Source organism: Triticum aestivum, chromosome 3A (genome assembly GCF_018294505.1).
Source record: "Triticum aestivum cultivar Chinese Spring chromosome 3A, IWGSC CS RefSeq v2.1, whole genome shotgun sequence".
Classification (NCBI taxonomy): Eukaryota; Viridiplantae; Streptophyta; class Magnoliopsida; order Poales; family Poaceae; genus Triticum; species Triticum aestivum.
This window is the reverse complement of record NC_057800.1, coordinates 12,873,043-12,941,164: the sequence shown is the minus strand read 5'-3', so window position 1 is coordinate 12,941,164 and position 68,122 is coordinate 12,873,043. Positions and strand designations below refer to the sequence as shown.

Here is a 68,122-nt window from a genome sequence, read left to right as displayed (position 1 = left end):
CAGCCGCCCGGTGGGCATTTTCAGATTTGTCCCGTTTCGTGTTTTTTTCCACAGAGCGATTTTCCTTTTATCCAGAGAAAAACCAGTTTTACAGTTTAGTCCCTAGAGAACATGCATATAATAACTCACAAACCGTGCATCGGTTTAAAACAAACTTAATATGAAACTTGCTTAGAATTTCATCTAGTTTCATAATATGCTGCACTCATCCATGTTTAAAATGTTTAAAATGCTGTTTGTTTGAATTTGCTTAAATAACTTGCCAAAACGGTTTAAATCATAACTATTTAACCGTAACTCGGTTTGTAACAAACTTTATATGTAAATGGGGTAGAAAAATGCCTAGTTTAACATGGTGCACTTTTCTTGCATGTTTAATAACTCTAAAATTGTGTTTAGGGCAGAACAGTACCATAACCAAAATATGCACATGAGGAGTTTTCGGACTTGTTGTTTGTTATTTCCGGCCTTATTTAAACTTGACTAGATAGGTAGTTTTCTTTGCTTCACCCTTTTGCCATGTTTAACAACATTTAATATTGTTGGGTACATAAACGAAAGAGAACTAAATAAGTCATGTGGTGTTTTCTTCAATATGCAACTCCGTTGCATAATGAGCTCCACTTAATTTGTAGGATTGCTTGTGCACTTTGCCATGCCATGCCTCATTAAACCGGACATGCATCATACTTGGTTGTGCATCATGCCATGCTTATGTGGTGGTTGTTTACTATGTTGTTTGCTTCTTTCCGGTGTTGTTTCTTCGGGTTGGTTCCGAGAACGTCGCGTTTGTGAGGACCCGGTCGACTACGTCCGTTTGCCTTCTTCATGGACTCGTTCTTCTTCCTTGCGGGATCTCAGGCAAGATGACCATACCCTCGAAATCACTTCTATTTTTGCTTGCTTAGTTGCTCGCTCTTTTGCTATGCCTATGCTGCGATACCTACCACTTGCTTATCATGCCTCCAGTATTGTTGAACCAAGCCTCTAACCCACCTTGTCCTAGCAAACCGTTGTTTGGCTATGTTACCGCTTTACTCAGCCCCTCTTATAGCATTGTTAGTTGTAGGTGAAGATTGAAGTTTGTTCCTTGTTGGAACATGGAGATGTTGTTCCTTGTTGGAACATGTTTACTTGTTGGGATATCACAATATCTCTTATTTAATTAATGCATCTATATACTTGGTAAAGGGTGGAAGGCTCGGTCTTATGCCTGGTGTTTTGTTCCACTCTTGCCACCCTAGTTTCCGTCATATCGGTGTTATGTTCCCGGATTTTGCGTTCCTTACGCGGTTGGGCTATAATGGGAACCCCTTGACAGTTCGCCTTGAATAAAACTCTTCCAGCAAAGCTCAACATTGGTTTTACCATTCGCCACCTAGCCTTTTCTTTCCCTTGGGTTCTGCAGACTCAAGGGTCATCTTTATTTTAATCCCCCTGGGGCCAGTGCTCCTCTGAGTGTTGGTCCGAAACGGGCAGCCTGCGGGGCCACCTCGGGGAAACTCGAGGGCTGGTTTTACTCGTAGCTTGACCTATCTGAGTGTGCCCTGAGAACGAGATATGTGCAGCTCCTATCGGGATTTGTCGGCACATTCGGGCGGTGTTACTGGATTTGTTTTAACTTGTCGAAGTTGTCTTGTAGAACCGGGATACCGAGTCTGATCGGAATGTCTCGGGAGAAGGTATATCCTTCGTTGACCATGAGAGCTTGTGATGGGCTAAGTTGGGACACCCCTGCAGGGTTTGAACTTTCGAAAGCCGTGCCCGCGATTATGGGCAGATGGGAATTTGTTAATGTTCGGTTGTAGAAAACCTAAAGTTGACCTTAATTAAAATGCATCAACCGCGTGTGTAACCGTGATGGTCTCTTTCCGGCGGAGTCCGGGAAGTGAACACGGTGTTGGAGTAATGCTTGACGTAGGTTGTTCTAGGATCACTTCTTGATCATAGTTGTTCGACCGTGCTTTTGCCTTCTCTTCTCGCTCTCTTTTGCGAATAGTTTAGCCACCATATATGCTAGTCGCTTGCTGCAGCTCCACCTCATACCTTCACCTTACCCATAAGCTTAAATAGCCTTGATCGCGAGGGTGTGAGATTGCTGAGTCCCCGTGACTCACAGATACTTCCAAAACCAGCTTGCAGGTGCTGATGAGTCCGTGCAGATGACGCAACCTAGATCAGGAGGAGCTCGATGAAGATCTTGTCCTTTATATTGTTTCATTCTAGTTGATCAATATGAAGGAAATATGCCCTAGAGGCAATAATAAAGTTATTATTTATTTCCTTATTTCATGATAAATGTTTATTATTCATGCTAGAATTGTATTAACCGGAAACATAATACATGTGTGAATACATAGACAAACAGAGTGTCACTAGTATGCCTCTACTTGACTAGCTCGTTAATCAGAGATGGTTATGTTTCCTAACCATAGACAAAGAGTTGTTATTTGATTAACGGGATCACATCATTAGGAGAATGATGTGATTGACTTGACCCATTCCATTAGCTTAGCACCGATCGTTTAGTATGTTGCTATTGCTTTCTTCATGACTTATACATGTTCCTATGACTATGAGATTATGTAACCCCATTTGCCGGAGGAACACTTTGTGTGCTACCAAACGTCACAATGTAACTGGGTGATTATAAAGGTGCTCTACAGGTGTCTCCAAAGGTACATGTTGGGTTGGCGTATTTCGAGATTAGGATTTGTCACTCCGATTGTCGGAGAGGTATCTCTGGGCCCTCTCGGTAATGCACATCACATAAGCCTTGCAAGCCTTGCAACTAATGAGTTAGTTGTGAGATGATGTATTATAGAACGAGTAAAGAGACTTGCCGGTAACGAGATTGAACTAGGTATTGAGATACCGATGATCGAATCTCGGGCAAGTAACATACCGATGACAAAGGGAACAACGTATGTTGTTATGCGGTCTGACCGATAAAGATCTTCGTAGAATATGTAGGAACAAATATGAGCATCCAGGTTCCGCTATTGGTTATTGACCGGAGACGTGTCTCGGTCATGTCTACATTGTTCTCGAACCGTAGGGTCCGCACGCTTAACGTTACGATGACAGTTTCATTATGAGTTTATGTATTTTGATGTACCGAAGGTTGTTCAGAGTCCCGGATGTGATCATGTACATGATGAGGAGTCTCGAAATGGTTGAGACATAAAGATCGATATATTGGAAGCCTATATTTGGATATCGAAATCGTTCCGGGTGAAATCGGGATTTTACCGGAGTACCGGGGGGTTACCGGAACCCCCCCGGGGGTTATTGGGCCTACATGGGCCCTAAGGGAGAAGAGGAAAGGAGGCAAGAGGTGGCCGCGCGCCCCTCCCCTCCCTAGTCCGAATAGGACAAGGAGAGGGGGGCGGCGCCCCCCCCCTTTCCTTTCCCTCTTCCTCCTCTTTCCCACTTCTCCTTCTCCAACTAGGAAAGAAGGGAGTCCTACTCCCGGTGGGAGTAGGACTCCCCCTTGGCGCGCCCTCCTTGGCCGGCCGCCCTCCCCTTGGCTCCTTTATATACGGGGGCAGGGGGGCACCCTAGAACATAGAAGTTGATCTTCGTGATCGTTCCTTAGCCGTGTGCGGTGCCCCCCTCCACCATATTCCACCTCGGTCATATTGTAGCGGTGCTTAGGCGAAGCCCTGCGACGGTTGAACATCAAGATTGTCACCACACCGTCGTGCTGACGAAACTCCTCCCCGAAGCTTTGCTGGATTGGAGCCCGAGGAGCATCATCGAGTTGAACGTGTGCCAAGAACTCGGAGGTGCCAGAGTAACGGTGCTTGGATCGGTTGGACCGGGAAGAGTACGACTACTTCCTCTACATTGCGTCAACGCTTCCGCTTCGGTCTACGAGGGTACGTAGACAACACTCTCCCCTCTCGTTGCTATGCATCACCATGATCTTGCGTGTGCATAGGAAATTTTTTGAAATTACTACGTTCCCCAACAGTGGTATCAGAGCCAGGTTTTATGTGTTGATGTTATATGCACGAGTAGAACACAAGTGAGTTGTGGGCGATATAAGTCATACTGCTTACCAGCATGTCATACTTTGGTTCGATGGTATTGTTGGATGAAGTGGCCCGGACCGACATTACGCTTACGCTTACGCGAGACTGGTTCTACCGATGTGCTTTGCACACAGATGGCTGGCGGGTGTCAGTTTCTACAACTTTAGTTGAACCGAGTGTGGCTACGCCCGGTCCTTGCGAAGGTTAAAACAACACCAACTTGACAAACTATCGTTGTGGTTTTGATGCGTAGGTAAGAACGGTTCTTACTAAGCCCAGTAGCAGCCACGTAAAACTTGCAACAACAAAGTAGAGGACGTCTAACTTGTTTTTGTAGGGCATGTTGTGATGTGATATGGTCAAGACATGATGCTAAATTTTATTGTATGAGATGATCATGTTTTGTAACCAAGTTATCGGCAACTGGCAGGAGCCATATGGTTGTCGCTTTATTGTATGCAATGCAATTGCGCTGTAATGCTTTACTTTATCACTAAGCGGTAGCGATAGTCGTGGAAGCATAAGATTGGCGGGACGACAACGATGCTACGATGGTGATCAAGGTGTCGCGCCGGTGACGATGGTGATTACGACGGTGCTTCGAAGATGGAGATCACAAGCACAAGATGATGATGGCCATATCATATCACTTATATTGATTGCATGTGATGTTTATCTTTTATGCATCTTATCTTGCTTTGATTGACGGTAGCATTATAAGATGATCTCTCACTAAATTTCAAGATAAAAAGTGTTCTTCCTGAGTATGCACCGTTGCCAAAGTTCGTCGTGCCCAGACACCACGTGATGATCGGGTGTGATAAGCTCTACGTCCATCTACAATGGGTGCAAGCCAGTTTTGCACACGCAGAATACTCAGGTTAAACTTGACGAGCCTAGCATATGCAGATATGGCCTCGGAACACTGAGACCGAAAGGTCGAGCGTGAATCATATAGTAGATATGATCAACATAGTGATGTTCACCATTGAAACTACTCCATCTCACGTGATGATCGGACATGGTTTAGTTGATTTGGATCACGTGATCACTTAGAGGATTAGAGGGATGTCTATCTAAGTGGGAGTTCTTAAGTAATATGATTAATTGAACTTAAATTTATCGTGAACTTAGTCCTGGTAGTATTTTGCAAATTATGTTGTAGATCAATAGCTCGCGTTGTTGCTTCCCTGTGTTTATTTTGATATGTTCCTAGAGAAAATTGTGTTGAAAGATGTTAGTAGCAATGATGCGGATTGGATCCGTGATCTGAGGTTTATCCTCATTGCTGCATAGAAGAATTATGTCCTTGATGCACCGCTAGGTGACAGACCTATTGCAGGAGCAGATGCAGACGTTATGAATGTTTGGCTAGCTCAGTATGATGACTACTTGATAGTTTAGTGCACCATGCTTAATGGCTTAGAATCGGGACTTCAAAGACGTTTCAAATGTCATGGACCATATGAGATGTTCCAGGAGTTGAAGTTAGTATTTCAAGCAAATACCCGAGTTGAGAGATATGAAGTCTCCAACAAGTTCTATAGCTAAAAGATGGAGGAGAATCGCTCAACTAGTGAGCATGTGCTCAGATTGTCTGGGTACTACAATCGCTTGAATCAAGTGGGAGTTAATCTTCCAGATAAAATAGTGATTGACAGAATTCTCTAGTCACCATCACCAAGTTAGTAGAACTTCTTGATGAACTATAGTATGCAAGGGATGACGAAAACGACTCCCGAGTTTTTCATGATGATGAAATCGATGAAGGTAGAAATCGAGAAAAAACATCAAGTGTTGATGGTTTACAAGATCACTAGTTTCAAGAAAAGGGCAAAGGGAAAAAGGGGAACTTCAAGAAAAACAGCAAGCAAGTTGCTGCTCAAGTGAAGAAGCCCAAGTATGGTCCTAAGCCTGAGACTAAGTGCTTCTACTGCAAAGGGACTGGTCACTGGAAGCAAAACTACCCCAAGTGATTGGCGGATAAGAAGGATGGCAAAGTGAACATAAGTATATTTGATATACATGTTATTGATGTGTACTTTACTAGTGTTTATAGCAACCCCTCAGTATTTGATACTAGTTCAGTTGCTAAGATTAGTAACTCGAAACGGGAGTTGCAGAATAAACAAAGACTAGTTAAGGGTGAAGTGACGATGTGTGTTGGAAGTGGTTCCAAGATTGATATGATCATCATCGCACACTCCCTATACTTTCGGGATTAGTGTTGAACCTAAATAAGTGTTATTTGGTGTTTGCGTTGAGCATGAATATGATTTGATCATGTTTATTGTAATACAGTTATTCATTTAAGTAAGAGAATAAATTGTTGTTCTGTTTACATGAATAAAACCTTATATGGTTACACACCCAATGAAAATAGTTCATTGGATCTCGATCATAGTGATACACATATTCATAATATTGAAACCAAAAGATGCGAAGTTAATAATGATAGTGCAACTTATTTGTGGCACTGTCGTTTAGGTCATATTGGTGTAAAGCGCATGAAGAAACTCCATGCTGATGGGATTTTGGAATCACTTGATTATGAATCACTTGGTGCTTGCGAACCATGCCTTATGGGCAAGACGACTAAAGACACCGTTCTCCGGGACAATGGAGCGAGCAACTGACTTATTGGAAATAATACATACTGATGTATGCGATCCGATGAATGTTGAAGCTCGCGGCAGGTATCGTTATTTTCTGACCTTCACATATGATTTGAGCAGATATGGGTATATCTGCTTGATGAAACATAAAGTCTGAAACATTTGAAAAGTTCAAAGAATTTCAGAGTGAAGTGGAAAATCATCGTAACAAGAAAAATAAGGTTTCTACGATCTGATCGCGGAGACAAATATTTGAGTTACGAGTTTGGTCTTCGATTAAAACTATGTGGAATAGTTTCACAAATTCATGCCACCTGGAATACCACAGCATAATGGTGTGTTCGAACGTCATAACCGTACTTTATTGGATATAGTGCAATCTATGATGTTTCTTACCGATTTACCACTATAGTTTTGGGGTTATGCATTAGAGACAGCTGCATTCACGAAAAAAAGGGCACCATCTAAATCCGTTGAGACGACACTGTATGAACTGTGGTTTGGCAAGAAACCAAAGTTGTCGTTTCTTAAAGTTTGGGGTTGCAATGCTTATAAGAAAAAGTTTCATCCTGATAAGCTCAAACCCAAATCGGAGAAATGTGTCTTCATAGGATACCCAAAGAAGACAGTTGGGTACACCTTCTATCGCAGATCCGAAGGCAAGACATTCGTTGCTAAGAATGGATCCTTTCTAGAAAAGGAGTTTCTCTCGAAAGAAGTGAGTGGGAGGAAAGTAGAACTTGATGAGGTAACTGTACCTGCTCCCTTATTGGAAAGTAGTACATCACAGAAACCGGTTTCTGTGACACCTACACCAATTAGTGAGGAAGCTAATGATGATGATCATGAAACTTCAGAACAAGTTACTACTGAACCTCGTAGATCAACCAGAGTAAGATCCGCACCAGAGTGGTACGGTAATCCTGTTCTGGAAGTCATGCTACTAGATCATGATGAACCTGCGAAGTATGAAGAAGCGATGGTGAGCCAGATTCCGCAAAATGGCTTGAAGCCATGAAATCTGAGATGGGATCCATGTATGAGAACAAAGTGTGGACTTTGGTTGACTTGCCCAATGATCGGCAAGCAATTGAGAATAAATGGATCTTCAAGAAGAAGACTGACGTTGACGGTAATGTTACTGTCTACAAAGCTCGACTTGTCGCAAAAGGTTTTTCAACAAGTTCAAGGGATTGACTATGATGAGACCTTCTCACCCGTAGCGATCCTTAAGTCTGTCCGAATCATGTTAGCAATTGCCGCATTTTATGATTATGAAATTTGGCAGATGGATGTCAAAACTGCATTCCTGAATGGATTTCTGGAAGAAGAGTTCTATATGATGCAGCCGGAAGGTTTTGTCGATCCAAAAGGAGCTAACAAAGTGTACAAGCTCCAGCGATCCATTTATGGACTGGTGCAGGCCTCTCGGAGTGGGAATAAACGCTTTGATAGTGTGATCAAAGCATTTGGGTTTGTACAGACTTTTGGAGAAGCCTGTATTTACAAGAAAGTGAGTGGGAGCTCTGTAGCATTTCTGATATTATATGTGGATGGCATTTGCTAATCGGAAATGACATAGAATTTCGGGATAGCATTGAAGGATACTTGAATAAGAGTTTTTCAATGAAAGACCTCGGTGAAGCTGCTTACATATTGGGCATTAAGATCTATAGAGATAGATCAAGACGCTTAATTGGACTTTCACAAAGCACATACCTTGACAAAGTTTTGAAGAAGTTCAAAATGGATCAAGTAAAGAAAGGATTCTTGCCTGTGTTACAAGGTGTGAAGTTGAGCAAGACTCAAAGCCCGGCCACGGCAGAAGATAGAAAGAGAATGAAAGTCATTCCCTATGCCTCAGCCATAGGTTCTATAAAGTATGCCATGCTATGTACCAGATCTATTGTATACCCTACACTGTGTTAAGCAAGGGAGTACAATAGTGATCTAGGAGTAGATCATTGGACAGCGGTCAAAATTATCCTTAGTGGAATAAGGATATGGTTCTCGATTATGGAGGTGACAAAAGGTTTGTCGTAAAAGGGTTACGTCGATACAAGTTTTGGCACTGATCCAGATGACTCTTAGTCTCAATCTGGATGCATATTGAAAGTGGGAGCAATTAGCTAGAGTAGCTCTGTGCAGAGCATTGTTGACATAGAAATTTGCAAAATACATACGGATCTGAATATGGCAGACCCGTTGACTAAACTTCTCCCACAGGCAAAACATGATCACACCTTAGTACTCTTTGGGTGTTAATCACATAGCGATGTGAACTAGATTATTGACTCTAATAAACCCTTTGAGTGTTGGTCACATAATGATGTGAACTATTGGTGTTAAATCACATGGCAATGTGAACTAGATTATTGACTCTAGTGCAAGTGGGAGACTAAAGGAAATATGCCCTAGAGGCAATAATAAAGTTATTATTTATTTCCTTATTTCATGATAAATGTTTATTATTCATGCTAGAATTGTATTAACCAGAAACATAATACATGTGTGAATACATAGACAAACAGAGTGTCACTAGTATGCCTCTACTTGACTAGCTCGTTAATCAAAGATGGTTATGTTTCCTAACCATAGACAAAGAGTTGTTATTTGATTAACGAGATCACATCATTAGGAGAATGATGTGATTGACTTGACCCATTCCATTAGCTTAGCACCCGATCGTTTAGTATGTTGCTATTGCTTTCTTCATGACTTATACATGTTCCTATGACTATGAGATTATGTAACTCCCGTTTGCCGGAGGAACACTTTGTGTGCTACCAAACGTCACAACGTAACTGGGTGATTATAAAGGTGCTCTACAGGTGTCTCCAAAGGTACATGTTGGGTTGGCGTATTTCGAGATTAGGATTTGTCACTCCGATTGTCGGAGAGGTATCTCTGGGCCCTCTCGATAATGTACATCACATAAGCCTTGCAAGCATTGCAACTAATGAGTTAGCTGTGAGATGATGTATTACAGAACGAGTAAAGAGACTTGCCGGTAATGAGATTGAACTAGGTATTAAGATACCGATGATCAAATCTCGGGCAAGTAACATACCGATGACAAAGGGAACAATGTATGTTGTTATGCGGTCTGACCGATAAAGATCTTCGTAGAATATGTCGGAACCAATATGAACATCCAGGTTCCGCTATTGGTTATTGACCGGAGACGTGTCTCGGTCATATCTACATTGTTCTCGAACCGTAGGGTCCACACGCTTAACGTTACGATGACAGTTTCATTATGAGTTTATGTATTTTGATGTACCGAAGGTTGTTCGGAGTCCCGGATGTGATCATGGACATGATGAGGAGTCTCGAAATGGTCGAGACATAAAGATCGATATATTGGAAGCCTATATTTGGATATCAGAATCGTTCCGGGTGAAATCAGGAGTACCGGGGGGTTACCGGAACCCCCTGGGGGTTATTGGGCCTACATGGGCCCTAAGGGGGAAGAGGAAAGGAGGCAAGAGGTGGCCGCGCGCCCCTCCCCTCCCTAGTCCGAATAGGACAAGGAGAGGGGGGCGGCGCCCCCCTTTCCTTTCCCTCTTCCTCCTCTTTCCCACTTCTCCTTCTCCAACTAGGAAAGAAGGGAGTCCTACTCCCGGTGGGAGTAGGACTCCCCCTTGGCGCGCCCTCCTTGGTCGGCCGCCCCCTCCCCTTGGCTCCTTTATATACGGGGGCAGGGGGGCACCCTAGAACACAGAAGTTGATCTTCGTGATCGTTCCTTAGCCGTGTGCGGTGCCCCCCTCCACCATATTCCACCTCGGTCATATTGTAGCGGTGCTTAGGCGAAGCCCTGCGATGGTTGAACATCAAGATCGTCACCGCGCCGTCGTGCTGACGGAACTCCTCCCGCAGCTTTGCTGGATCGGAGCCCGGGGAGCGTCATCGAGCTAAACGTGTGCCAAGAACTCGGAGGTGCGGAGTAATGGTGCTTGGATCGGTTGGACCGGGAAGACGTACGACTACTTCCTCTACGTTGCGTCAACGCTTCCGCTTCGGTCTACGAGGGTACGTAGACAACACTCTCCCCTCTCGTTGCTATGCATCACCATGATCTTGCGTGTGCGTAGGAATTTTTTTGAAATTACTACGTTCCCCAACACAATAGTGGAGCCTAGTTGGGGTCGATCGGGGACCTTGTCGCATTTGGGGTTCTTCTTTTATTTTGGTTCCATAGTCGGACCTTGATTGTATCTGATTGATGAAATGCTTTATTCATGTAATTGTGTGAAGTGGCGATTGTAAGCCAACTATGTATCTCTTTCCCTTATGTATTACATGGGTTGTGTGAAGATTACCTCACTTGCGATATTGCTTTCAATGCGGTTATGCCTCTAAGTCGTGCTTCGACACGTGGGAGATATAGCCGCATCGAGGGCGTTACACCTAGTGACAAGCATTAAGCATAGCAAAGTCATAGCAACATCAATCTCAGAACATAGTGGATACTAGGGATCAAACCCTAACAAAACTAACTCGATTACATGATAAATCTCATCCAACCCATCACCGGCCAGCAAGCCTACGATGGAATTATTCACGCACGGCGGTGAGCATCATGAAATTGGTGATGGAGGATGGTTGATGATGACGACAGCGATGAATCCCCCTCTTCGAAGCCCCGATCGGACTTCAGATCAGCCCTCCCAAGAGGTTTTAGGGCTTGGCGGCGGCTCCGTATCGTAAAATGTGATGATTTCTTCTCTCCTATTTTTTTCTCCCCGAAAGCAGTTATATAGAGTTGGAGTTGGAGTCGGGGAGACTCCAGGGGGCCCACGAGGTAGGGGGCGTGCACTAGGGGGGGGGGGGCACCCTCGTGGCAAGGGTGTGGGCCCCCTGGTCTTCATCTTTGGCGAGGATTTTTTATTATTTATTTTAATATATTCCGTGGAGTTTCAGGTCATTCCGAGAACTTTTGTTTTCTGCACATAAAACAACATCATGGCAATTCTGCTGAAAACAGCGTCAGTCCGGGTTAGTTCCATTCAAATCATACAAGTTAGAGTCCAAAACAAAGGCAAAAGTGTTTGGAAAAGTAGATACGACGGAGACGTATCAGACCCCCGATACATCAGGAAAAAAACATCAAAGCATCCAGGCTTACCCGGGTAGCTGGGCTACTTGTGCTTCACGGGCTTCCTTCTGTCAATAATGAATGGGTTCGGTGACCTGGAATACTAGGCTACTAGCCTAGGCCTAGCAAGCAGTGTATTCAGTTGTTTTACTCGAGGCGAGGACTACGATCTTTTAACAAGAACCACGATCGAGCGTTCGCTCCACCTCTCCGCGCCCCCGCCCAACACCCTGGGTCGATCGGACACGGAACGGCGGCGAGTGGAGCTGTGGAGGCTGGCCTGTGCTGGGAGCGGTATTATAAGCCGGCTTGCATCCCAAGAATGAATCCATCCCAGGAACAGCTTGCATCATTAGTCGGCAGCTGCTTGCCCCCTCGTTATTTGGTGAGATTGATAGACTTATTTTTAGGTTTAAATTTTGAGATTAGAGCATGGGGAGTTGGTCATCGAGGATATTTCACTTTAAAATTACATTTGTATGACTACTATGTTCAAAATTTCAATTCATTATTAATGTTGATAGATTTGTGGCTCGTGATTTTTGTGCTATTTTATATTTTATCTATCTGAATCAAGGTTTTTTTGCCGGTCAACACTTTGAAAACGACCGGTTACCAGATATTTCATCGGACCCTGAATTCTTTGCTACATGTTTGTAGTTAAAATAGAACTCATATTCATATTTTAGCACAAAACAATGCCCCCTAGCCTCGTGAAAGTGCTTTCAACGCCGCAGGATCAACTACCAGCCCTGCCAGCGTGATTTTAGTGTTTAAATTATTTTATGCCGTGGTGGGTCAGAGAGGACTCAAACCCGCTCATTAGGGAGTGGATTGATATGTGTTGACTGCTAGGACACAAAGAGATTTGCATACATAAAGGGTAAAAATACTATATATTTTTTGCTGATAAATGAATTTGAATTCAAAATTTGTTTAAATACTCTAGGCCAAAAAGCCGAAAGTTTTTGAGATTTTTCAAACACCAATGTTTTGGCACCCACCTCGAAAAGCCGGTATGAAGAAAAAAAACCGTGGTTCAACCACTAGATTTTAATTTCAGATTATACAATTTCCTGGCTCCGCCCCTGCTCACTTGCTTTAGGCTCATACAACCGTCTTCCTCAGCCCACATCTCTATTCGAAGGTCTAGGGCTTCCCTCCTCCGTCAACCCGTGCCCTTCTGTTGAAGACGTACTTATGTCAGTTCTGCAGATATCTTCAAAGCAGCGACACTGGCATTAGCCGCCCCCCCCCCCCCCCTGCAAAACCAGCGTAGCCCCATGCTAGTGCCAATGGAAAGCGTTGATGGACTGTTCATAGTCTTCCCGAGTAACGTTGGTCGCTGGCAAGCCTGGCCACTTGATAAACACTTGTAGTAATGAAGCATTCCCTTTCTTGACTAGCCCCCGGTCCAGAATCTCTTTAGGCACCACATCAATCATGTTCAACAATGGTGGTTCTGGCAAAGTACTGTAGACAGGGATGTGATCCGTTACATGTGTTTTCAATTGAGACACATGGAAGACAGGATGCACACAACTTCCAGCAGGTAACTCGAGTTTCTACAAGACCAATCCTTTCTAAAATCTTTGTAAGGCCCAAAGAACGTGATAACAAGTTTGGGATATGGTATGTTAGACCACCAAATTTTGACCATAAGGCTGCAGTTTCAAGAACATGGTATCTCCTACCACAAATTGGAAAGTTATATTTTTATTAGCAGCAGACTTCATCTGAGTTTGTCAACACATTGACTAGGACTAGCCTTCGCCAGATCAGCCCGACAGATAGTTCCCACCCGTCAATTCCGCTGTTAAACGCGGCCTAATTTCGAATTGGTGCATTTTGTTATTCACTTTGACGCAGAAGTGGTAGTCTTTTGTGATTTTTGGCAAAAGCAGTGGTTTTGGAGTACCTAGCCACAAATGTGGTGATTTTGAGCAATTTACTCCCATATAGGACTATGTACTTATACTTGCATGCTATGCTTGTGAAGTTATGATGCATTGGAGTTGGCATGAAGTTTCCTGGATAGGTACACATGGTAACGAGCGTATGTACGTTCCACTTTCAAAGTTGTTTGAAAAAACTATCTCCTTCGTTTATTCTGGTCTGGGCAGAGTGGCATGTCTGGAGCAGCTGCAAGAGATTTAGGCTCTGTTCGGAATTTCTCCACTCTGCTCCAATATTTGTGACTCCGTGGAGCTGTGGAGCTTGGTTTAGTCGCTCCGTGAAAATAAGCTGCAGCCAGGTCCACTCCGGTAGCGCAGTCAAGGGAGCGGAGAGGACCGAACAGGCTGTTAGTCTCATAATGGGTGATGGATGGCTAGGATTGATGATTTTGATGATTGGGTCTCTCCTGCATATCCCGGCTTATCAAAATAACATTCTGTCGCGCATAGATGTTATCATGACCTTATTGGATTCGCACACAATGTTATCGTCATCATGTTTAGGCCACTGCCGGCTGTACTGCTGTTTCTTCTCCTCTCTGTCTTTGTTTGGAGCTTTCAGTTCAGGTGGTTTTTCAGTTCTAGAGCGCCTAATCTAGAACCTGAACTTTTGTTGTATCTCCTTTCTCTAACAAAAGCACCTGATGAATATAACATACTCCCTTCGTAAAGAAATATAAGAGCGTTTAGATGAGAGTACTGTGCAGCTGAGCTAACTCTAACACCACACAATCTACTACTCCCTCGGCCCAATAATATAACATAAGATGTTATTACAAGAGAGCGGACTTTTGGTGAACGACCACCACAGTGGACGTTATTTTCAGAAAAATCAAACATCGCATTTAAAAGTTCAAAAAAATATAAAAAATCCGTGGAAACTTATGTGTTCCACACAAACGTGTGAAAATTCATTTGAAAAAAATTGTGATTTGTAGGCTGCACAACAAAATTCCAGCCCAGCAATAAGAAAAGGTCAGCCCATTTTGGAAATACGTTTTTGCGTTTTTTGTGTAGGCCACATGTGAAAGTATAATGTTAGAAATTTAGCATATAAGTGGTATACATGTCTGTGTTCACAAAAAATTTCAAAAGAAATCATGCTGTGGAAATTTGTATTTTGAAAACGTCCATCATGGTGGTCGACCACCATTAGCATATTTTTTTAGGAGCAATGACAGTGGGGAAGGCTCCCACAGACTTTTAAATTTCACTGGGTTATTACAAAGTACAAAGTTTATAACCAGAGAGCAATAGCAACTATTAGCATTTCTTGGTTTTCTTTTTGACGGGGTTAGCATTTCTAGGTTATTACAACCGATATACTGACATATTGTTTGTAATAACATCTTATACCCCCTCCGTCCTGAATTACCTGTCTTAAATTTGTCTAGATACGGATGTATCTAGACACATTTTAGTGTTAGATACATCCATATCTAGACAAATCTAAGCCGAGTAATTTGGGACAGAGGTAATATTACGAGACGAGGGGTAGTACTCCAGACGAGGGTAATATAAGTAGTTAATATTCCATCTCCAAATTGGTATAGCTTACAGCTTGAGCAAATAGTGGCGCTTCCAGACACGCTAAACCGTTTCGTACAAACTGGAACCATACTCCTAATAAGAGCGCGAGTAAATAACGCTACATACACAACTACGCCTCTTGACTTGGTGGTTCTGGAAATCAACCTTATAGTGAATCAGAACAGTAGACAAGGATGTTGTAGTGATGGTGTTAACCGAAACAAACAGGGAAAAAAATGGCAACGGATGCATTCCAGAAAAAAGAAAACATTGTCGTACTAACCAAATGGTAGTAGTTGATATACAAAACCAAGGAAAATTTATGCGGACATGAATTGATTCACCACACTATCATTTATGAATATCAAAGGAATGAAGACTCGCCAACGGCGACAACTTGGAATGAGACAAATATAACCATATCTGATTCTCGCTATAATGCCAAGCATCTTAGTTTCCATACAACCACCTAATCAGATGCAATTGTTTCATGACTAAAAATGAATTATAACAGAATGATTCATTGAGAAGTTGACTCTTATGCTCCAAATTGCTTCAAAATCAGATGGGGCTTGCAAAGTTGCAATCAACAAAGAGGAGAATCTGCCTCTTTTCATCATCAGCTAAAACAGATGGTAGAAACAGCAAACACCCTAAATTATGGCTATTAAGAAAGCCACTAGATACGAAGGTAAGTAAATTCTTCAGTTCAAGGAAGAGGGACATGAAACATATAAATTGCTAACAGGTGAGTTGTAAGAAGACCACTAGATAAATAAAATAAAACTAAAGCCAATTCTCAGCCAAATAAAATAGGCACCCGATGCAGATTAGTTGGCAAATAATTTCAAAAGCAGAGCAACATGCTAGCATTAACACACACAGTAGTCTCACTTCAGCCCGAAAAGGTACCAAAACAAGCATGGGCTTCATGCAACCACATAACAGTCAGAGCTTCTGATCATAACTTGTATACATCAATGCAATAAAAGAATAATAGGCCAGTAGGCTCATACTTGATCCAATTCCTAATATTGCAGCAGATGAGGATACGTAAACTAGGCAGAAAGAACATCACTCAGCAGCCATCAGATCAAAGGCGAAACGTTCACAACATAACCTTCTAGGTCCGGAAAAAAGATATGCTGAAAAAGACTTTTCTAGAGCCAACATTTAAAGAGGGGGAAAAGTGATCCAGCATTTTCTACTGCAAAAAATAAGCAGCAGACTGCATTGCTAAGTAGGTAATACAAGGGAAGAACAAGTGGACACACATATAAAAAGCAGCATCAAGCAGTGCAATTCATGGAGCATTAGGTTCATACCATGTCCTAATTAAGACAGCAAACAGTACTTCCACTTCCACCACAATTGACCTAACCTAGAGTCAAACTGTTTCTTGCTACTTGGAACAAGTTAAGGCATAGCAAAATTAACAAAACAAACAACCAGAATGTAAACAGGAACAATTACTTATCAAAAGCTCACTATCCCCAAAGTTGAAACAAGTTGTTGCAAGGTCAGCTGAGAATCCGGAGCATTGATGTTGTAGCTGTATGATAGTGAAAGGACGGTCAGCGACAAGGAAAACTATTGTCCTGCTTCATGAAACCGATGGTTTTAGATATCATCTCTAGTTTCTCTAGTACTTGCCGATGCGTGTAGACGAACCAAGGCATTCAGTGCAGTCCCAGTTTTTTCTAGAAAAATACTACAACTCCCCCCCTCCCCCCCCCAAAAAAAAAGCACAAAAAAGAAATACTACTGCAACTCTTGAAAGGAGACAAATATAATCATGTCCAATTCTCGCTATAGTTGTGAGCTTAGTCTCCATAAGACCTACCAAACCAGATGCAATAGAAGCATGAAGAGAAGTGAATTATAACATGACACCTCATTGAGAAGTTGACTATTATGATGCAATATGGAAGCATTCAATTTGACTAGTAGTGCCCCAAGGTATCCTACAAGTCAGGTGCAGCTTGCAAGTCAGCCAAGATGAAAATCTGCCTCTTATCATTGTCAGCTACAACAAAAGGGTACAAACAGGAAACACACTAAAAAAATAAGTATTAAGAAGACCACTAGATCTAGAGGTAAGATCAATTCTTCGGTTCAAGAAAGAGGTACAAGGAATATATATATTGTTACTATTCATCACCCAGGGTGCAGAATAAGTTATTCTTCATCCGAAGTAATCTTACGATCATTTCATAATTAAATTACATTTCAAATTCAAATAGTTACATTCCTATTGATTCACTACGTAAAATTTGACATAAGAAAATAAAAATATAGGTCATAAGACAAGAAAATTTGCAGTTTATGTGTATTTTAGACTATGTTTTTACGTTTGTAATTTTACACAACATAAAATATTTTTTACGGCGATTATATATTTTCTTACGGTCCCTTTTTACGTCGGAAATAAGACAAAACTTACGAAACGTAAAATTACGGTGAGGAATAGTTATTCTTTACGGCGCTATTCGTCACCCTAGGTGAGGAATAGTTATTCTTCACCCCCCTTTATTTTACCATCAATGCACCGTAAGTGAGTTGTAGATTTCGTTGTATGTATGTTTGTTCTTCTCTCCTTCTGTAAAGCTAAGATACGCAATTTGCGTACTCTTAAAAAAACCTATTCATCACCCAGGGTGCAGAATAAATTATCATCTTCCACTCGTTGACTCGTCGGCATGCGCTGCACGACTCAATCCGCATGCCCCCTTCCTTCTCCCCTGCTTCTCCCATCCATGTCTGTCAGCGTCACTGACCTGGCCGCTTCGCTCCAGCACTCCATCCGCATGTATATATTCCAGCTCGAGATGGAGGGAGGGAGGGAGCGCACGGTTCACTCTCACCACTCACCACACGCAATTATTAACGACCGAAAGACCTGGAAGTAGTACAACAAGACACCGACCTTCCACAGGGCCGCCATGGACTCGTCGTCGTCGCGCTCGGCGGCCTCCGGGGCCGCGCCCACCGTGTCGTCCGGCACCGTGTTCATCTCGGCGGCCATATTCCTGCTGTTCCTGACGTTCGCCCTCGCGCTCATCATCCTCCGCCACTCTTACTTCAGCAGCACCGGCGCGGCGCCCAGTCGGCCACGGGCGTGGAGCGCCCAGATGGTGGCCCCGCCTCCCAGGGCCAGGGGTGTCGACCCGGAGCTGCTGCGGTCGCTGCCGGTCACGGTACACCGCGCCGCGGACCGAGTCGGATCGGTGGAGTGCGCTGTTTGCCTGGCTGGGCTCGAGGACGGGGAGGAGGCGAGGTTCCTGCCCCGGTGCGGCCATGGATTCCACACCGGGTGCGTCGACAGGTGGCTGGCGTCCCACACCACCTGCCCGCTCTGCCGGGTCACCGTCAGTAAGCCGGACGCGCTTACGTCGACGAGTCGCCCTTCCGTACCGCGGGAGCCGGCGAACTACACAGCGAACCTGCCGGCGAGTGTACTGCTCGGGGTTACAGACCAGGCCACGCTCGACGCGGTCACCATGGCCACTGACGGAACGATGGTGATCGACGTTCCGGAGTCCAGGACCGTGGCACTGGCAGCGACCCCGCGCGACGCGTCCAAGTCTCCGGGCGTGAACAGGCTGAGGTCGGTGAAGAGGCTGTGGAGCTTCGGGCGGCAAGGGCCGTCGGGGTCCACGACGCCCTGCGCCGGCGGCAGCGGAACGGCAGACTTAGAGCAGGGCATTAGCATCACCTATGCATCCCCGAGAGCTCCGGTCCGGTGTAGCGTTGAGCCGTCGCCCGGAACTGCCGCCGAGAAATCAACTTCATCGAGCGGCTAAGCTATATACGTACATATTTACACATGCATGGTGGTATATATAGGACATAGCCGCATAGACGTCCTTTTAAAGATTGGTACAGTATATGATGATGTTCTTTGATAGCTATCAATCGATCAGAAAATGAGGACTAAAAGTTATCCTTGAGAGAATCACTAGCTCCATATGTGTGTCAGCGTGCGAGCCTACGTAACATCCAACAGCAAAGTTTATAAGTGCGAATCAACCTGTGGTTGAGTTGGTTAGGTGGACAGTGGTATCCCCAACCCACCAGGGTTCAAATCCTGGTGCTCATATTATTCTTGGATTTATTTCAGAATTTCCGGTGATGCGCTTTCAGTGGGAGGAGACGTTCCCGTCGACGACGAGGCGCCTACGGTGACTTCGTAAATTTCAAGATGATATGCCGGCTCAGTCTCTCGGAGGTGCTCATAGGGGTAGGGTGTGCGTGCGTGCGTTCATAGGGGTGAGTGTATGCGCGTGTATATGAGTGCTTGTGTCTGTACTGATGCTCAAAAAAAAGCAAAGTTTATAAGTGGACAATCAATATCAAAGTTTATTGAAAAAAGTCTGCACTTTAACCCTGAACTAACCGCACGGTTTAAAACTCAACGCTCAATTCTAAAACCAGCCGATATACATGCCGAACTAACCACGAGTCCAAATAGCACGAAGCATCAAGCAACATACAAGTAAACGGATGCAAGAAGCGTGTGGAGTGCAATGCGAGACGGCGAATGCAAACAGAAGGCGACCCGAATATAAAGAGAAAGAAGCATGCTGGACACGATTCCATGCACGACACAAACCGACTTAAAGAGACAAGGACAAAAAAATGGCGGCAACAAGCCACTGACCGATAGGATCCAAAACACATGATAGACAATCACTCTGCCAAAGAGAGACACTGCGATGAGTAAAACAGCATACGTCTGGACAAACAAAGTCCTGGTCAGGCGTACACAAGCAATACACCCGCAAGCCGGTCGCTCGAGCCTGCCAGGCTGGCACTAGCGAAAGAGGTCGGCTGAGTGCCCACGCCCCACCGCACAACTATAGGAGGACCGACTAGACTTGCCTGCTCCCCATACGTGCATCCATTCGTGCTTCCGCGTATGTGGCTTGATTTGATTGAAATAAAATAAGGCCTGACCTCACCCCTTTAAAATCAGGGAGGAAATTATTAAATTAGAAATGAAAAAAGAAAAAAAAACAACCTTAGGATGAAGTGGGAGCATGGATGGGAGCATGGGGAGGGAGCATGCAAGCATGGTGACGGCCCGATCGTAGGATGAAGCCGGAAGCAGGCAAGCCAAGTGACGGTCCAACCATAGGATGAAGTGTGAGTACGGATAGGAGCATGAGAAGGGAGCAGACCCACACAGCCATCTGAAGGCCCCACTGCATGGCCGCGTGTGCCCGTGTGGGGTTAATGAAACAACATGAAGCAGGACCCACATGTGAACTGTTGCTGCAACCGTGACGCACCCTCGGGTGGCCCGACTAGACCGACTCATTAGGGTTCAGAGACACATACAAGCTGGAGCAACCACGTCATCGCGCGAATGCGGGCACGCGGGGCGTAGCTCGCGGCTGCGCCCAAATTCGCCCAATGATGATGTCCGTTGGTGCGCCTACCAATCCACCCATCATAGACCTCCCAGCCGGCTCACCATGGCACACGCCGTCCGTGCAGGTCAAAACGCCTACATCGCCCTCGCGAGGCCCTTGCGGTAAGCCACTCGGCAACAGACGGCTCTGAGGGCCTCTTCGTCCGCGAGGAGACTGGAAAACGTACGCTCAGACTGTAATGATCGTACAAGCCTGACGCATGTAGAAGACGCCGACATGAGGGACCGACTGGCCCACCCGACGCAGGGCAACACGATAAACCTCGCTCGCGGGGGCGCCCGACGCTGCCCAATGACGATGGCCACGGGCTTGCACCCACGGTCCACTCCGTCATGAACCCTACAGTCGGGTTGCACGGATCCAAGCCGTTCAAGGTGCCATCCTGTGGCAAGCCAACCAGCAATGGATAGTTGGGAGGGCCTCTTCGCCGGTGAGGTGCTCGACGGGACGGGACAGGTACTCCAATATTATTTATGGGAGTAATGATATGCACAGTCGTACATATTCGACAACAAGAAAGCCATCTAAAAATCTAGGAATTCTAATACTATTGCATCTTTCTGTCGGACGTGATATGGAGGTGCAACGTTGACAACGCTACCGACGATCATGGTGGACCATGGCAGAAGGGCAGATATATATCGTGAAATCCATGAGAATTGGATTTGCCATTCGATTTCCATCACAGGCCATACTAAGCATCGACGGTCTGCCCCCGATTTCGTAACTTGCACGTGGACACCTCAAGGGCTTTTCAACACTAGTACACATGCACGTGCAACACACGTATCATGATCTACAATGAAAACATCTATTTGAGTATATTTTCTCTTCTAGGGAGTTTATTACCGACCCATTCAAATCTGTCTTATGCTCAGTGATATGAGCGCGTGTGTTACATACGACCCAGAAACATGTCTTCATATAACATTGATGATCACATAATTCTATTATAATTTGTTACATAATTTTAAAAAAACACAACTAAACACCATTATCTCTTGAAGGTCCATTTATTGATACGATCTATGGTGCTTCATCCGATGGATGGGATATTGGTTTGAGCTTGGTTCCCTTTCGTACTTTAAAATATATATCAAAAGCTTCTTCCTCAACTTCATTTCCTTCATACTTTAAAATATGAAAAAATATGTCTTGCTCTAGTAAAGGGTCATCATCAATCATACCGATGAACAAAGTTACTCTATTAAGTCATCGTTTGTTGGAGTGACAGTCGATGAAAGGATAAATGATTGTGAGATGGGCTCAACTTCGGATGATATGTTCAATGTTTTGAGGTGGGGGAGGGGGGGGGGGGGGGGTCTATCAAGAATCATACAATCTTTGGTGTCTGTGTTGTTTCCGTCATCTTTTCAAGTCTTGATTTCTTGTATTATCATCATTTTAACTAAAATGACAGGTAGTTTTGTTCTAAAATATGTCATATGATCCTATAAAGTAGTACTCAGAGTTAGTTAGTTTTGAAATAGTGATACGACATAATAAGTATAATGATACAGAACGAAAAAATACATGTATAGGAGTATCAGACAACATATCTCCGGTGAAGTACTCCATAAAATTTATATTATTTTACAAGATGGAGTATTTCATAAAATTTACCATCCACACACCACAAGATAACCTACATGATTATAAAGCATAAAATATATTCAGTTTTATTTAATTTTTATAGATATTTATATAAAACTTTTTAAACCATCAACTGATCATGACTATAACAGCCGTGATGATTAAAAAATGGCACCCAAAATCGAACATGCCATATAAAAAAGAAAAGTATTTTTCTAGAAGATGAAAGAAAATTGGTTTGGACAACGCCACAGTCACTCACAATCCTTCTCTAGACACTGCTAGTATATACTGTAGTTGTACTAAAAAAAGTCAGTCAGTCCACCGCCCCCTGTCTTTTCTCCTCCCTTCCCTAATCTTCCATGGTCGCCAGATCCCTCCCTCCACAGCCGGCGCTCCCTGTAAGGCCGCCCCTCCCCTTCGTCACCCACGCCGATGGACGTGCATGCCCCTGCTCCACCTCACTCCTTCGAATTCGGCCGTCGAAGTGCTCGAGGAGGTGGTCGAGCTTGGCATGCTCGCCGGCGACGCCGGCCCCTTACCGCACACGCCGGACTGCCGACCTCTCAGGCGGGCGGCGCACGCCGACCCCGGGAAGAGAGAAGTTCCCGTCCCCATGGAGAAGGTGTCCACGGATCCAAATCTGTAAGCAAAAAGAAAAGAACCTGATCTTGGATTTCTTCACTTGCGTTATTCAGAGTCATCCTAATCCACCATATGTTCCCTTATTCAACTGGATGACCGCAGAGACGGGGGAAGGCGAGGTGGTGTTGTGCTGGTGGCCACCGGGAGCTTCAACCTTCCCACCTACACGCACAGGCATGTTTGGTAAGCCGCAGCACCTGTTAAATCTGTTTAGCAACTATGAAGTGTTGTGTTAATATTAGAACAGGCTGAGAATCAGAACAAACAGATTACATATTACCCCATCTCTTGTTTCATACGTACAGAGCTTGCGAAGGATGAGTTGCAGCAGCCAGGGTAGTCGGTGCTGGGATGTTACTGCCTTACTGGATACATGTCCCTGGTGAACCGATGCTAACAAGAAGAAGGTACTATGCTGAACTGGAAATGTGTATTTGTTTGTGTTAACACCACATTCTCATGACCGAATTCGCAATTTGGGGCTGCTCATGACCTCTTGCCGGCTCCTCAGCGGATTCGCCTCTGCGAATTGGCATGTTGAAGCTCGTCTTTCGTGATGGTTGATCCATGCATAATAACCTGATTTTTCATGTTATCAGTACATGCGTACCATTGGATTTTCGCTGTCATATCAGTACATGTTATTAGTCTCCGTTTAGTCCGTAGCTTTTGCTTTAAGCCACCAATAATAGTAACTGAACCGGTATCCAATACCCAGGTGCTACCAGGAGTAATAGTGAGGTACACATTAATAACACGTATATACTTTGTTGAAGTTTCCAGCCTTCTTATCTACCATGCATTTGGGGTAATTCTGCTACGAGTGACTGTTCCCCTTACAATAGAAGCACTTAGTCTTGGGTTTGGGTTCAACCTTGGGTTCCTTTACTGGAGCGGCAACTGGTTTGCCATCCATGAAGTTTCCCTTCTAGACCTTGTCCTTCTTGAAACCAGTGGTCTTGTTAAACCATCAACACTTGATGCTCCTTCTTGATTTCTACCTTTTGCGGTCTTAAGCACCGCGAACAGCTCCGGGATCAACTCCATCCCTTGCATGTCATAGTTCATTACGAAAATCTAGTAGCTTAGTGATAGTGACTAGAGAACTCTATCAATCACTGGCTTATCTGGAAGTTTAACTCCCACTTGATTCAAGTGATTGTAGCACCCATACATTCTGAGCACATGCTTTGCTGAGCTATTCTTTTCCATCTTGTAGGCAAAGAACTTGTCAGAGGTCTCATACCTCTCAATACAAGCATGAGCCTAAAATCCCAATTTCAGCTCTTGGAACATCTCATATGTTCTATGGCGTTCAAAACGTCATTGGAATCCCGATTCTAAGCCGTAAAATATGGTGCACTAAACTATCAAGTAGTCATCAGGATGTGTCTGTCAGGTATTCACAACATCCACAGACGACGTTGTAGGGGTTTGCACATCGAGCGGTGCATCAAAGACGTAAGCCTTCTGTGTAGCAGTGAGGACACTTCTCAGACTACGGACCCAGTCCGCATCATTGCTTACAATATCTTTCAACTTGGTCTTTCTCTAGGAACGTATTAAAACATGGAGCTACAATGTGAGCTATTTATCTACAACATATTTGCAAAGACAATTTAGACTATGTTCATGATAATTAAGTTCATCTAATTAAATTATTTAATGAACTCCCACTCAGATAGACATCCCTCTAGTCATCTAAGTGAAACATGACCCGAGTCAACTAGGCCGTGTCCGATCATCACGTGAGATGGACTAGTCAACATCGGTGAACATCTTCATGTTGATTGTATCTTCTATACAACTCATGCTCAACCTTTCGGTCTTCCGTGTTCCGAGGCCATGTCTGTACATGTTAGGCTCGTCAAGTCAACCTAAGTGTATTGCGTGTGTAAAAATGGGCTTACACCCGTTGTATTCGAACGTTAGAATCTATCACACCCGATCATCACGTGGTGCTTTGAAACAACGAACCTTCGCAACAGTGCACAGTCAGGGGGAACACTTTCTTGAAATTATTGCGAGGGATCATCTTATTTAAGCTACCGTCGTTCTAAGCAAATAAGATGTAAAACATGATAAACATCACATGCAATCAAATAGTGACATGATATGGCCAATATCATTTTGCTCCTTTTGATCTCCATCTTCGGGGCTCCATGATTATCGTTGTCACCGGCATGACACCATGATATCCATCATCATGATCTCCATCATCGTATCTTCTTGAAGTTGTCTCATCATCTATTACTTCTACTACTATGGCTAACTCTTTAGCAAAGTAAAGTAATTACATGACGTTTATGTTGACACGTAGGTCATAAATAAATTAAGACAACTCTTATGGCTCCCGCCGGTTGTCATACTCATCGACATGCAAGTCGTGATTCCTATTACAAGAACATGATCAATCTCATACATCACATATATCATTCATCACATCTTTTTGGCCATATCACATCACACGGCACATACTGTAAAAACAAGTTAGACATCCTCTAATTGTTGTTGCAAGTTTTTACGTGGTTGCTATAGGTTTCTAGTAAGAACGTTTCTTACCTACGCGAAAACCACAACGTGATATGCCAATTTCTATTTACCCTTCATAAGGACCCTTTTCATCGAATCCGATCTGACTAAAGTGGAAGAGACAGACACCCACTAGCCACCTTATGCAACTAGTGCATGTCAGTCGGTGGAACCAGTCTCACGTAAGAGTACGTGTAAGGTCGGTCCGCGCCGCTTCATCCTATGATGCCGCCGAATCAAGATAATACTAGTAACGGCAAGTAAATTGACAATATCGACGCCCACAACTGCTTTGTGTTCTACTCGTGCATAGAAACTACGCATAGACTTAGCTCATGATGCCACTGTTGGGGATTGTAGCAGAAATTTAAAATTTTCTACGCATCACCAAGATCAATCTATGGAGTAATCTAGCAATGAGGGGAAGGGAAGTGCATCTACATACCCTTGTAGATCGCTAAGCGGAAGCGTTACAAGAACGCGGATGAAGGAGTCGTACTCGTAGCGATTCAGACCGCGGTTGATTCCGATCTAAGCGCCGAACCACGGCGCCTCCGCGTTCAACACACGTGCAGCCCGGTGACGTCTCCCACGCCTTGATCCAGCAAGGGAAGACGGAAAGGTTGGGGAAGACTCCGTCCAGCAGCAGCACAACGGCGTGGTGGTGGTGGAGGAGAGTGGGACTCCAGCAGGGCTTCGCCAAGCACTACGAGAGACGAGGATGGAGAGAGGTAGGGCTGCGCCAAGAGAGAGATCAAATCATGTGTTGGGCAGCCCCCATACCTCAAGTATATATAGAGGGAGGGGAGGGGCTGCGCCCCCTCTAGGGTTCCCACCCCAAGGGGTGCGGCAAGGCGGCCGGGGGAGGCGCACATGGGGTGGGCCTTAGGGCCCACCTGCCCTAGGGTTTGCCCCCTTCCCCTCTTGGAGGCGCCTTGGGCCTTGGTGGGTGGCGCCCCAGCCCACCTAGGGGCTGGTCCCTTCCCACTATTGGCCCATGTAGGCCTCCGGGGCCGGTGGCCCCTCCCGGTGGACCCCCGGACCCTTCCGGTGGTCCCGGTACACTACCGATGATGTCCGGAACACTTCCGGTGGCCAAAACCATACTTCAATCTTTACCTCTGGACCATTCCAGAACTCCTCGTGACGTCCGGGATCTCATCCGGGACTTCGAACAACATTCGGTAACTGCGTACATACTTTCCCTATAAACCCTAGGATTAGGATTGGGTCTTGTCCATCACATCATTCTCCTAATGATGTGATCCCGTTATCAACGACATCCAATGTCCATGGTTAGGAAACGTAACCATCTATTAATCAACAAGCTAGTCAACTAGAGGCTTACTAGGGACATGGTGTTGTCTATGTATTCACACATGTATCTGAGTTTCCTATTAATACAATTCTAGCATGGATAATAAATGATTATCATGAATAAGGAAATATAATAATAATTAATTTGTTATTGCCTCTAGGGCATATTTCCAACACCACAAGCATTAGTCCTGCAAAAACATATATTCTAAACCGGTTCATGATAGATCAACAAAATCTTGTTGATGCTCTCACCTATTAGGATATGCACATGAAAAAAAAGATATGCCAAAGTTGCATAGTTCCAACAAACAGACATTCAAATGCACCATTTTGTACTCAGGAAGCAGGAAGTGCGACTTCTTTAGTTTTCAGAATTAGAATGGATCACATGTACTCCAGATGTTTTCAGTTTAAATAATCATGCACATTCTCAATCATCATGTGTGCAAAAGTGGGTTTATACAGATTTATACAATTCATTATAACATCCTGGAGCTGGATAGATGCTATATTACTTTGTAGAACGCTTGTGTTGGTGGTCATGTTGATGGAACTTGATATAGTAAAGTCACTTTCCTGTATTTACTTGATATAGTAAAGGCAATTTGCAACACAAATCCAGTTTCATTATCCTCATATAGTCAGTATGTAAAATGAACGCCTTATAGCATTTTGCTGTGCAACTGTTTTTTATTTAGAACTCTATTATCAAAAAACTAATCATGAGTAATGCTGCAAGAGTCAAAGGAAGAAGTCGAACCTGAAGAAGTCCTCGGAAGAATCACAGCTGCGTGTGCCCGGCTGGTTCAGGGGACGCGACAGGCGCTGGCGCCCTGCCCCGGCGGGCGTGTGCGCGGCGGAGTGGGTGCCAGTGCAGGGCGGGCGCGGCGGTGCGGGTGCCGGGGCAGGCTCTCTCCTGGGCACTGGCGATCTTGCAGGACGGATGCCACGCTGTGAGCGGCAACAATCGGCGTGCACGGAGGTGACGGGACGGTGCAGTGCGGCGTGGTCGCCGTGCAGGCAGGAGACGCTGTTGGTGGGCGGCGTATGTGCCACGCGGCCAGGTCAAGGTCAAGGGCGTGAAGTTCCCTTAGCTTGCGATCTGATTTTCCGTGATTGTAGGGCACGCTGAGCTGGTTGTTAGTTTGCGATCTGATTTCCGTGATTGTAGGGACGCGCGGGGCTGGTTGTTCGACTACTACTCTCCTGGTGAAGTATGGTCAGTCATTGGTAAATGCTAAGTGCACACCGTAGAGGTATTGGATTAATGATGGCTGTTAGATTGAGACTTGTTGGCCTAATCGTATGGTGCTGATTGGCTCGTGCGTTATTGTGGGACTAATTGCGGGGTGCGCGTAAGAAAGTTCTTATTTGATTGTTTAATAGTAGTAGAGATTTTCTACGATGATGAAGAACCGGCACACAGATCAGTCATTTTTGTTTTATCTTTGCATTGTACTATTCATTGGGTAGTGCATCTCAAAAACAAAATTTTGAATAGTGATGAGTACTACTAGGAGTACATACTCAATTCGTTTATGCATTAATTCGTGTTTTTTTTGAGGGAACATTAATAATCGTGTAAAAAAAAAACTACTCCCTCATTTTCTACCCCAATCACATCCTTCTGTTTACTTTTGTTTTAACTGTTTCTTTACCGCTGGCGCAACCGAATCGACCCAATTATCTGGCCTCCCGTCGCTGGCGGCGGCAGATCAGGTGCACATGCCTCTCCTCGATCTCCTCGGTGCCATCCCCGTCCTATTTCCTACAGCCTCCACGGGTTAGCCGGCATCATCGTGGTCTTTGTCTCCCCGCCGCGTCCTGAGCTCCACCGTTGCGTCCGTCGTTGTCGCAGGCTCATCCATCACCACGAGCTCCTGGCTGTGCACATCATGTTACCATACAGCGCAGCGCATCCTACTCGCTTCTCGGCCATCATGTGTTGCTGCCATTGGGACTTCAGCCGTCGACCTCGCTGCACAACGCTCGCCCATATTGCTGACCTCGTCTGTTCGTTGGGGCTCACCGGGAGGATGTCGTAGCCTTCATCAGGATTGCTGGGAGCTCACCGTCGTCAATGCGGCCTCCACTAACAAGTGCCCTGCCGCCCCTGTCCATGCGGATGGAAGGACATCTTCATGCTCTGCAGCCCCACCAGCGACTCCTATGTCACGGCCTTCTCCATCCCAGTTACAGGCTATGCACACCACCATGATGTCTGCCATGTGCTTGAGAGAATTTCCCACAGGAATCACAGGCTCACGCCTTTATCAGAAGCAAGCGAGAGGACGAGCAGGACCGCGAATGTGGAGGGCAGCGACCACCTCACCGGAGGGAGACTTGGTCGGTGCGGTGGGGAGGTGGCATCAAGTTAAACATTGATTGAAGATTCTGTGACGGGTTCCTCACGGAATATGACACAACTGAATATGGAGATCCTGCTGTTGAGGATGTTGAGCCACACGAAGATTCAGAAGTTTCTTGCCTCATGAATTGATGAGGACAAGCTAACTCTTTTCTTTGGCACAAGAGAACACATTCAGAAGTTCTTTGCCTCATGGATTGATGAGGACAAGAACAAACATTGACAGGGCTGGAATATCTTCACAGTTAGGAGCCAGCGATTAAACTTAACATATATGTGACGTTCTGATTTTCCAACTGCTACAAATCTGTGAAAATATACCTTTTATGTTTACAGTAGAAATACTTGCAAGGATAAGACACGCACATCTTACTCTTTTTTTAAGTTTTCAGGAAGTCATGTGCTAACAACCATTGTGTCAAAATGCATGCACGTTAGAGTTTATGGCACCAAAACTCTTTACTGCCCATTATCATTAGTTTGTGGACATATATTCATTTGTGATGTGCATGCTTAAAATAATGTCATGTGAATATTTGTACAGTAAACGCCAAGGCAAACCATTGTTATTATACAAGAAAAATTCTCAAGTGCTTGGTAGTCCACAAAGTCCCATCTTCGTTCAATGGTTCTTTTTTATCAGGTATAAAACCAGCTGTTCTTTCCAAAGTTGAAGATGCAGAAGTAAGATTTCATAGAAATCTATCTAGCTCAAGTAGATGAAAGACTTTCTACAATATATTTTGGTGAGTATCTTAATATTTATTAATTGTTAATATTAAAAACAGAATTTCTCCATGCCAATATATTTTGGTGAGTATCTTAATATAGCCGGCCAGTGGGGAGGGACGCTTGCCGCCGTCGCCTTTAGCAGTTCAGCTAGATTGAGGAACGGGGATTCGTTTTCTCGAGACGAGGAGCTCGGTTGGCGTGGCTGCAGTTTGGGCTGGACTTAGTACATTGCCAAATGAAAATGGATCATTGCACAAAATAGTGCAAAAATTTAGAAATAAAATTTAATATTAAAAAACATCGCCATAAAATGATATCATTTTAAGAAATATTCTCAAAAAATTTAAAAAACACCTTCTCAAAGAAGATAAACCTGTTTTTCTAAACAACAACAAATAAAATTGATTGATAAACGTTGCATAATGGCACGTGGAACAAGTTACATTTTATTTTTGCCCGGTGCAACGCACGAACATTTGTACTAGTCAATTAATTAGTTGTTTATGCATTAATTACTACTCCCTCATTTTCTGCTTCTGTTTATGTTTACCCTTTTTTTCGAGAATGTTTACGTTTACCCTGTACCGCTGGCGCAACCGAATCGACCGAATTATTTCGCCTTTCTCCCGAATTTCCCTCGTCTTCCTCCCTGCGCCCAGAAACAGAGTTGCCCTGGTTCGGTGCCTCGTCCAAATTCAGGTGAGCCGCCGGCCATGAATCCCCCAAAGCACCCCGTATCGACTGGTATGGGATAGCGTCACTCGTCTGGACCCCTCTCTCTCTCCCCCGCTCGCCTCCACACTGTTCTCCACCACGAGACCCACCCGAGAGCAGCTGCGCCGGCGATTCTCCTTCCACCGCCGCGAGCAGCAACGCCTGGGCCTTTTCTTAGTCGCGACCGCCCGTCATTGGCTGTCTTTCAAATAAGGAGGACAAGCGCGGCGACGGTGCGCCACCTTCCCCTGTCCCCCTGCTTTGAACCAAACAGATCACGATATCAAAGTTCAAACCCACCCCCGCCACACTCATCTTTGCTTCTCTTCCAGCTCCTTTTGATCTGATTCATTCATGCCCAACTAGTCCGTGCAGGAGGCTGATCATATCTTCAACCAACAAGGCCGGACCGCTGGGTTCAAATCTGTTGCGGAGGAGGATTCCTGATGGTATCCGAACCAACAGAGGATTGTCTAATCCGGCTCGTCCTAGTCCCCGTTTCTGTCTTGGTAAGTTACCCGAGAGCAGCTGCAAGGCCGGCCGCCTGTCTCAATAAGTAGCCTATTGACTACAAGTCCGGCCGCCGGTCTCAACAACTACTCCAGACAGCAGCTGCAACCTGCAAGGCAGGCCGCCATGGAGTCAACCTGCAACACCGTAAGTTCATACCCCTTCTGCCTTCTTGTTATTACTAGTATCAATTAAAGTAGGCCTTCTAATCTTTAGTAGATTCATTTTTATACTGTTACTACTCACCTTGCCCATGGAGAATCGTAACAAGAAGAAGATATGGCTTCTGTAGCTGTTTTGATCCTACTAGTTTATCTCTCTTTTGCAGATCATGAGAGATGAAGATAGCACCAGTGCAAGCGAAAACGATGACAGAATCAGCGCGCTGCCCGACCATCTTCTACTCAAAATCCTCGAATAATGCCTTTACATGCCCACGGCAGTTCAGACCGGCGTGCTCTCCACACGATGGAGGCACCTCCCGCATCAGCTCTCTAATCTGCAAATTAATGCCGAAGACTTTCCAGGCACGGTGGACCAGATAATGACTGCGTACACTGATGCGACAAGGAGATTTCTATCTCCTCCGCCTTGTGGATGCAATCGGGTCATCAAGATCCTGCAGCTCTGCTTCTACCTAGCAGACCCTTACTTGTCCTCCATCGGTCATGCCGTCGGGGATGCTGTGAAGATCGACGTACCAGAATACCTCGAGTTTGCGGCGACCGGCCATGTTGCATGTCCAAGTGAGGCTGAACTAGTACTGTTCAGACAGTGCTTTATGTCCTTCTTCCATGCTTGCCCCGGTCCCTTCAGTTTGCTCACCAAACTGACGCTGCGGAGCCTTTCTTTTGAAGACTCAGATATCCCCAATATCCTCAACACTTGCAATAAACTTAAGCTCCTTTCCTTGAGATCCTGTCAAATGGGCCAGGACCCTGTCCTCAAGATAGATGCTCCATGCTCGGAGCTCATAGGACTTGAACGTATCGACTTTGAGTGTGAACAAGTTGAACTAATCTCTGCCCCTCAACTCCTGGAATTGGTCTATGATAGTTGGTGCGGTGAAAACCCCCCAGTGTCTTTTGGCTATGTCCCCCAGCTTGTTAAATTATATTTCGCTTCTCCTGCCCTATCTTGGCAGACGCCATTCACATTGAGCGAGTGCCTATCTGGTAACAAAAACCTGTCAATGCTGCATCTAAATTTCCGCACTCAAATGGTAAGTTACAGTTCCCTCCTCGTCTACATCATGTTTGTTTGTTTCAACGTGTCCCTGTTAACATCATGACATATTCCTCATATTTCTATACTTCGTTCTGCTGCAGATTTGGATTGAACCTGAAGATCCTCGACAGCTCACTCCTATATTCAGTAAACTGAGAGATGCACATCTTTACAATATCTTTGCAGAGTGCGATCTGAATTGGACTATGTTTATCCTCGAAGGTGCACCTTCCTTGGAGAACTTTTATGTAAGTCCGTTATTTCAGTTCTTCCAGTTAACCCACATCTTGGCCTGGATATAATTTGTTTGTACGATATGTTTCCATCAGCAAAAAAAAAAAATCGACATGTCTGTTTAAGTGTGTGATATCCAAATTTAAAATACCCAATAAGAGTAATGATGTACGAATAGGAGATCTCATGAATATTACAGTAATGATGTACAATCTTGTTTGGATGCTGCATAGCGTTTTTTCACAGATAATTCCATGCACGACGCATATTTTTTCCTGTGAGGTATAATCTCATGTTGGATTTCTCCAAGTCCCTAGGGAATCCTCAAAAATCATTCGTTTGTCCCAGACAGCTATATAGGCCATTCCAAAAACTAGTCCAAGGAGGGTGTTAGCTTTATAGCAATCATTCGTTACTTGGATGTATTGACTCTTGTTATTGTTGTCATTCTTTATCTTAGATATTAATATCAAAACCAATGCCAACACTTAATCTAATGTATTGTTTATTTGTGGTCCATGAAGCTATCTCGGCATTCATGTGAACTCAGTAAGACTGAGGATAGTGCTGAGAAGACCAATGTGTTGTGGGAACCATCTGAGAATTCGAGGTACTTGAACTTGAAGTTGCTCGTGATGAAAGGTTTTAAGGAGGAAGAAAAGGTGATGAATTATGTAAGACTTGTCATGGCACGAGCTGTCGTGTTGAATAGAATCGAGTTGTGTGATGAAGACCCGTGCAATGGGTGCAGTGCTATCAATCATGAGCCTCCAAGATTTATGGTAGATGAAGCTAGCAAGCAACGGATAAGGGAGCAACTCACCCATGGATCCTCCTCATCTGCGGAGATAATAATTGGATGATGGAAATAGTTCAAGAATAATGAAGAGACAATAATGATGGATAATGTCAATGAGTAGTAGTCTCATATAAGAATAAAAGACCCTGGCAGCTGTAATTTTGTTTTAGCATTTTAGCTGTTTATATATGGCCAAGTATATTTTTCTATGTGGGCAAATTATGATGCATGCACCGCATACGTTTCTGTTTTACTTTGAAGTTGACTATTGTGTGCTGATCTGTGCATTTCAAAATGTATGTCTTGTATTTTATTTGAAAAAAATATATAAAAATTGTGTAATTCTCGTTTAGTTCATGCTGAGCCACATGCTGGGACTGCTCATTTTCTATCAGCATCACTCATGCTCGCTTTGTTATTTTTTCTTGATTTTTGTTTCATAGTTATTTTGCATGGTGACGCGAGCCTGGTATTGTACATCCCATCTGGTCAAAGGTATTTGAACACCGCCTAATGTGCATGATCCCCAAGCCTTCAAAATTGATGTAAGGTGCATTAGTTAGTACTAGCAAAAAGGCTCATGTGTTGCTCCAGGTACAAAATAAATAAGGACATGGCTAGCGGGCGCCCGAGCACTCACTGGTAGGAACTAGCGCTCATCCAAATATGGAAAAAAGTAGCTGACGCGCACGACCGCAATTTACTAAAAAAGAAATCATGTCCTCGCGTGCATTTATTTGGGGATCCAAAAAGTTTAAAAAACTGTAACTTCTGATTTAAGTGTCGAAATTCAATTTTCTTTTCACAGCTGGCTTTCTCGCGACGAGTTCTTCGAAACTAAATCTCATATAGATAGGTTTCGTCGAATTTTTTCGAGGCAACTTTGGATACGACGGAGGCAACTCTAGTGCTATAGAAAAGCAACTTCTTTTTTCCCAGTAGGACCGCCTATTAGGTTGGTTTGTGTAAAAAAAACTACACACAACATGATGCACCTTTTACATATGGAAAAGTCTAAGCTCACCATCGATGGGGCTATTGGAGGCGAAACAAGGACAATAAATTTTCGATCGTTATGCACTTGAGTATCACCTAAAAAAAGCAATTTTTGGGGTGTTTTCGTGCAATTTGAGTGCATTCAACAAGCAACTCATGTGTGTTTCCTATTGGTTGGTTTGTGTAAAATGAGAAAATCAAGAAAATGTGTGCAAGTCCAACTCATCTTGTGTGTGTATGCAACTATATACGTCTGCATATAGCAATTGTTCTAGCAAACTCTAAGCAACTGCCCCCCTAGCAGAAATCCACACAACTGTTCTAGCGGTGAAATTCGGATGGCTCCCGCTCCCGCTCCCCCTCCTCCACCTCGCCGGAGGAGGGCCAATCACCAGCCTCCCAAAAAACCCGGCCGCCTTCTCGGCGGAGCCAACGCTAGCCATCAGTCCTCTAGACGAGCTCCTCCCCACAATAGCTCCTCCACCTTCGCCATTCTTCGACCCGCCTTATGTGAAAGCCGGGCAGGTTGCACTCCGCTGCTTCTTGGGCTGTGGCAATGCCATGGGCTGGGAGTTCGAGGACGATGCTTCATACTATCTCCGCCTCGACATCACCACCCCAGCCATCCACCTCGCTTCACCGCTCTACATCGTCTTCCACTACTCCAACCGCCCCCTTGATGCCACTATCGTCGCCGCCCTGCTTCAGGCCATTCTTGGCGGTGCTGCTACTGATTTCTTCGTTGCTCAATGCTCTCCCCTTGTTTATTGTTTCCATGTTGCTTCTACGCGTATAGCCAAGATCATCCTCGCCCAAACCACACTCCGCTTCCGCGCATACTCCTTCTCTTTTGTGAGAACCCTGCCTCTGATCCTTCCTTCTCCGCCCCCACACTGCCACATGCATGCCGCTGGCTCAACTGCTTCAAATTCTAGAGGATCTGGGACTCCACTTTGAAAGCGTAGCATGGGCACAATGTCGCTCGCTTGTCTCCCAGCGTCCACCAAATCAGTCGCATGGATGCCGCATGTATGCGCGCGTCATACAGTTCCCTTTCACCCTTGATGCCGCCACGATGGGTCTCATCCTCGCTTGTCTTTTCGGTGGCATCCACCACCAATTCAACGTCACGGACGACGGAGACTCCTGCTTCTCCTTCACTGTGGCTTCGCCTGATGTTGTCGCGCTCATCGCCTCTATGGGTGATTTCCGCAAGCTGGGCATTCTGCTCCGCTTCCCTTGGCCCGCGCCTACGGGGAGTGATGCATGCTCACCATCGGAGTCGGCCTCGCCGTCGTCTTACGGGCCTACGTCCTCCTCGCCGCCGGAAGTCGATCCTGCTCTGCTGCCACCTGCGTCCACAACTATTGTTCTCTCTAAGGAGCGTCGTCAACGGCCTGGTATAAGTTTTTTCTACCGTATGCTTAATGTTATCCGCTCCTGCCAGCTTACACCACATGCAAATTACACTAACCACACACATTTGTTTTGGGTTACCTTCCTACCAATTACGGTTAGACCTAATGAACTAGTAGTAGAATCTGCCCTAAACCACTACTTTTTGGTCAAACAAGATTTTCTAGCAGTCAAAGTTCATGAGCATGTGTATAAGTCTGGCGTCCTCTCCCGATCAATTAAAATTCAAATCCTCAATCTTGGGTCCATAGGTTTTGAAGGGTTTCGGATCTTCCTCTTTGACCAGCTCGAACAAGCCGTTGCTCACTGCAGTCGGTTTTTCCATCATTACACCAAGTTTGCTTACCCTACCTTGCCCCCTAGATCAGACTCCATTCTTGGCCCCTTTGAGCATCAGCATCTTCAGACCCGCACGACTCTGCAGCCCACCGCGGTCGCATGATTGCAGCACGTCCGCCCTGCTACGCATGCAACGCTGACCCACCCCATGCATCATGATGGCGGTGTGGCGCCCCCTGCCCCACCAAATCTATCAAAAGACCCGTACGCTGCATCTGGTTCGGCGCATGCGGATGGAGCTGGCACGAGCCCCCAGAACCCCCTCTCTGTCTCTCTGTCCGTGCCAATTTTGGACGAACCGCTTGCCCGCCCCGCGTCTAATCCGGGAACGGCTGCGCCGCCCCCTGTCACCCTGTGTGCGCCCCCGATGAACGTATCTACAGCGAATCTCGCGTTGGGAACTGACAAAGCGACGAGTCTGCACGCCTGCCCGTCGCCACAGACCCCTCTCGCTACCCATGACCAGCATCTAGACCTCATGATCAAGCCTAATCCCTCCACCCAGACTACGACGGCTGCTCGGCCGCCACGCCCCTGCCCGTCGCCCCCTCGCTCTCTGTCACACGCAATGGGTCTAGCCGTCCTGACGGCGGATATGTCACTCGTGCAGTCCAACCACAATCCGACGAGCTCGTACAGAGATGCCCTTCTCTCATCCCTCCTCGACCACAGCCACCCGCACCCTCTCCCCCCTATATAACCCCTCGATGCCTCCCCATTCCGCATCGACGCTCTCACACTTGTCGACCAACACAAAGAAAGCAGTGCTGCTTCCGCTGCCTAGCTGTAAATCACCTCGTCGAATCTTATCGTGACCCAGTCCGCTGTGCTCGCTGTTGGAGGAACGGTCACTGCAGACGTGACTGTAGGTACAGGGGCATCTGGCCTATCTTCCCTCCCCTCCCCGACGCTTTCCATTCTCAACCTAACCCAGCTTTTTGCACTCGCAGCATGGACTCCGCCGGCTCCTCATCGACGGCAGCTCGCGCGTCCCACACACTCATGATCGGTGACATCCCCATCATGCTCTCCCAACCCTTCCCCGCTCTCTGCGTCCCCTCACCATTCATCCTCCACGGCACTCCGGTCGGCTCCGCACCACGAGACCCCGCCACTTCCCTCTCCTCCACCATCATCTGCACCTCCACCCACGCCTACCTCACTCCCATCAGCTTTCAACCACACACACTCTCCCCCCTTCGACACACATGAGCTGAGGGATCGGCTCGCCGACGTTTTCCTCGCCTCACAATACACCAGAGCCTCATCTCACGTGTCCGAGACAGACACGGAGGACGATCTGCCCCGTCCGGCCCATGAGGCCGGGCTGCTGCCTCCCTATGGAGACATGCCACTACTCGCAGTTCCTCCTTGTCTCGTTCACTGCCCATGACGCTTTGCTTTCGTCCACCTTCGCACCCCAGTCCCCAACCCCACTCCCCTCATCCGTTGAGCCATCCAGCATACTTGCGGCAATCCCCGCATTTATCATGGGCGGCTCCTGGATCGGGATCGCCTGCCTCACCTTCCACACACCGGCTGCACGCAATGACGTGATCAGCCACAACCCAATCGAGTACGAGGGAAACTCTTATCACTATAGAGCCCGTTGAGCACGTCGACCGCTCCATTGCCATATACACTGACCTTGCAGAGGTCGAAGTCTCTGAGTTTCCACATGAGCTATGGCATGAGGATGGCGTACGCTTCGCCATGACTTTCCTTGGCGATGTGTGTGCCATTGACGACTTCTGCCTCCATGGTATCGACTACACGTCGGTCCGTGCCCTCGTTCTCCTCCAATCTGGCAAGCTAGCCCCTCTAGGCATTTTCATTCAGCTCCCACCCATAAACGAGATTAAGATGGCCAAAGTTGTAGAGGTCTCCCGTTGGCACCACCGTGAAGGTGCTAATCCGTTCAGTGATGGTTCGTCTGACGGTGACTCTGCACCTCTCTCTCAGCGGGACTCTCCACCACCGCTCTCCCCTGCTCACCTTGCTCATGTCGTCTCCGTGGTACGTGCGGGGCGGCGTGCCGATCCCACCTACGGTGGCACTAGGCCGGTCGCCCCCCGTTCCCCTACTGCATCTCTTGAATCCGACACAAACCAGTCAGCTCTGGCCTCACCTTTCACCCTCCAGGGATCTCGGCGCCAGCCTCTCATCATTTTCGATGACGATTCGGCCGCCTCGGATGGCATGCATGCACCGCTCCTGCATGCCGCTTCAGACTCGCTAGATGTGGTGCATGCACTCCCTTCCGACACACATGCCCCACCTGTCATACGCCTGGTTGCTCAGGTGGGTTCCGTGGTGCCGCCTCGCCCGTGCACTGACCTTCCTGCCGCTCCACTGGCCGCGGGGCCGCTGGTTTAGTCCAGCGCCTCTGCGTTCTCTGCGGTCCTCTCTCCTGCAGACGCACCTGCTGCGCCTCCTTCCTTCACTTTCACCGTGAGAGAGTCCTCCCATGCTACTGGTAACCACTCTACCCCCTCCATGCTCGATCAATCTAATCCCTTGCCCTCTGCCTCTCTGACACTGACTGATGTAGCCTTGGACGCAGCCCTCCCCCTGGAGGATCTGGACACCCACGAGTGCATCATTCGCAAGGCGCACCGCAAGTCAGAGCGCGATCAGTCAATCTCCAAGGACAAGCTGCGGCGGAGTGCGCGGTTGGCTAATAAGCAAGCCTCCTAGTCCCCCATGCTTGCTAAAGCCGTCAAGGCCAAGGCTGCTCGCCTCTCCACTATGGATGTCGACACGGCCATTGGCTGTGCTATCCAGGAGGCACACCTCCACGAGCCCGACGCCCCTCCTGCTTCTTTCGAGGACCTTGCTGCCATTGCTCTGCTCTGTGGCGCGGACGACGAGCAGCTGGATGCCATCCTTGGTTCTGAGGATGCTGCCTCTGGTGACGGCGCCTCTCCATGATCAGCTCCCCTCGCCCCCTGGAGTTTCGGCGTGATCCCTGCCTCGCCTAGCTCTACTACATGACGCTGCTAGATCGATGTTCTTTTGGTTACCGCATCCTATGTCACATGTACCAATGTTACTTCTGGCCTCAGCTGTAGCTTTTGAGACTCTATGTCAGTTGTGCCCCGCTTCTACCTGCTGGTGTTCCAATGTTTTTAATGAGTAATGACGCCTTCCTAATTTTCTCCTGGAATGTACGAGGACTTGGTGATAACGAAAAGTTCTCTGACATGCTATCCGAACTAATCGCAACTAAACCACACATTACACTCTTGCAAGAATCAAAAATCGACTCTTTCTCTGACAGTAAAACAAAATCCTTCCTACCACGTTAGGCTGACCAGGTCTTCTCCTTGCCAGCTGTCGGAACAGCGGGTGGCACCATCTCGGCTGTCAACTCTGCGTCCTTCCAAGTAGTGTCTGCTACCTCTTCAGCACTGCGTTGGATTTCCTTGAAGAGGAAAGGATGCATCAAAGTAGCGTAAGTATTTCCCTCAGTTTTTGAGAACCAAGGTATCAATCCAGTTGGAGGCCACGCGCGAGTCCCTCGTACCTGCACAAAACAAATAACTCCTCGCAACCAATGCGATAAGGGGTTGTCAATCCCTTCAAGGTCACTTACGAGAGTGAGATCTGATATATATGATAGGATACTATTTTTGGTATTTTTGTGATAAAGATGCAAAGTAAAATAAAAGCAAAGTAAAAAAGCAAAGGAAGATTAATATGATGAAGATAGACCCGGGGGCCATAGGTTTCACTAGTGGCTTCTCTCAAGAGTATAAGTATTTTACGGTGGGTGAACGAATTACTGTTGAGCAATTGACAGAATTGAGCATAGTTATGAGAATATCTAGGTATGATCATGTATATAGGCATCTCGTCAGAGACAAGTAGACCGACTCCTGCCTGCATCTACTACTATTACTCCACTCATCGACCGTTATCCAGCATGCATTTAGAGTATTAAGTTCATGAAAACAGAGTAACGCCTTAAGCAAGATGACATGATGTAGAGGGATAAATTCATGCAATATGATAAAAACCCCATCTTGTTATCCTCGATGGCAACAATACAATACGTGCCTTGCTGCCCCTACTGTCATTGGGAAAGGACACCGCAAGATTGAACCCAAAGCTAAGCACTTCTCCCATTGCAAGAAAGATCAATCTAGTAGGCCAAACCAAACTGATAATTCGAAGAGACTTGCAAAGATAACCAATCATACATAAAAGAATTCAGAGAAGATTTAAATATTGTTCATAGATAATCTTGATCATAAACCCATAATTCATCGGTCTCAACAAACACACCGCAAAAAGAAGATTACATCGAATAGATCTCCACAAGAGAGGGGGAGAACATTGTATTGAGATCCAAAAAAAGAGAAGAAGCCATCTAGCTAATAACTATGGACCCGAAGGTCTAAGGTAAACTACTCACACTTCATCGGAGAGGCTATGGTGTTGATGTAGAAGCCCTCCGTGATGGATGCCCCCTTCGGCGGAGCTCCGAAACAAGCCCCAATATGGGATGGATGCAGAAGGTTGTAGCGGTGGAATTAGGTTTTTGGCTCCGTATCTGATCGTTTGGGGGTACGTAGGTATATATAGGAGGAAGGAGTACGTCGGTGGAGCAACAGGGGGCCCATGAGGGTGGAGGGCGCGCCTGGGGGGGGGAGGGGTTAGGCGCGCCCCCTACCTCGTGGCTTCCTCCTTTATTTCTTGACGTAGGGTCCAAGTCTCCTGGATCATGTTCGTTCCGAAAATCACGTTCCCGAAGGTTTCATTCCGTTCGGACTCCGTTTGATATTCCTTTTCTGCGAAACTCTGAAATAGGCAAAAAACAGCAATTCTGGGCTGGGCCTCCGGTTAATAGGTTAGTCCCAAAAATAATATAAAAGTGGATAATAAAGCCCAATAATGTCCAAAACAGTAGATAATATAGCATGGAGCAATAAAAAATTATAGATATGTTGGAGACGTATCAAGCATCCCCAAGCTTAAGTCCTGCTCGTCCTCGAGTAGGTAAATGATAAAAAAGATAATTTTGATGCGGAGTGCTATTTGGCATAATTTTAATGTAATTCTTCTTAATTGTGGTATGAATATTCAGATCCAAAAGATTCAAGATAAAAGTTCATATTGACCTAAAAATAATAATACTCAAGCATACTAACTAAGCAATTATGTCTTCTCAAAATAACATGGCCAAAGAAAGTTCATCCCTACAAAATCATATAGTTTAGTCATGCTCCATTTTCGTCACACAAGAATGCTCTCATCATGCACAACCCCGATGACAAGCCAAGCAATTGTTTCATACTTTAGTAATCTCAAACCTATAAACTTTCACGCAATATATGAGCGCGAGCCATGGACATAGCACTATGGGTGGAATAGAATATGATGATGGGGGTTATATGGAGAAGATAGAAAAGGAGAAAGTCTCACATCAACGAGGCTAATCAATGGGCTATGGAGATGCCCATCGATTGATGTTAATGCAAGGAGTAGGGATTTCCATGCAACGGATGCACTAGAGCTATAAATGTATGAAAGCTCAACAAAAGAAACTAAGTGGGTGTGCATCCAACTTGCTTACTCACGAAGACCTAGGGAACTTGAGGATGCCCATTTTTGGAATATACAAGCCAAGTTCTATAATGAAAAATTCCCACTAGTATATGAAAGTGACAAAGCAAAAGACTCTCTATCATGAAGATTATGGTGCTACTTTGAAGCACAAGTGTGGCAAATGATAGTAGCATTGTCCCTTCTCTCTTTTTCTCTTTTTTTAATTCCTCACTTGGGACAATGCTCTAGAAAATGATGACCATCACACTTCTATTTATTTACAACTCAATGATTACAACTCGATGCTAGAACAAAAGATGACTCTATATGAATGCCTCCGGCGGTGTACCGGGATATGCAATGAACCAAGAGTGACATGTATGAAGGAATTATGAATGGTGGCTTTGCCACAAATACTATGTCAACTACATGATCATGCTAAGAAATATGACAATGATGAATGTGTCATGATAAAAGGAATGGTGGAAGGTTGCATGGCAATATATCTCGAAATGGCTATGGAAATGCCATAATAGGTAGGTATAGTGGTTGTTTTGAGGAAGATATAAGGAGGTTTATGTGTGAAAGATCGTATCATATCACGGGGTTTGGATGCACCGGCGAAGTTTGCACCAACTCTCAATGTGAGCAAGGTCAATGCATGGTACCGAAGAGGCTAGCAATGATGGAAGGGTGAGAGTGCGTATAATCCATGGACTCAACATTAGTCATAAAGAACTCACATACTTATTGCAAAAATCTACAAGTCATCAAAAATCAAGCACTACGAGCATGCTCCTAGGGGGATAGATTGGTAGGAAAAGACCATCGCTCGTCCCCGGCCGCCACTCATAAGGAGGACAATCAAAGAACACCTCATGTTTCAAATTTGTTACATAACGTTTACCATACGTGCATGCTACGGGACTTGTAAACTTCAACACAAGCATTTCTCAAATTCACAACTACTCAACTAGCACGACTTTGACATTATTACCTCCATATCTCAAAACAATCATCAAGCATCAAACTTCTCTTAGTATTCAAAACACTCATAAGATTTTTTTTACTAATCTTGAATACCTAGCATAATAGGATTATTTAAGCAAATTACCATGCTATTTAAGACTCTCAAAATAATCTAAGTGAAGCATGAGAGATCAATAGTTTCTATAAAACAAATCCACCACCATGCTCTAAAAGATATAAGTGAAGTACTAGAGCAAAACTATATAACTCAAAAGATATAAGTGAAGCACATAGAGTATTCTAACAAATTCCAAATCATGTATGGCTCTCTCAAAAGGTGTGTACAGCAAGGATGATTGTGGTAAACTAAAAAGCAAAGACTCAAATCATACAAGACGCTCCAAGCAAAACACATATCATGTGGTGAATAAAAATATAGCTCCAAGTAAAGTTACCGATAGAAGTAGACGAAAGAGGGGATGCCTTCCGGGGCATCCCCAAGCTTTGGCTTTTAGGTGTCCTTAGATTATCTTGGGGGTGCCATGGGCATCCCCAAGCTTAGGCTCTTTCCACTCCTTGTTCCATAATCCATCAAATCTTTACCCAAAACTTGAAAACTTCACAACACAAAACTTAAAGTAGAAAATCTCGTGAGTTCCGTTAGCGAAAGAAAACAAAATATCATTCAAGGTACTGTAATAAAATCATTCTTTATTTATATTGGTGTTAAAACTACTGTATTACAACTTCTCTATGGTTTATAAACTATTTTACTAGCCATAGATTCATCAAAATAAGCAAACAACACACGAAAAACAGAATCTGTCAAAAACAGAACAGTCTGTAGTAATCTGTAACTAGCGCAAGATCTGGAACCCCAAAAATTCTAATATAAACTTATGGACGTGAGGAATTTATCTATTAATCATCTGCAAAAATAATTAACTAAATAACACTTTCCAAATAAAAATGGCAACAGTTCTCGTGAGCGCTAAAGTTTCTGTTTTTTTACAGCAAGATATCAAGACTTTCCCCAAGTCTTCCCAACGGTTCTACTTGGCACAAACACTAATTAAGCACAAAAAACACAACGAAAACAGAGGCTAGGTAAATTATTTATTACTAAACAGGAGCAAAAAGCAAGGAATAAAAATAAAATTGGGTTGCCTCCCAACAATTGCTATCGTTTAACGCCCCTAGCTAGGCATAAAAAGCAAGGATAGATCTAGGTATTGCCATCTTTGGTAGGCAATCCATAAGTGGTTCTCATAATAGATTCATAAGGTAATTTAATTTTCTTTCTAGGAAAGTGTTCCATGCCTTTCCTTAACGAAAATTGGAATCTAATATTTCCTTCCTTCGAATTCATATCAATAATTGCACAAATCGTTCTAAGAAAAGTTCTACCAAGGATAATAGGACATGAAGAATTGCAATCTATGTCAAGAACAATAAAATCTACGGGCACATAATTCCTATTTGCGACAATAAGAACATCATTGATTCTTTCCATTGGTTTCTTAATAGTGGAATCCGCAAGGTGCAAGTTTAAAGAGCAATCATCAAAATCACGGAAACCTAACAAATCACACAAAGTCTTTGGAATCGTGGAAACACTAGCACCAAAATCACATAAAGCATAGAACTCATGATCTTTAATCTTAATTTTAATAGTTGGTTCCCACTCATCATAAAGTTTTCTGGGGATAGAAACTTCCAAATCAAGTCTTTCTTCATAAGATTGCATCAAGGCATCAACGATATGTTTAGTAAACGCTTTATTTTGACTATAAGCATGAGGAGAATTTAGCACGAATTGCAACAAGGAAATACAATCAATCAAAGAGCAATTTTCATAATTAAATTCCTTGAATCCAAAATAGTGGGTTTAGCAACATCTATGGTTTTAATTTCTTCAATCCCACTTTCATCAAATTTAGCATCAAGATCTAAAAACTCTGAATTTTTGGAAAGCCTTCTAGGTAAAGGTGGATCATATTCAGTCCCATCATTATCAAGATTCATATTGCAAAACAAAGATTTAATAGGGGATACATCAATAACTTTTAGATCTTCATCTTTATTTTCATAAAAATCCGGTTTAGCGGCCATCCTATTAAGGAAACCTGCTTATCCGAAATTTCAGCAGTCAATTTCTCAAGATGAGCAATTTGAGATCTTAAACCATCAAATTCTTTAGACATATCATCAAGCTCTTTATTCATAAAACATAAAACTTTTCTGTTCCTTAAGCTCATTTCTGAAGAAATTATTATGCTCAAATTGCAAAATCATAAAACTCCTGACATTGCTTTCGATCTCTTATAACCTTTTAAGGTGAAGATCACCAAATCTAGGTAGAGCCATTCTGACAAACAAGCAATCCAACACACAAGTAAACAAAAAGCAAGCGGACAAAAAGAGGCAAATAGAGAAAGAGAGGGAGGATAGAGAGAGAGAGAGAGAGGGCGAATAAAACGGCAAGGGTGAAGTGGGGGAAAGGAAAATGAGAGGCAAATGGCAAATAATGTAATGCGGGAGATAAGGGTTGTGATGGGTACTTGGTATGTTGACTATTGTGTAGACTCCCCGGCAACGGCGCCCGAAATGGCTCGTTGTCGTTAGTTAAATCTTGACTTGCGCGAACCTCTCCGGCAACGGCACCAGAAATATTCTTGCTACCTCTTGAGCACTGCGTTGGATTTCCTTGAAGAGGAAAGGATGATGCAGCAAAGTAGCGTAAGTATTTCCCTCAGTTTTTGAGAACCAAGGTATCAATCCAGTAGGAGGCCACACGCGAGTCCCTCGTACCTGCACAAAACAAATAACTCCTTGCAACCAACGCGACAAGGGGTTGTCAATCCCTTCACGGTCACTTACGAGAGTGAGATCTGATAGATATGATAGGATAATTTTTTTTGTTATTTTTGTGATAAAGATGCAAAGTAAAATAAAAGCAAAGTAAAAAGCAAAGGAAGATTAATATGATGAAGATAGACCCGGGGGCCATAGGTTTCACTAGTGGCTTCTCTCAAGAGCATAAGTATTTTACGGTGGGTGAACGAATTACTGTTGAGCAATTGACAGAATTGAGCATAGTTATGAGAATATCTAGGTATGATCATGTATATGGGCATCACCACCAAGACAAGTAGACCGACTCCTGCCTACATCTACTACTATTACTCCACTCATCGACCGCTATCCAGCATGCATCTAGAGTATTAAGTTCATGAAAACAGTAACGCCTTAAGCAAGATGACATGATGTAGAGGGATAAATTCATGCAATATGATAAAAACCCCATCTTGTTATCCTCGATGGCAACAATACAATACGTGCCTTGCTGCCCCTACTGTCACTGGGAAAGGACACCGCAAGATTGAACCCAAAGCTAAGCACTTCTCCCATTGCAAGAAAGATCAATCTAGTAGGCCAAACCAAACTGATAATTCGAAGAGACTTGCAAAGATAACCAATCATACATAAAAGAACTCAGAGAAGATTTAAATATTGTTCATAGATAATCTTGATCATAAACCCATAATTCATTGGTCTCAACAAACACACCGCAAAAAGAAGATTACATCGAATAGATCTCCACAAGAGAGGGGGAGAACATTGTATTGAGATTCAAAAAGAGAGAAGAAGCCATCTAGCTAATAACTATGGACCCGAAGGTCTGAGGTAAACTACTCACACTTCATCGGAGAGGCTATGGTGTTGATGTAGAAGCCCTCCGTGATGGATGCCCCCTCCGGCGGAGCTCCAGAACAGGCCCCAAGATGGGATCTCGTGGATACAGAAGGTTGCGGCGGTGGAATTAGGTTTTTGGCTCCGTTTCTGATCGTTTGGGGGTACGTAGGTATATATAGGAGGAAGGAGTACGTAAGTGGAGCAACAGGGGGCCCACAAGGGTGGAGGGCGTGCCGGGGCGGGGGGGGGGGGTAGGCGTGCCCCCTACCTCGTGGCTTCCTCCTTTATTTCTTGACGTAGGGTCCAAGTCTCCTGGATCATGTTCGTTCCGAAAATCACGTTCCTGAAGGTTTCATTCCGTTTGGACTCCGTTTGATATTCCTTTTCTGCGAAACTCTGAAATAGGCAAAAAACAACAATTCTGGGTTGGGCCTCCGGTTAATAGGTTAGTCCCAAAAATAATATAAAAGTGGATAATAAAGCCCAATAATGTCCAAAACAGTAGATAATATAGCATGGAGCAATCAAAAATTATAGATACGTTGGAGATGTATCAGTGTCCTTCTCTCATTTAACCTTCTCATCCACACTAATCCTACAATCAACCGCGTGCGCCCACCACATTTCCATCACTAACATCTAGGCCCCCTCCTCGCGCTCTCTAAAGTTGGCATTCTTAGAAGAGCTCGTCTCAATTGCACAACCCAATGACACCCCCTGGCTCATCGCCGGTGACTTCAACCTTATCCACTTTCCTTCCGAAAAAATAACACCGCCTTCTGCCCCACCGAAGCCAACGCGTTCAACCAAACTTTAGATAACCTAGTGCTTATCGAATTGCCTTTACTTGTAACGCCCTCGATGCGGCTATATCTCCTACGTGTCGAAGCACGACTTAGAGGCATAACCGCATTGAAAGCAATGTCGCAAGTAAGGTAATCTTCACAACAACCCATGTAAATAGATAAAAGGGGCAAAGTTACATAGTTGGCTTACACTCGCCACATCACACAAATACATGAATAACATTACAATCATCCAATACACTCATGGTCCGACTACGGTACCAAAATAAAGATCAACCCCCACATGCGACACGGTCCCCGATCGCCCCAACTGGGCACCACTACTGATCATCTGGGAAACACACATAGTAATGACGAGAGTCTTCATTGAACTCCCACTTGAGCTCAAGCGCATCGTCTGGAGCGGTATCATCGGTCCCTGCATCTGGTTTGGAAGTAAACTGTGAGTCACGGGGACTCAGCAATCTCGCACCCTCGCGATCAAGACTATTTAAGCTTATAGGTAAGGCAAGGTATGATGTGGAACTGCAGGAAGCGACTAGCATATATGGTGGCTAACCTATTCGCAAAAGAGAGCGAGAAGAGAAGACAAAGCACGGACGAAGAACTATGATCAAGAAGTGATCCTAGAACAACCTACATCAAGCATTACTCCAACACCGTGTTCACTTCCCGGACTCCGCCGAGAAGAGACCATCACGGTTACACATGTGGTTGATTCATTTTAATTTAGTTAAGTTTCATGTTATCTACAACCGGACATTAACAAATTCCCATCTGCCCATAACCGCGGGCACAACTTTCGAAAGTTCAAATCCCTGCAGGGGAGTCCCAACTTAGCCCATCACAAGCTCTCAGGGTCAACGCAGGATATTCCTTCTCCCGAGACATTCCGATCAGACTCGGCATCCCGGTTTTACAAGACATCCTCGACAATGGTAAAACAAGTCCAGCAACACCGCCCGAATGTGCTGACAAATCCCGATAGGAGCTGCACATATCTCGTTCTTAGGGCACACTCAGATGAGCTCTCCATACAACTAAAACCAAACCTCGAGTTTCCCCGAGGGGGCGCTGCACAGGGCTCTAGTTTGGACCAACACTCAGGGGAGCACTGGCCCGGGGGGGGGGGAGTTTAGATAAAGATGACCCTTGGGCTCCGGAAACCCAAGGGAAAAAGAGGCTAGGTGGCAAATGGTAAAACCAAGGTTGGGCATTGCTGGAGGAGTTTTATTCAAGGCAAATTGTCAAGGGGTTCCCATTATAACCCAACCGCGTAAGGAACGCAAAATCCGGGAACATAACACCGATATGACGGAAACTAGGGCGGCAAGAGTGGAACAAAACACTAGGCAAAAGGCCGAGCCTTCCACCCTTTACCAAGTATATAGGTGCATTAAGATAAACAAGATAATATGGTGATATCCCAACAATAAACAATGTTCCAACAAGGAACAATCTCCAATCTTCACCTGCAACTAGCAACGCTATAAGAGGGGCTGAGCAAAGCGGTAACATAGCCAATCAACGGTTTGCTAGGACATGGTGGGTTAGAGGTTTGACATGGCAATTTGGGAGGCATGATAAGCAAGTGGTAGGCATCGTAGCATAGGCATAGCAAAAGAGCGAGCATCTAGCAAGCAAAGATAGAAGTGATTTCGAGGGTATGAGCATCTTGCCTGCAAAGTTGTCAGAGTTGACTTGATCCTCATAAGCAAACTCAACGGGCTCCTCGTTCACGAACTCGTCTCCCGGCTCTACCCAAACAAGAACAACAAGCAAAACGGAACACAATCAACCACGTGCAATGCTCGAACAACATGATGCAAACATGGTATGACATGCGGGATGCGGTATGTGATGCATATGCAAGATTTGACAAGGAATGATTGAACCTGGCCTCAACTTGGAAATCCAAGAGTGCCACTAGAAAGGTGAGGTGATTTCGGTTGAAATCGATATAAAGATCACCGGAATCGGATGCACGGTTTGGAAATGGCAAGCAAAACAAATATGGCACCGGTCTGCGATAATCAGCAAGTGACCAACTAAATGCATCAAGATAAATAAGCTACAGGACTCAAACATGACAACAAAATACATGGAAGGGATCCATTCATGATGCTTGACAAAAGATGAACACTGAGCTACGGCTAATTCATCCATTAACAGGTTCAAACAAGCATGGCAAAAGTGCAAATGATAACAGGTTTCAGACTTGGTGAAATTAACACAAGTCTGGAATTTATCATCAGGAAGCACACTTTAGAGCATAAAAATTACAAGCTAGAGGAACTTAACATGGCAAAGCAAGGCATGGCATTAAGCTACTCAAAGCACTTAACAAAAGTCCCTTAGTGACCTTGAGCCAAAAGGGATCAGAAAATACAATTGCAAGCATGTGAACATGGCAAAAACATAAACAGATCTCAGACTTAGTGAAAAACTGGAGCATGCAAATCAGTTAAAGAGTAGGCATGTTTACGAGCTCGATGCACTCAGTACAGAGCATAGCACGACAAACTAAGCATACACCCATCAAGAATACATGACATAGGAGTTAGACATGGCAAGAACAACAACATAGCATGCACGGATCAATAGCAACATCCTCGGCAAAATCGCTAACATGTCAACAATCTGCCAGGATTCACGATATAGCAAAAGTAGAGCTCGATTGACTCAAGCTAGGGTGCTCCATAAATGCAAACAAAGACATGGATGGATAGAGCACCAGAATGTTAACAAAACATCCTTACTGATCATCCTCAAAAGAGGCACGGATCACTTGGAAACAACATGAACATATGGCATAACGACAAAATCAGGACAAGGACTTAGTGAAATTCCAAGTCCCTGAAATCAGCATTACCGATTACACTACTTTGCAAGCTTGTGCTAGTCACCACACATACACAAAAATACATGGTAAGCACCTCTATAAAGATGGCATGGCATATAAAAAACACATGCAGAGCTCAGGATCATATCATGCGCACATTAATCATGACAAAAATAGCTATTTGATGAAACAGATCTGACAAATTCACCACATAGCCCTCTTCCAACAGCATATCGGGCATCAAGATGAGCTCACATGAAAATGATGCAATGAGATGAAATGATGTACTCATCGAGGCGAACATTTTGATATGCTACACGTGCAAATTGGAGCTACGGATGCAGAGATACGACATGATGAAGATTGCAAAAAAATAAAGGGAGAGGGGAAAGTCAACCCTAGGGTTTTTTTGGATCTGAGATCCAGATCGGCTACTGTAGCTGTGCACGCTTCCCGAAGCTCGTTGGCGCCAGAAAACCTGTTCGCCGGAGGAAGAAGCTTGCCGGGGCTGCTCGCCGTCCGGAGGAGGAGGACGTCGGGGCGGCGGTTGCCGGAGCTGGGGTCGGCCGGACGGAGGAAGTGGACGGCGACCACGACGCGGGGCGGTGCGCAGGGCGCCGGCGAACTCGCGGGCGGCGTGCGGCGCGTTGAGCGAGGTCGGCGGCGGCACCGGGCACCGGCCTTCGGGAAGACGGTGGCAGGGCTAACGGGCGGCGCGGGGGCTCCTCTGGCCCGGTCGGGTGGCGGGGAGGGCCAGCCACGGGCCGAGCGGGCCCGCGCGGCGGCGGTGAAGTGGGGCGCCCGCCGGACAGATGGCAGCGCGCGATACGCCCCGGACACACCCGCCGGTGGTCGTTACTCCTGGTGGGATCTAGACTGGCCCCACAGATCAATACTAGTCTTTTCTGCGCACTTTGTCCTCACTTGTGCGCACCCGGGAGCAACTTCCCGATCGGTCACCCATCCTGAAACTACTCCAAGATGAGCACGCTTAACTTTGGAGTTCTGTCCGAATGGGCTCCCGGAAAAGAAGGAATTCCTTATTGATATGAGTAGTCTATCATCCTTAATAAGCCAGGCTATCACATACACCCCCACTCAGAGGAACCGACGTCCTCGTCGGGCCACAGGAACGTTCTCTCTTGGCACATATGTCTGTGCTTTCAGTCCAGTACATGTGCCATGCCGTGTGCCACGACGGGTCACAAACGTCATGAACAACATGACCACGCACCTGTCCGCAACCATCTGTGTAACCGTGAGGGTCGGCTCTAATACCAACTTGTAACGCCCCGGACACACCCGCCGATGGTCGTTACTCCTGGTGGGATCTAGACTGGCCCCACAGATCAATACTAGTCTTTTCTGTGCACTTTGTCCTGACTTATGCGCATCCGGGAGCAACTTCCCGGTCGGTCACCCATCCTGAAACTACTCCAAGCTGAGCACGCTTAACTTTGGAGTTCTGTCCGAATGGGCTCCCGGAAAAGAAGGAATTCCTTATTGATATGAGTAGTCTATCATCCCTAATAAGCCAGGCTATCACATTACTGGACCGCATGTTCACTTGGTCCAATAACCGTACCACCCCTACCTTAGAACGACTAGATCGCATCTTCTTTAACCTTGCATGGGCAGATGCTTTCCCTAACACTTCCCTCTCCTCTCGATCTCGCTTTACATCCGATCACGTTCCACTCCTCATCCACGTCACCACCTCCATCCCTCGATCCATTTTTTTCAAATTCGAAGCGGCCTGGGCCAGCTATCGGCCCTGTAGGGACATTGTTGCTCAAATTTGGGCTGCACAACCCTCATCGCCAACCAATGCCACTGCCTCCCTCGTCTCCGCGCTAAAAAAATCTCGCGCTTGCCTTAAGAATTGGGCACATTCTCGTATCCCCACCCACTTACGCGAGGCTCGTTGCCAAGCTGCAATCACCACCCTAGACCTCGTTGAAGAAACTAGACCTCTATCTCAACCAGAATCCCTTACTCGGCAAATCATCATTTCAATACTCAAGAGTGCCATCCACGAGAAAATGACATACTGGCGCTGGCATGCTAAAGTCGCGCTATCCACGGCGGGGAAAATACAAAGTTTTTCCACATGTCAGCCTCTCAACGCCTTCAAAAGAGCGAATCTTCATCCTCACACGTCATATATCCGAATACTCTGCGCAACCTCAGAAAGCGGAAATTCTCAAAGACTTTTTTGTCTCTCTAATTGGCACCCCAGTCCCGACAACGTGGGCCTTTGATCTAAAATCTATATACCCTCACACGGTGCCCGGACTCCACGCCCTCGATGCACCTTTCTCCGAAGAAGAGATTAAGTTTGTGTTTCTCACAATGAACCCCCAAGCCAGCCCGGGTCCGGATGGCTTTGGACCTACTTTCTATAGATCATTCTGGCCCTTAGTCAAAAACCCTCTTCTACCTTTGTTCTATCATTTCCACCAAGGTATCGCAGACACCGAACGTCTAAACCGTGCGCACATTGTACTCCTCCCTAAGAAGGTTGCGCCAACCTCCCCTGACGCCTTTAGGACCATCTCTCTGCAAAATTGCCCGATCAAAGCTGTTGCAAAAGTTATCACAGCTCTTCTAAAACCATTCATTCCTATGCTAGTTCATGGCAATCAAACCGGCTTCATTTCTGGCAGAAACATCGCTGAAAACTTTGTCTTTGCAGTCGATCTCATTAGCTCTTGCCACTCTCGCAAAAAACCCATGATGGTCTTCAAGTTGGACTTTCGAAAAGCTTTCGACTCTGTGGCCTGGCCTGCTCTAGAAAAAATTCTGGCAGCACGGGGTTTCTCTACCACCTTCCGCAGGTGGACCCAAAACATCCTCCTCACAGGCAAAACGGCCATTCTCCCGAACGGGGTTCTGGGCAAATGGATCCAAAAAATGGTTTGAGACAGGGCAATCTAGTCTCTCCCTACCTCTTTCTTATCATCGCCGATCTCCTCCAACAGCTCATCCTCCAAAACTCTGACCCCGTACTCCACCATCCCATCTTCTCCCACCTGCCTCCCACTGTCCTCCAATACGCCGATGACACGCTCATCGTTGCAGCCGCCTCCTCGCCCGCCGCCTCAACCCTCAAAAACATCCTAAACACCTTTGCACACACCACTGGTCTCACCATCAACTTTGCTAAAACCACCCTAGCCACCCTACACACCGACGAAACCACGACTACTAACATCGCCCTCGCCATGGGATGCTCTTGCGCCTCCTTCCCGCAAACTTACCTAGGACTCCCCCTCGCACCCACCAGGCATCTCACTAATATATATCTTCAATCCACTATTAGAACGAGATAGGAAACTACTTTCTGGCTGGCGTGCCAAGCTTCTTGATAAAGGTGATCGGCTCATCCTCATCTCTTTAGTCCTAGATTCAATCCTCGTTTACTTCATGTCTGTGTTCCGCATCCCAAAGAAAACAATCAAAACTCTGGATTCGTTGAGGAGGGCATTTTTTTGGGCAGGAGAAGACGCTTGCTCAGGTGCTCAATGCCTTATTGCATGGAAAATGTTTGCTTACCAAAAAATATGGTGGTTTAGGGCTCAAAAACCTACATGTTCAAAACAACTGCCTTCTCATGAAATTCACTGCCAAAGCTCTCTCCACTACACAAAAACCTTGGCTAGAATGGTTAGATCTCCAAGACCCTAATGATCTAGTCTCCCACCCCCGCAAACCTCTTTCCTTTGCCGCACAATTCCGCAGCAACTCACTTCTCTACAAAATATAACATTTGTGCTAACAAACAGTGGTTCACACACCTACTTTTGGTTAGTTACCTGGTTGACTCCACAACCCTTGGCCGTTACCTTCCCCCACTTATTCTCCCACTCCACTCTACAATTGGTTAAACTGGCTAACATTATGTGTTTTGGTATTCAAGCTAACCTTCGTAACCGTCTCTCTCTCACGGCAGAACAAGAACTTGTCTCGCTTGTGGCTGTTTTGCAGGATTTATGCCTTCGGCAGGGGAAGACCAACGGTTCCTTCGACATGGCTTTGCCTTCTCCACCAAGCACGCATACGACGCCCTCACGGAGCAGCCAGATCACGATCCTCATGCTTCGCTCATTTGGTCTGCAAAGATTCCTCGGAAGCTCAAAGTCTTCGCTTGGCTACTCTTCAAAGACCGCCTCAACACCAGGATCAACCTTGCACACAAACATATAATCGCCTTAGATATATGCCCTCGGTGTGCGAGCCTGCCAGAAGACTCCAGCCACCTGTTTATCACATGTCCTCTCGCCAATAGGATCTGGCAACGTCTTGGCCTTCTCCCTAGTCTGACGATATCACAGACCTCTGGGATGTCGCTACCCCTCCTCACCTCCCCACCTCCACATGGCCCTCGATCCTCCTGACCCTGCTGTGGATGATCTGGTCTGCTCGCAATGACATGGTATTTAGGACGATTGATCAAAGTTCTGTAATAACCCTTAGAAACCTTATTTCCGCCCTGGATCTCTGGTCTCATCGTCTTGTGCTCCCACAGGACAAGGAGGACGTCTTCTCGTGGCGCTCATACCTCTCTGCACGGTGCACCGTGCCTATGTAATGCTGTACTTACTGCCTCGGCAGTCCTTTGAGTAATATATTCAGGTGGGGAAGCTCCCCCCGGCGATTCTAAAAAAACACAACTATTCTAGCAAGATCCAAAGCTACTATTCCTAGCAAAAAATCCAAGCAATTGTCCGAGCAATCCAAGCAATTGTAATACCAAAACGCAATGTAAAATTGTTTATAGCAAAACAAAGCAAATGTATTACCAAAAAACAATGCAAAATTATTCTAGCATAACCGAGCAACTAAAACCAAGCAATTGTACTACCCAATCCAAGTAACTGCATTACTAAATAACAACTATGAAAAAATTGTCCTAGCAAAACCAAGCAACTGTCCCTAGCATTCCTACTTAGATTGTCTACTTTAGACAGAAAAACGTATGACCAACTTGAATAGCCTTTGTGGACAGCTATCTTACCCCCTCCCCTCCCCATGCAACTTATTTGTTCTAAAAAAAATCCAAAACAAGTCAATTACAAAGAAAACACAAAATGAAAATTGTTCTAGCAAAATAATCCAAGCAACTGTCTACCAAAACAAAGCAACTATATTAGAAAAAACACAAATGCAAAAATTTGTTCAAAACAAATCGAAGCAACTAACCTAACAAATCACGAGAACTTGATAATGGTAATTACTTGCCTAACAATGATGCTCGGTTTGCATGTCATCGCTAATTAGTTGGCTACGATACTAGGACAAGTTGTCTGTCGGTGTAACTCATGCTGCATGTACTCTGAAACATAGTGTTGGCATACTCGATTGTGTGGTAGACAACTTATATGTGAATTTAGTGAACATCATGGTCATGGGAGGCAACTTATTAAGGACTTCTCCTTGATAGGCAATTATAGTAGGCAAACTAAGAAGTTGCTTTCCTATAATACTAAAGTTGCCTCTACAGCACCCAAAGTTGCTCAGAAAAAAGTTCATCGAAATATACCCATATGGGATCTAGTTTTGAAGAACTCGCCGAATTTTGCAAAACCCAAATAAATGCACGTATTTTTCTTTCTTCACTTGTGTTCGGATGGGATGAGGACCAGATAGTTTCCTTTTTGTACTGTAATGACGACACACACCCTTTATGACAGGTCTGCTCATATGCAATGTGAGTTTTTTTTGTCGCATAGCGTATGCACCCGGGAAGCCCAATTAGCGCAGCTGCACTGATAAGTATTTGGGAATAAATAAATATATGCATAGACAGTGGAAAAAATACCACTCAAACTTTGCAAATAATCAAACAACTATAGCAGAACAACGTTGTTGAAACAATTTTGGTTAGAAAAGACTTTTCAAACAATTAATATTTTCAGTTTGTAAATCCCATAACTTTCTCAAGAAACAGAATAGATATGCTCTTACTTGATGTTCCAAGTTGTATGGCCTTTGTACCGTTGGTGATTTGGCACATGGCAAGTTGAAACAATTACCGTGGTCAGTGGTCGAAAGTATTCAGAGAAAATTTCTTAGCAAAATTGATAAATGATTTCAGTTTAGATGGTTCAAGAAACAATGCAATTAGATATCATCGTTGCATGCCAAACATACCTGTGCACGACAATTGGAGAAAAAAATCAATTTCTGCTCCCTGAAATTTTCAGTATAACATCTGGTCTCACCCTGATTTTGGTTGTAGACCATTAGAAATATGATGGGTTTCACACCAACGGTAGTTCCCCTTTTCCATTATACAACTATTTATCTCAAAAGAAAAGGAGAACACACCACTAACTTCTCAATGTGCATCATATGACTCCGTAAAGCTTCAGGTGCATGAACATACTCCTTTTCCTTTTTATCTAGCACATATGGTCGTATGTTGCATCGGGACAAAAATATTGGCGTTTTACTTTTTTTAAAATCACTTCGTGTGCCACTGCGCACTATTTCTTCTATTCAACTTCGACAAGCCTCACATTTAGCAGCAATGTGATAGTAATGTTTTTTTTCCATGCCTACAACAGTTTGACTAAAAGGAAAAATAAAAATAGCTCCATCGAAGAGCAGAGGGAAAACTTTGTCAAACTTGCAAACCTAGTGTCACTTTTCTTGCTTTTAGCAAGTTATAATGGTACTTGTGTGAGGTGTTTCTTGACATCCTTGAAATGACCCCATTTTTCAGGGTCTTCTATGACCAATTCAAGGCATGATGGTAAGTTGTTTGAGCTTTAGACAAGTTTTGTGTTTTTTTAAGTTTTCTCGGAGAAAAAGGCTGATTAATGGCAGAACATGCCGCACCGTGCATATGGTGTTAGTAGTCATTCAAATTAGGCACAGAAGCCTAACATGGGAATGTTCACCTTCTTGCAAAAGTTGGGGTCAGTCCTGAGATTTCCAAAGAAATACTATGTTCAATGGAGATTGTCCGGATATGCCAGAAGGGTCCGTTTACAGCACCTCATTTCTCAACATCCCTTTAAATGGCCCCATTTTTTCATGGCCTTGTATGACCAATTAAAGGCACCATGCAATTTTTTTGGGTTTTCGTCAAGTTTTGCATTTTCTGAAGTTTTCTCAGTGAAAAAATGCCGATAAATGGTCGGACATGTCGCAACTTGCATACGGTTTAGAAAGTCATCCAAACAAGGCATGACCTACCATGGCTATGCCCACCTTCTTGCAAAAGTGGGGGTCATTTTAAGGATGTCCAAAACTAAACTATGTTCAATGGACGGTGTTCGAGTAGGCCAGAAGGATCTGGAAACTCATTGTTTTTCGACATCCATCAAATGGCCCCAATTTCTTTCACCACCTTCTATGACCAATTCACCACAAGTTTTCATCAAGTTTTGCATTTTCTAGAGTTATCTCGGTGAAAAAGAGCCGATAAGTGGCCAGACACGTCACCACATGTAAACGGTATTGAAAGTCGTTCAAACATGGCATGATGCCCATGTCGGGCTATTACAAGAAGTTGGGGTCATTTATCCATAGTCCAAAAAAACACTCGTTGAAAGGAGTGTGCGAGACTATGTCAAACGGGTGCATCCGTGATCATGTATTTTTTCCTTAATCTGAATGCTTCTGTTACATGCAATTTTCGTCATCATCGATCAACAAGAACATCTTCTTATCTCATAACCATGTCTAGAAATTCATCAACATTTTAGAATTTCAAATTGTTGAAAATTTTACAATTTGAAAGCTTTTCCCGAAATTGTAATCAAATTGCCAACAATTGATGATTATTTTGAAAAACAATTGCAAACAGGTGCTTTATATAATTTATCACCTTTATTTTGAAGCACAAACATTTCTTAAATTTGTGAAGAAAGTATTCGGGTACTCAAACATTTTATGAAATTACGGAACATACATTTTCTAGAGTTTTAAACAATATTAAAAAATAAGAACATTTTCTAGTGATCCAAACAATTTTTCAAATTTTGGAACAAGTTTCAAGAATAATAATAAAGTTCAAAAGGAGAAAAATGAATTAACTAAAAATGAGAAGACAAGCGAAAAAAATAGAAAAGAAAAAAAATATTAGGTCCTAGAAAATTAAAACATTTCACATTGTAAAAAATGTTCATGTTTTCAAAATATATTTTTTAAATCGAAAAAACACATTACTTTTTTTCAAGTTATAAGGCCCTTCCTAGTGCTCCAAGGTGTACCGGTGCTAAGGGTGTCACATAGGCAAAAAAGTGATGTGGTAGAGTAATTAAAGAGGAAAGAGAGTATTATGGTGACCCTAGAAGGAAACGGTGCTAAGCGCGTGGACCTAGGCAAAATGAGTATTAACCAATGCATGAAGGTGTTTTGGTGTTAAAACATTAAATAAGGAAGGCTTAGCTACAAATGTTAAGCACCAATGCATTGGGGATAGTGATTGCTAAGCTCTTTAATGCCTTTAGCACCCCACCTTAGCATCAATGCATTGGAAGAGGCCTAAAGAACGCATTAGCCTTTTTTAGTGGTAAACCAAAACTTTATTGCGAAGTAGCAGATCGGATTATAGGAATAACAAACTGGTCATGGGGTAAACCCAGCCATACATGACGACCAACCAAAAATGAAGTCACAACTTGTGAGTTCTCTCGCCCAAGCGTTAAACTCCTTAACGATAGCACTATACCTTCCTTCAGTTCCATTATTTATCTCCGCCACCATTGATTTATTATCACATGCAATAACGACTTTGTCGAGGGACAAGTCCGGCGCAAGCGCTAGAGCTTCACGGCAAGCGAGTGCCTCCAATGTTGCCGGGTCTGAAATGTCGGTAAATACAATAGCCGATGAACCCAAGAATAGGCCTGAATGATCACGGCAAACCGTAGCGGATGCGCCCCTATTACCATTTCTTGCAAGACCCCCGTCAACTTGTATCTTCGCCACCCTGGGGCTTGGAGCTGTCCATTTCATCATACTTCTCACCCGCATCCCACCACCAACTGGATGTGTTGCTTTGCAGGGCTCGGTTGTCAAGGACTCCAATTCGGATATGAAGCTAGTGACGAAGCCATGAGTGGCATGTTGTTGGGGAACGTAGTAATTTCAAAATTTTCCTACGCACACGCAAGATCATAGTGATGCATAGCAACGAGAGAGGAGAGTGTTTGTCTACGTACCCTCGTAGACCGGCAACGGAAGCGTTGACACAACATAGAGGAAGTAGTCATACGTCTTCCCGATCCGACCGATCCAAGTACCGAACGTACGGCACCTTCGAGTTCTGCACACGTTCAACTCGGTGACGTCCCTTGAGGTCCGATCCAGCAAAGTGTTGAGGGAGAGTTTCGTCAGCACGAGGGCGTGATGACGGTGATGATGTTCTACTGACGCAGGGCTTCGCCTAAGCACCGCTGCGATATGACCGAGGTGGAATATGGTGGAAGGGGGGCACCGCACACGGCTAAGGAACGATCACGAAGATCAACTTGTGTGTCATGGGGTGCCCCCTTGCCCCCGTATATAAAGGAGGGAGAGGGGGAGGTGCGGCCGGCCCAAGGGGTGCGCCTGGAGGAGTCCTACTCCCACCGGGAGTAGGACTCCCCCCTCTTGCCTTGTTGGAAAAGGAAGGGGGAAGGGAGAAAGAGGAAAGGGGGGCGCCGCCCCCCTTCCTTATCCTATTCGGACTAGGGCGGGAGGGGGCGCGCGGCCTGCCCTGGCCGGCCCTCCTCTTCTCTCTTAGGGCCCATGTAGGCCCAATAACCCCGGGGGGGGGGGGGGGTCCGGTAACCCCCCAGTACTTCAGAAAAATCCTGATTTCACCCGAACGTTTCCGATATCCAAATATAGGCTTCCAATATATCAATCTGTATGTCTCGACCATTTCGAGACTCCTCATCATGTCCGTGATCACATCCGGGACACCGATCAACCTTCGGTACATCAAAACACAAAAACCCTAATTACGATCGTCACGGAACTTTAAGCGTGCGGACCCTACGGGTTCAAGAACTATGTAGACATGACCGAGACATGTCTCTGGTAAATAACCAATAGCGGAACCTGGATGCTCATATTGGCTCCTGCATATTCTACGTAGATCTTTATCGGTCAGACCGCATAACAATATACGTTGTTCCCTTTGTCATCGGTATGTTACTTGCCCGAGATTCGATCGTCGGTATCTCAATACCTAGTTCAATCTCGTTACCGGCAAGTCTCTTTACTCATTTCATAATACATCATCCTGCAACTAACTTATTAGTTGCAATGCTTGCAAGGCTTGAGTGATGTGCATTACCGAGAGGGCCCAGAGATACCTCTCCGACAATCAGAGTGACAAATCCTAATCTCGAAATACGCCAACCCAACAAATACCTTCAGAGACACCTGTAGAGCACCTTTATAATCACCCAGTTACGTTGTGACGTTTGGTAGCACACAAAGTGTTCCACCGGTAAATGGGAGTTGCATAATCTCATAGTCATAGGAACATATATAAGTTATGAAGAAAGCAATAGCAACAAACTAAACGATCAAGTGCTAAGCTAATGGAATGGGTCAAGTCAATCACATTATTCTCCTAATGATGTGATCCCGTTAACCAAATAACAACTCATGTCTATGCTTAGGAAACATAACCATCTTTGATCCACGAGCTAGTCAAGTAGAGGCATACTAGTGACACTCCGTTTGTCTATGTATTCACACATGTATTATGTTTCCGGTTAATACAATTCTAGCATGAATAATAAACATTTATCATGATACAAGGAGATAAATAATAACTTTATTATTGCCTCTAGGGCATATTTCCTTCAGTATCCCACTTGCACTAGAGTCAATAATCTAGATTACACAGTAATGATTCTAACACCCATGGAGCCTTGGTGCTGATCATGTTTTGCTCGTGGAAGAGGCTTAGTGAGCGGGTCTGCAACATTCAGATCCGTGTGTATCTTGCAAATTTCTATGTCTCTCACTTGGACTAAATCCTGAATGGAATTGAAGCATCTCTTGATGTGCTTGGTTCTCTTGTGAAATCTGGATTCCTTTGCCAAGGCAATTGCACCAGTATTGTCACAAAAGATTTTCATTGGACCCGATGCACTAGGTATGACACCTAGATCGGATATGAACTCCTTCATCCAGACTCCTTCATTTGCTGCTTCCGAAGCAGCCATGTACTCCGCTTCACATGTAGATCCCGCCATGACGCTTTGTTTAGAACTGCACCAACTGACAGCTCCACCGTTTAATGTAAATATGTATCCGGTTTGCGATTTAGAATCGTCCGGATCAGTGTCAAAGCTTGCATCAATGTAACCATTTACGTGAGCTCTTTGTCACCTCCATATACGAGAAACATATCCTTAGCTCTTTTCAGGTACTCCAGGATGTTCTTGACCGCTGTCCAGTGATCCACTCCTGGATTACTTTGGTACCTCCCTGCTAGACTTATAGCAAGGTACACATCAGGTCTGGTACACAGCATTGCATACATGATAGAGCCTATGGCTGAAGCATAGGGAACATCTTTCATTTTCTCTCTATCTTCTGCAGTGGTCGGACATTGAGTCTTACTCAACTTCACACCTTGTAACACAGGCAAGAACCCTTTCTTTGCTTGATCCATTTTGAAGAACTTCAAAACTTTGTCAAGGTACGTGCTTTGTGAAAGTCCAATTAAGCGTCTTGATCTATCTCTATAGATCTTAATGCCCAATATGTAAGCAGCTTCACCGAGGTCTTTCATTGAAAAACTCTTATTCAAGTATCCCTTAATGCTATCCAGAAATTCTATATTATTTCCAATCAATAATATGTCATCCACATACAATATCAGAAATGCTACAGAGCTCCCACTCACTTTCTTGTAAACACAGGTGAGGGAGTCCTAGATTAGGGGGTGTTCGGGTAGCCGGACTATACCTTTAGCCGGACTCCAAGACTATGAAGATACAAGATTGAAGACTTTGTCCCGTGTCCGGATGGGACTTTCCTTGGCGTGGAAGGCAAGCTTGGCGATGCGGATATTCAAGATCTCCTACCATTGTAACCGACTTTGTGTAACCCTAACCCTCTCCGGTGTCTATATAAACCGGAGGGTTTTAGTCCGTAGGACAACTTCATCATACAACAATCATACCATATGCTAGCTTCTAGGGTTTAGCCTCCTTGATCTCGTGGTAGATCTACTCTTGTACTACCCATATCATCAATATTAATCAAGCAGGACATAGGGTTTTACCTCCATCAAGAGGGCCCGAACCTGGGTAAAACATCATGTTCCTTGCCTCCTGTTACCATTCGGCCTAGACGCACAGTTCGGGACCCCCTACCCGAGATCCGCCGGTTTTGACACCGACATTGGTGCTTTCATTAAGAGTTCCTTTGTGTCGTCGCTTTTAGGCCCGATGGCTCCTTCGATCATCAACAACGATGCAGTCCAGGGTGAGACTTTTCTCCCCGGTCAGATCTTCATCTTCAGCGGCTTCGCACTGCGGGCCAATTCGCTTGGCCACCTTGAGCAGATCGAAAGCTACGCCCCTGGCCATCAGGTCAGGTTTGGAAGCCTAAACTACATGGCTGACATCCGCGGGGACTTGATCTTTGACGGATTTGAGCCACAGCCAAGCGCGCCGCACTGTCTCGATGGGCATGATATAGCTCTGCCACCGAACAGTGCCTTGGAGGCCACACACGCATCGGTTCCGACCATTGATTCGGAGCCTACTGCTCCGATCGAGGATTAGCGGTTGGACGCTGCCTCAGGGACTGCGATCTCAGAGGCGATCAAGCCGAACTCCAGCCCCGCACTCTGCATGGCCCGTGACTCCGAGGAGCCGGATTCCTTTCCGAACTCCGAGCCCCCCGCGCCCCTGCCGATCGAATCCAATTGGGCACCGATAATGGAGTTCACCGCCGCAGACATCTTTCAGCACTCGCCCTTCAGTGACATCCTAAATTCGCTAAAGTCTCTCTCTTTATCAGGAGAGCCCCGGCCAGACTACGGTCAGCAAGGATGGGATTCGGATGATGAAGAAATTCAAAACCCACCCATCACCCACTTCGTAGCCACTGTCGACGACTTAACCGACATGCTCGACTTCGACTCCGAAGACATCGACGGTATGGACGACGATGCAGGAGACAACCAAGAACCAACGCCTATAGGGCATCGGACAGCCACCTCATCTCACGATGTGTACATGGTGGATACCCATAAAGGAAGCAACAACGAGGAAAACGGGGATGGAAAGAGGGATCAATCTCTCGAAAAACAATCAAAGCGTCGGCGTAAACGCCAACCCAAGCCCCGCCTCGATAAAGACCTAGCCATAGAGCAGGATGAGCCGGTAGACGACGAGCATGCCTTAGAGCAACCGTCCCAACAGGACAACCCGGATAGAGAAACAGAACATCCCTCCCCCGGCGAAAATGGCATTCCGGACGACCCTACGCCGGACAAGCCCACGAAGCAGAAGAACCTCCACAAACGGCTCGTTGCAACCGCACGCAGCCTGAAAAAGCAGAAGCGGAAGCTAAAAACTGCGGAAGATGCACTCAGGATCAGATGGAGTAAAGTAATCAATACCGCAGACAAATACGGCGACAGTCGCCGCACTAAAAGCTATCCGAAGAGAAAGCTACTGCCTGAATTCGACGAGGAGGCCTTAGAGCCCTCGCATTCCAAAAGTGAGAAAGCCACACGGTCGGATAGACGACCCCATGGCCAGCATAAAGCGGCAAGCAGCGCCGCACTTAAGCCGGCATGCGACCCACTTAAGGATTCGCATCATGGCCCAGCCAGGTCCATTTACGGGCCAAGAAAGCAAGCTCTCGTAAGCAATGCAATAAAGCCATTATCAGAATCCGGCACACCCAAATACAGGGGTGCCGCACACCCCCTATGTTTCACCGATGAGGTCCTGGATTATGAATTTCCAGCGGGATTCAAACCCGTAAACATAGAGGCATATGATGGAACAACAGACCCTGGAGTCTGGATCGAGGATTATATCCTCCACATACATATGGCTAGAGGAGATGACCTCCACGCCATAAAATACTTACCCCTCAAGCTTAAAGGGCCAGCCCGGCATTGGCTCAAAAGCCTTCCTGAAAACACAATCGGAAGTTGGGAAGAGCTCGAGGACGCTTTCCGAGCAAATTTTCAAGGGACCTATGTCCGCCCTCCGGATGCAGACGATCTTAGTCACATAACTCAACAGCCCGGAGAGTCAGCTCGGCAATTCTGGAATAGATTTCTTACTAAAAAGAATCAGATAGTCGACTGTCCGGACGCTGAAGCCTTAGCGGCTTTCAGGCATAATGTCCGAGACGAATGGCTCGCCAGACACCTCGGCCAAGAAAAGCCAAGAACAATGGCCGCACTAACAAGCCTCATGACCCGCTTTTGCGCAGGAGAGGACAGCTGGTTGGCAAGATGCAGCACCAGTGACCCAAGTACATCCGAAACTAGGGATGGAAACGGAAAACCGCGACGCAATAAGGACCGTCGCCGGACTAAGGAAAAAAGTCCGAAGAGCACGGCAGTCAACGCCGGATTCAAAAGCTCACGACAGAATCAGAAAAAGCCGCCCCTCCAAGATAACAGGGACGACCTATCCAACCTAAACAAAATCTTGGATAGGATATGTCAAATACACAGCACTCCCGGAAAGCCTGCTAACCATACCCACAGAGATTGTTGGGTTTTCAAACAATCCGGCAGACTCAACGCCGAACACAAGGGGCTCGACACACCAAGCGAAGACGAGGACGAACCCCAAAAGCAGAGTACCAGGAAACAAAAGAATTTCCCACAAGAAGTAAAAACAGTAAACTTACTCCACATAACAAAACGTGCGGCGCCCATAAAGGTACGCGCCCCACGGCCTATCCCAAAGGAATCCCGCCACTGGTTGTCAAAACCAATCATCTTCGATCATCTGGATTATTCTAGAAGTATCAGGAACCCAGGCTGGACTGCCCTGGTACTCGATCCAATAATTGGCGGACTCCAGTTTTCAAATGTCCTTATGGACGGTGGCAGCGGACTCAACCTGATATATCAGGACTCAATCCGCCACATGGGGATCGACCCAAAAAGAATTCGCCACAGCAAAACCTCCTTTCAAGGAGTAACGCCAGGTCCGGACACCCATTGCATGGGTTTTCTCCGGCTCGAGGTTATTTTCGGCTCTGCCGATAACTTCCGTCGCGAAAAGCTGACTTTCCACATCGTCCCATTCTCAAGTCGCTACCAAGCACTACTGGGACGCGAAGCTTTCGCCCGCTTTAACGCAATACCGCATTATGCATCTCTTACGCTTAAGATGCCCGGTCCACGCGGCATCATCTCCTTAAAGGGGAAGCAGTGAGAACACCTCCCCCAAGCGGAGGATTGTGCGGCCGCTTTAACAGCCCCACAATACAATGGCTTCACCAGCCAGAACATCGGAACAGGTCATTAAGACCACGGACACGGATAGACGAGTCCGGCACAAAAGTATCATTGATAAAGGCTTAGTGGCCATATACCCCTGCACTAGGGGCTTCACACGTATAAAATAAGAGACAATAAAGCTCAATTTTTCATATTTTACTTTACACTTTGTTTATTTCATATAACTTTTGTTCGGCACGCCCCTTTTTCAACTTAGTTGCTCTCTTTTTACAGATGAACGTCGTGCTGCGCCCGTCCAGGATACGGCACAACGGAGACACAGGCGCAGACGTGCAGTAGGGACCCGTTCCAAGGATTCTTTTCAGATTAAGACCCTGCGTAAACCTTTTTTACTGTCTCTTGTTGATACACATCCCCTGGTTCTATGACCAAGGAGGAGGCTGGCGTCTTGGCATGTGGCCACGTCAGAATTCTTGCGCGTACCTGGACACTAGGGGCTTATACCTCAGAGCGTTACCTCGCCCGCTCTCATAAAGACCGAATACCTTAGGGAGTGTTCGGCGTCGCGAGTTTGGCCTTATATGCATCAGCTCCGAGTCATGATTTTGGTCAAATGTTGGGTTGCCCGGCTCCTGTGTTCGGCCGCCTTACGTTCCGCTCTATCGGCTAAGGCGGCACCAGGAGAACTACTGCGATTGTGCCCTGGTTCGGCCAGGCGAGCACCTCAGTAGAGAAAGCCGAAAACCGACTGTCATGATATGGCGTGAGACTGGTCAACCACTCGATGACTCTCCGGAATCTGTAGGATTCCTCCGCATTAACGAAGGGCCGTTTCCCGGCCAGGCACATACGCGCCCCGAATTCGGGCGAGCGCAGTCGCCACCAGGGGCTACCTAAATAGTCCCATTGTCAAGCTCCTATGGCTAAGTGAAAGTGTTAAAGCATTATAGTCCGGTTGCCTAGCTCGCTGCGCTATCACCTCCTTTGTAGGACCAAGACGTTGGATTAAGTGTGAAAATGCGCCTTCTGCGAGCACCCCCGCACTATGTGCGTGGGGGCTGAAGCCAACGACTGCAATCTTTCAGATTTTGTATATATATCTTAAAACGGCCGCACAGGAGGTGTTCCAAATACTTGAAGGCACAAGTATAAAAGGCTACTACAATTCATCAAAATATTGCTTTATAATTACATATGCTATCAGAACATAGCATCCTTCGAGCACTGCGCCTCTATTACACGAGCGCCTTCAAGGACTTCCTGAAAATAGTGCTCGGAGGGTACTCGGCTTTTGTCCGAATCTCGGGATGCAACAACGGTGGTCTCCATCTCTGCCCAGTATGTCTTGACACGGGCAAGAGCCATCCGTGCGCCCTCTATGCATGCTGACCTCTTCATCGCATTGATACGTGGCACCGCGTCAAGGAATTGCTGCACCAAGCTGAAATAACTTTTCGGCTCCGATCTCCCCGGCCACAGATGACCCATGACGTACTTCATGGCGAGTCCGGACAATCTATTCAGTTCGGCCCATTGAGCCAGACGATCGTCCACTGCCAGTGGACGCTCTGGATTCTGGAACTGCGACCAGAAAAGCCTTTCCACTTCGCGATCTTCTTGATCTCGAAAGTATTCGGTCGCATCAGCAGCACTCGCTGCCAAATCCAGATAGGTGTCCTCCGCACTCCACATCCGGTCCAACGGAGCAAACTTCGGATCGCAAAACTTCCTCCGCAGCATAAAGGGCTTTCCAGCCGCAATCTGTCCGGCCTGACGCAGCTCCTCCTTCGCAGCTCTCATCGCAGAGCGAGCGTCCTTGGCATCAGCAACGGCCTTCTCTAAGTCCGTCTGTCTCGCCCGGTCTTCTTTCTCAAGAAACTTGCAACGGTCAGCAGCACTTTTTAACTTCACGGCCATCTCGGCCATCTCCTTCTTGCTTCGGCAGTGAGCAGCCTGTTCGGCTCTCAGCTCTTCAAGGGCCTTCTCGGCAGCCGCATCACTTTTCCTGGCTTGTTCCTTAGCTCGGGCAAGTTCCGCCCGAAGACTCTCCACGGCGGCCGCACCATCTGCGTCAAGCACACACATTGTAAGATACTGGCATAAAGCTCCTCTTACCAGATGCCGCCCGAGGAATTGCATACCTTGAGCCTCATCAAGCCGCTCGTTGACGAGCGCGATGTCGGCATCTGCCACGTCAAGTTGCCGCTTTAGTTCGGCAAAATCATCAGTTCGGCTCGATTCCGGACACTTCGCCACCTGTATACAAAGGCGACATTTTAGACCTGGGATTATGATCCTCTGCGCGCCGTCAATTTTGACAACGCACAGAGTCTCAGGGGCTACTATCTACACAGGGCGCATCTTGTTTATGCGCAACTGACAAAGAAGTACATTATCAAACGTACCTCAAAACCCGTCAGCAAACTTCTGACGGCCTCATGCAATCCGCTTTCCGCGGACGAAATCCTTCCAATCACCGTACCCATCAATGCACGGTGCTCCTCTGAGATAGAAGCTCGCCCCAGCAGAATCATCAGCTCCTCCGACCGCGCATCGGACGGTGCCGGACTCGTCCTATGACCTCCATCGAAGGCCGGACGCGGAGAACCTTGGGGGGACATATGGCTACCTTCCACCCCTGCCGGATTCGGAGAAACCCTCCGCGACGACACCTCAGGGTCGCCCGCCTCGCCAGGCGGTACGGCAGGGGGAGGCGTTCCACTCTCCATCATCTCCGGAAGAAGATCCCCCGAA

The 68,122-nt window shown here is 45.6% G+C and overlaps 2 protein-coding genes and 1 pseudogene across 2 annotated transcripts; all 3 read left to right on the top strand.

Moving 5' to 3' along the window:
• The first annotated feature begins 18,150 nt into the window (after positions 1-18,150).
• Positions 18,151-19,039, top strand: LOC123057550 (E3 ubiquitin-protein ligase EL5-like). Its single transcript, XM_044480495.1, has one exon. It carries the CDS (start codon positions 18,179-18,181, stop codon positions 19,037-19,039), a length of 861 nt encoding a protein of 286 aa, XP_044336430.1. The 5' UTR covers positions 18,151-18,178.
• An 11,919-nt stretch (positions 19,040-30,958) lies between these two features.
• LOC123057549 (uncharacterized) lies at positions 30,959-32,884 on the top strand. Its single transcript, XM_044480494.1, has 3 exons — positions 30,959-31,232; positions 31,414-32,307; positions 32,414-32,884. Exons 2-3 carry the CDS (start codon positions 31,516-31,518, stop codon positions 32,612-32,614), a joined length of 993 nt encoding a protein of 330 aa, XP_044336429.1. The 5' UTR covers positions 30,959-31,232; positions 31,414-31,515; the 3' UTR covers positions 32,615-32,884.
• Positions 32,885-33,064: 180 nt separating this feature from the next.
• Positions 33,065-38,793, top strand: LOC123056609 (uncharacterized; annotated as a pseudogene).
• Positions 38,794-68,122: the final 29,329 nt, after the last annotated feature.

What these genes read in the sequence shown, in the direction of transcription:
- LOC123057549 (XM_044480494.1), top strand. Translation starts at nt 31,516, where the DNA reads ATGCCCACGGCAGTTCAGACCGGCGTGCTCTCCACACGATGGAGGCAC. An exon ending in TAAATTTCCGCACTCAAATG is followed by an intron (nt 32,308 to 32,413) that starts GTAAGTTACAGT and finishes GTTCTGCTGCAG; the next exon opens with ATTTGGATTGAACCTGAAGA.
- LOC123057550 (XM_044480495.1), top strand. Translation starts at nt 18,179, where the DNA reads ATGGACTCGTCGTCGTCGCGCTCGGCGGCCTCCGGGGCCGCGCCCACC.